This window comes from Bactrocera dorsalis, chromosome 4 (assembly GCF_023373825.1).
Source record: "Bactrocera dorsalis isolate Fly_Bdor chromosome 4, ASM2337382v1, whole genome shotgun sequence".
NCBI lineage: Eukaryota > Metazoa > Arthropoda > Insecta > Diptera > Tephritidae > Bactrocera > Bactrocera dorsalis.
Window position 1 is genome coordinate 4,757,335 of NC_064306.1, and position 50,792 is coordinate 4,808,126.

Here is a 50,792-nt window from a genome sequence, read left to right on the forward strand (position 1 = left end):
TAAAAACAAAAACATAAAAAAATAAAAAAAATTAAAAAAAAAAACATAAATAAATTTAAAAAAAACATAAATAAATTAAAATAAATAACATAAAGTAAACAAATAATATTTAAAAAAAAAATTTTTTAAAATTAATTTTTAACTTTTTAAATAAAAAAATTATTTAAAATTGTTTAATTCAAGAAATACATAAAAATAAAAAAATAAATAAAAAAGGTAAATTAAATGATTCAGAAAATACTTTAAAAATTTTTAAATAAAAATATATTCAAAATTTTTGATTCATAGTTCTCTGGACTTTCTTGTATAACAATTTTATACATTAAATTTTAAACCTGTTTCATCAAAAATATTTTATAAACAAAATAATATATAATATTAAAAAAAATAAATTATATGTACAAAAAATTAACCAAATAAACTATTCATATTTATTTCAACAAAGAAAAATATTTATAAAACTATATTTCATAAAATTTTTATTAAAAAAAATAAATTTATTCAAAAAAAATTAAAAAAAAAAATTATTAAAAAACAAATTTAAAATAAAAAATTAATTAACAAATGTATTTAAAAAAAATAATTTATTTGATTAACAAATCGTGCTTATATTTTCTTCCATTTATACAATAACATAAGATTAAATTAAAATTACAACTTAAAACTACAAACATTTAGGCAGCATGACCATTTCTTAAATTACTATTGCTTGCTGCCTCAGACGCCTGCTGTAGAGCGCCGAGTGAAACCGAAGTAGTGGACAACAACGCCGCATTCGTGGGCGGCGCAGCATCAGCGCCGTCGGGTTTGGCCGACGCATAACGACAAGCGGCGGTTAGACACTTGCACGAGAGATGGCGATTTTTGAAAAGCCAAAAGGTGTCGCCATAATCGAAACTGTTGCGAGAAAATGTTTGAAAAAAATTTAAAAAATAAATAATAATGATAAATTAATATTTAATAAAATAAATCAATAAAAATTTTAAGAGTTCTCAAACTCACCACAACTCTTCACCCGCTTGTATGTCACGACAAGCGAAAAATGCAATTTTCGGAAAACGATAATCCTGATGTTCGAAAAACACGCGCACCGACACAATATTCGGCTCGCACGAATGATTATAGAAACGACTAACATTGCCAAAGTAATTTGCATCGATGCAATGACCATTTTCCAAGTCGAAACAATAACTGTCGTCTGTGCGGCGATCGGCTTCCGTATTGCTGAGTATTTCGCCGATATACTCGGAGACGAAAGAGCCTTTCGCCACCTGCACGAGGGTGCGTACACCCCAACCTTTGGTGGTGTCATTGCATTCGAACACTTGCAGTGGTATGCGTATGCCATTTTGAACAATACGATTTCGACAAGAGAGCTGAAAGAGAATAAAATTATATGATTAAATATTTTTTACAAATAAAAAAATTAATTATAGAGAAGAAATAAAACATTAAATAATAAAAAAAAAGAAAAAGTAATAATAAATTAAAAGTTTAAAACAATAAGAAAATATAAACAAATAAAAAATATTAAAATAAAATATAAACTTTTAAAATTTTAAAATTAAAAAAAAAATTAAATAATTATTTTAAAAATTATAAACAAAAATATGGATCAAAAAATTACAAACAAAAAATATATAAATAATAATACTTACAATAATTAATTTAAACAATTTTAAAAATAATAAATCAATCGTTCCAAAATAATCGAATAAATTCGCATTTTATTGCATAACCTAAAAATTTTAATTATAATATTTGCTCCGATTCCCTCCCACACTCACCTTATTACAACCGCAGACGTCATTGCATTCGAATATGGGCACTGGATCTTCGAAATTGAAATCGGCGCTCAAACGGCCTTCCGCCGTGTACCAATTTTGACCCGACGCCTCGCTGCATTGGCACTGTGATGAAATGCAGCTGCAAATATCGAAAAGATATATGTATATATATTTCATATAAAAAAGTTTATTTTATTTTTCCACCACTCACCCATCCATACACGAGCAGATGCGCATTTGCGCCACACGATAATCGATTGGCGTGCAATTTTGCAGAATTATCGACTTTTTTATATACTTCAGATCGGGTAGCATAATCTCATCGGACTCGTCATGTGCTGCAGCGGCCGCAGAAGCGCCAAGCAGCTCATTGCCACCATTCTGCTCAGCGCCATTCAGACTGCCACACAATTTCTGCTCATTACGCACGACTTGTATCGGACGCGCTTCACGTCCGTTCGATATGTCATCGCAAATAATGCGACTGCGCAGACCCAGCGGACGGAATGAACGCATTTGCATGTTGAAACCAACAGTGCGTGCACATTCCGAATCCTCGTGCGGTATACAATCGTAGGGTAATTCGTCGGCTTTATTCTTGACCATCAAATCGGCGCCGTTGGCGATGAGCGCAATACAGAGGCGGGTAATGGAGTGACGGCAGGCGATGTGACTGCACAAAAGAGTGTGGAGTGAAAGAGAAAAGAGAGAAAGAGACGGAGGAGAGAGTTAGTTTTTGTTAGCTGAAATCCTAGCGGCATACTTACAGCGGTGTATCACCCTCCACATTTTGTACATTGCAATCGGTGCCGGCTTGCAGCAACATTGTGATTGTCTCCAAGCCATTACTATGTAATGTGGCCCAATGTAGCACAGTGTTATTGTCATTGTCGCAAATATTCGGATCGGCACCGTGATTGAGTAGTAAACTGTGAAGAGAGAGATGAGAATAATAAGAGCATTGATTTAGTTCCGTTTTCTTGTAGGGTAGTCTTTTTGATTTTGCTTGCATAAGTTCCTTCACGATTCCGTTAGGTTGTTGTCGTAACGGTAGAAAACATACATGATTTTTTGATAATTCTTGATTGGTTAAAAACCGCGCTCCTTCCCGTTAGGTAGACCCGAAAGTCGCAAGAAGCCTTTTCTAAATCACTCACCTCACAATTTCCGTATGACCCAACTCTGCTGCCCACACCATAGCGGTCCAGCCACCATCATCTTGTGTATTTATAAAGTCCATAAAGTTCAATATACTGCGGCATGAGCGATAACTATCGATAATTAATTGCGCCGCTTCCAGATTACCAAGCTTAGCGGCAATGTGCAGACAGGTTTTGCCATCCAGGCCCTAAGTGTCAAAAATTAAAGAAAATAGAGAGATAGAAAAAAAATAATTTTTGCATTTTAACATGTAATTTTTTTTTTTTTTTTTTTTCAAATACCTTTATTGCCAAATCAGCGCCGCATTGTATGAACAAATTCAGTATATCACACTTGTCACCCAATACCGCACACATCGCCGCGGTGCGCAGTTCGCGGTCCAACATATTTATGAACTCCTTGGCATAACCCTTGCAAAGTAACAGAAAGGCCATCGGCAAGGTGCCAGAAAGCGCCACCAAATGCAAGCAGGTGCCATTAAGGAATTCGCGCATGCGCGTCTTCATATCGAAATCAGAGGCTGCAATATGTCAAAAGAAACGTATTTATAAATTTTTATTTTCATTTTTATTATTTTTTCGCAAAAACACGCACCGAGTATTTCAGCCACGCGCTCGAGATCGTCATTCTTCACCGCGTAGTACATGTCGCGCGTGGAGAACTCCGACATAGAGCTGCGTGTGCTGCTGGCGCCGCGGCGCGCATCGCGATTGCTTGGCGCACGACCGCGCAGCACCACATTCATAACGGATTCGGGTATCAGCTGCTCGAAATTGATTTGATGTGTACGCAGCGTACGTAGCGGTACAGTGTTACTGGCGGCGCTGCCAGCAGCAGCAAACGACGTTGATGCGCCGACGCCAGCGTTTACGCCTGCAGTGCTGTTAACAGTCACAGCATTGGAATGGCCATTTGGTTGCGCGACGCCGCTCAAAACAGGTAGCGGCATTTTCGCAGCTTTGCTGTAATGAAAAAAATAACGGTTATTTGGCATATGTTTTTCGAGTGCGGTCTCAATTTGTATTCACATCTTTGGCGCTCTTTGACTAGGCAAGAATACAGGCAATGTTTGGCATTTCATCGTGACGATGGAGGTACGTTCTGGCGTGTCGATGCCGCAGTGCGGACACTTCAGCACCAATGTGGGACTAGTGTAGTTGCTGGCCGTTTGCTGCGCATCTATGGGGCTGCTGAGTATGAACTTCTCGGCACATTCGGCGTGGAAAAAGTGTTGACGCTTGCAAAGCACAAATTTTCCCTGCAAGTGGAAGCACAAAAGTTTAGTTAGTGTTTACAAAAGATATTTTCCTAACCGATACGCACCTGCGTGCAAAATATGCCACAACCGGCGCAACAATTGTGTGTACTCAGCCGCTTCTTGTGGTCCTCGCACAACACCATATAGCTGACGCGCTGACTGGGCCGCAGCAGATTGAACACTTCACCGCTCAGTTGATTACTACAACCAACCTTCTGCTCCTCGATGTGGTCAATGGCCCAACAGTAGGCCGTATCAGGGGTGTTGCGCGTGTAGAATTGTGTTTTCTTCTCGCAGTAGCAAATTAAATTGCGTTGCTGCGCAGTTCTAGCAGGTGGCGGCGGTGAAGGTATGGTAACCACAGTGCCGATTGCGTTTAACGCGCTGACTGTGGCAGCTGCCAGGCCCACTGAACGGCCGCTGGGCGATTGTAGCTCTTGTGATGATTCATTTATCTCGATGACTTCAAGCGAGGGCGCTTTCAGTAATTTCTGTTTGCACACGCCAACATTTGTGGTTGACTTTGTGGTCGCTGCTGCTGCTACCGACTTCTCAACGGCATTACGTTGGCGCGCTTGCGGCTTTCGTGCCGCCTTTGCGCTTGTCGGCGAAGCGGTTGCAGCGCGCACAGGAATTGACTGCGCCGGCGCAGCGGTTGGTGTTGGTGTTCGCTCTTTAATGGCGGAGCGTTGCCGCAGCGTATGGCTGCGTCGCTCCACTTGTACGCGCGTAGTCGGCACGAACTCCTCATTGTCGCTTAGGCTTTCTATATCGCTGGCCTCTTCGCTAGTGTTGCGGCGCAGCCCAAGTTTGCGCAAATTATTTTCTTTCTGTTTGGCTAGCTTGCGCTGCTGCTTCTTCGTTAGTTTGCGCTCCTCTGACAAACGATTTGTATGCCATTTCGCCGCTTTGATTTCACCCAAGAACTTATCTACGTCTACGCGTGGACGCGCGAGCTGCGCTTGCTCTTCAGCTAGCAATGCGGCGCGCGATGCTTCAATGTCGCGCAATAGTTTACCACACAATTTTTTCTTGACAGAGTTTGAACCGTGGCTAGTAGCTTTTTCATCGGCGGGGTCCGCGCGTTCAGCCTTCTCCGTCTTTACTTGCTTGTTGCCCGTATGCGCTTTATCCGTTTCTAGCGCAGCGTTGGACTCGACGTTTTGGCCACCGCTGCCGCCACTATCCTCCCAGTTCTGCGCCTGCGTCAAACGCACCATATTAGTCGTTTCGAATTCATAGCGTAGCTGACTATTTTCAAGTATTTTCGTCGTTGGCTTAATGCGTCGCTGTGATCGTTTCGGTATGATAACGTCCGCATGGTGACTGCTGCGTTTTGTTGCTGAGCCGGGCGGCGTATGGTCGCTGCTCTCGCTATTCGCGCCACTTGCACCAGATTGTGATTTTTCTAACTGTTGCTGTTGCTGCAGCTGTTGTTGTTGCAGGTGATGTAGTTTTGACTTGCGCCCGCGTTTCTTTGGTGGCGTCCGCTCTTCTGCCGCTGGTATGGACAACTTACCGGCACTGCCTGGGGCTTCCGTCAAGCTTAGCGGGTCGACTAGTGTTAGTTGTGGATTTACCACACAAGTCGTGGGTTCAATTTTGATTTCTTCAAGCGGTGGACCATCCTACAAGTAACGGTACGCATGTTAAGCTATTAAGTGCAATGCGAACTATATTCAAACTTACCAACTGTTTGCTGTTGCCGCTAGGTGTCGCGCTGCTATCGTTGCGGTTACCCAGCCGCACGCTGCGCCGCATGCGCTTACCGCCATCGCCGTTGCCAGGACTTAACGATATGTCCTTACCACTTACAGTAGTATCTTCCTGCTCTATTTTGATGGCTGGCAACGTCACTACATTTGTACCTTCCACGTCATCCGGTTGTTTGCGTTTGCGTCCAACTGTTTTGCGCTCTTGCGACGCGGCGCTTGTCGTTGCTAATATCGCAGCGTCCGCCAATGCCGCCAACTGCTGTTTATCTTCCTCTCTAGCCGACAAGTCAACACTTTGCTCAAAGCCCTCCATCGTCACAGTGATTTTTCTGCCACGTCCACGCCCGCGCTTCACCGGCTGCAGCTGTTGGATTTGTGCAGCAGCTGCCGCCGCCGCTGCCGCTGTTTCAAGCGCACCTGCTGCTATAGTAGTTGTAGCTGTTGGCGGACCAGCAGCATCAGTTGTTGTAGTAGGAAGATTAATGTTTTGAACCGGCTCTAGCTTCGTTGTTGGCTGTGCTTCGTCAACGGTTACTGCAATTTCCGCATTTTCTACTTTCGTCACCGCCTCTCTCGTCTCAGCTGGCAGAGAATCGGGTGGATTAGTAACTTCGGAGAATCGACGCGTACGTCGTAAGCGACGAAGCGGACTAACACTGGCCGCACGCGCATTTGTAGCCTGTGATTGAGAAAATGCCAGAGTTTAAAGAATTATCTGCTTGGAAAATTAGTAAGGGGACCGAAGAAGAAATAAACACATAATTCGGTATCGTTGGAAAACGCCGTGGTGCGAAAACTATCAAACGGTTAACCCGGTTATTAAATTAAAAAAAAAGCTTTAGGAAATTCTCGGCGGGGTTTCGACCCCAGGAACTACACTACGGATTTAAAATTAATCCCAAAAGGAATAGGCATGTAACCCTTTAGGCTCTGAGGACACTAAAGAATTCTAGAATAGGCTTTTTGAAATCCTTGCTAGGGGTCCAAACCCAAAATTTCAGTCGGAATATCATATTATAGGGATCAAATCCGTAGAATCCCTTTCTAAGATGAGATTCCGATTAAAATTACGGTTCCTGAAGTGGCTGTCTAACGACGCACCTAAGCCTTTATGGGGACCAATGTGATGACACTGGAACAAAAGTCACCTCATCTGTTAGCTCTCTCTCTCTGAACCACCGGTGCTTCTGATTGAGTTTATCAGTACGAACAGTTTTATCTGGACACCTTCCAACCTCGACAGATGGTTGCTATCTTTTTCTTATATAGAGTCTTACAATCACATGAATATGTTTAATTGTCTCCTCCTCTTTTACCTCCTGACAGTTTCTACAATAGTCGTTATATGACGCTCCCATTCTACTGGCATGTCTTCTTATTGGACAGCGACCTGTTACTTCTCCAATTTGAGTTCTTACATTCTCCTTTTTAAATGTTAATAGTCGGCATGTGCGGTCCATATTCCATTCATGTTACCTTTGCCTGCTTATCGACGAAGTCAGAGATTGGTTCTACCAAGACGCGGTTATGTTTATAATAAGTTGTCGATTGATTGCAAGTAGCCAGAGGCATATAAATACCCTCTTTTCCGGTGTCTAATTGTAGAGTAATGTCTTTACGGCTAGTTCATCTGCTTCGCTGTTTCCAACGATATCGCTATGCCTTGGAACCCTTTACCAGAACAAGAAGGCTTTCTTTAATTGCTGTGACCTCTGCATGGAAGACACTGGAGTGGTCTGATAGGCGAAAGGCGATTTTGGTATCTAGATTTGCAGAGGATCTCTACTTCTGTTATGTACATAGATTGGAGCCATCATGCTTACCCTTGCGCCCTTGTACACCTCGCCCCTTTTCCACTCTTATCTGGAAGGAACGAAAAATCCTAATCTGATCCGAGATTCACAAATCCTTTTTTGATCTCTCATTATTTATATAAGAAAGGCAAAAATTCTTTACTACCACAGTCCACGAGGCCTTTAATTTGTAATAAGTCCCTTAATTACTAATAAGGCCGAATAGAAAAGAATCATGAAAAAATCTTGCTACGGAGATATCAATGGTGGTAGGCTCTAATAAATCTTTTTTTTTTTTTGAAATCATTCGTTTTCTTTATGAAGGTATTAAGTATGTTAATCGATATACGAACGACGTAACCTTTGCAGAGGTCTAACTGCGAGAACTTTCATAAAGTTCAAAAAGTGTACACAGAACTCTCCACTTCCATCTCTTTCATTATTGACTCAAAAATACCGCAAAGAGAGAGATGAAAGCCGCAAGCACTACAAAAATATATAATCCGTTGCAAAAGCTTAGTCTAACGAGGTGCACTAAACCGATTTAAGCATCTCGCCAGAGCTTCTAGATCCATTAACACGTCTACTACAAAATCTGAAGCAACCATTTCCTCAATCTCACCAACCTACGCGAGCAAAACCTTTTCAAACTAGAAATTACCATACTCCGACCTGACTCAAACTCCAACACGAATTTCGGACACACCAAATAGGTATATACCACAAAAAAGAAATGAAAAAACAATAAGAGAATAAAATAAAATTCCATCCACTCAAATAAACACAAAAATGATATCATTAGTGGCGTTATGCACGTGTTTTGGAACTGAAAGCTCGCGCTGCTTTGAATCGATATGTGCATAGACACTTGTGTACGAATAGTGCTGCCAATCCCGAAAGAGGTGGCATACTGAATGTCGGGAGAGCTCGCGTTAGAATCGAATGAAGTGCAGATGGCCGAGTGAGCTTAATGAAAACTTTCCCAAAACGGGTATACGGAACTTTACTTATCGACCTAAAATAAAGAAAACAAATATCCAATGAGCTGTTCGGCGCGGTTTTGAACAGAATGATCCTTTAATTTGATAGACAAGCCGAACGACATTTTGCAGTTTCGCAGGGGTCAATTAGAGGTTACAAATTTTGTACTTACTAGTTGTATGGTATGGAATTTTGTTTATAACTAGAAGAAACTTAACAAAATTCATAAAAATTTTAGCACCACGTTGGCGCTAGCTTTCGAAGAGCTTTTGACTTCGGCCAAAAGCTTAAAGGTACACCACTGTGAGCTTTTAACGGCAGAGTTGGATCCAAAATACTTGAAAATTGTAAACTCTTCTATAAATCTAATTTCGTTTTAGGTACAGGGTGCACCGAATATGTATTTTCTTAAAGATATGAAATTCGTTGTTATTCTATAAATTTTCATTACTTTATTTACCTACACTCAACAGAAAACTAAAAACCAATATCGTGAAATCTATTTCGGGATTGTAACTAAATTTCGGGAATCGATTTTATTATTTTATTACTTTATATACACGCTCTCTAGCCAGAAAATTAAACCCCGATCCCGTGAAATAAATTTCGGGATTGTAAACATTTCGGTACTCGATTATTTTATTTTAGTATACTACATCCTCTCCCTCTCTTGTCAGAAAAATTTTAATACGATCCCGAAAAATAAATTTCGGGACTAAATCCATTTTCGGGATTGTGATTTTTAGTTTACATTAACAAATCTAAGAGATAAGCATACACAAATAAATATATTTTTATGTAAATGTATACGTAGTATGAACGAATCGATTGCTAGTGGACGGCGAAAACTAAACATTTGCTAGCTTTCATTTGAGTAGCATGCAGCGGTGGCACTAAGTGAGGGAATTCCCTGAACTTCAAACAAGTGCCACATATCTAGATAACTAAATTTTTCTATATGCAAAGGATGGATTTATACTGTTATTTCTAGTAAATTTTAATTTTCTTAATAATGGGTGGCAAAATGATTTGCAACTAAGAGGAAAAGCTTCAGAAAGCTTAAGCACGAATATGGGAAAGGGCAAAGTGCAGATAAAACTAGGTAAAATAACGCTTTATTAACTAATAGGTGATAATTATTTGTTTATTTAAAGATATTTAATAAAACAACCAACCAGAAATAGTAAAAGCTAAGAGAGCTTTCGAGAGCGCCAAAATTGGAGTGGGTCTACGTACATTTGTATATTTTTTATTTGCAATTTTATGCTTCTTTAATTCTCTTGAATTTCAAACATTTTTTTCTAGCGAAATAAAATTTAAAAAATTTGCGGAAAGAATCACGTAGAACAAAAGCAACAAAGAAGTTGGTAACAGCAAGTGCAGGCAAAAGCAAATACTTTTTTGCAAAAGCACGAAATACATAATAGAAAAAGCTGCCGAACTAAACATAAAGTGAATATGATCGTAGTTGGGTAGATGAGTGTTGCTTTAACCGAACTACACACGTATCCATACATACATACGTATATAAGTGAATTTTTAGAGGGCAAACTGGAGCACGAATGGAATTGTTTGCCACCGAAGGCGAGGGAGAGTATGTAACACATTTTATGCTTATTCAATCGAATGAGTTATCTAGGAATCCTATTTTTACGAACCGTTTCGTTCCGGTTACATAGGACCTTCAGTAGTAGGTAAGACTCCAATGGCGTCATCCTTAGCTATTAATGGACCTTAAGTTCTACATTATAAAGCGATTGAGAAATCAAGAAACTAGCAATTATCCAATCCCCATTTTGGTGGCAAAACTTACGTTAGCTGTTATCGAAATCATTTAACGGCAAGCCCATGAGTCATGCGGGGATTCATTGTACGCTGGTCACATATTTCGTATATACATATGTCGTAGTCTATTCTAGATAGGTTGAACTTTGAAAAATTCAAAACAAAGTTACGCACGGCCACTCTAGATTCGCGAGGCATCTTGAGGTCTTTGTCATTTCCATTTAGTTACTTTTTGTAGTGTTATCAGCTGTGATTTTGTAATAGATTTCCTTACTGACAAACAGAGTCGCACAAGGAGATTTCAAATCTCCTCAGTGACAAGATTAACAAATGTCATTTTTGTGTGACGAAACTTGACAAATCTAGTAGATTAGTGAGACACTCTATTCAACAGTACAAATCCCGTGATTAAGTATGGGTCGGAACATAGTATTACACATAGTTCCAGCAGGGCAGGGCCGTAGAGAGAAAACCTGAAGCCTGATTTTACTAAATTCTTCGAGACAAAGTTCTGCAAATCATTATTGCTGAGCACAGTCCTACCTAGGCCCAGGGAGGAATAGTCCCCGATGTCGCACCCTCGCTCCTTCACTGAAGTTTTGGTATTACGTTGTAATAAAATCATTTTTTTTTTGAGAGAACATTTTTTTTGTCGCAAAACGGATTAATGTTTAGCCAACTTTTTTTTATTTATTTCATAACTTCCTACCTACATTTCTCCACCTTAGCGATTTTATAACTTTTGCTTAAATACTTACAATTTTATCAGTAGCATCGCTGTTGGCCACATCGTTATCGGTTGTTTTCACACACTCATTCTCTCCGGCTACTCCCTGCTCTAAGCTAAGTAGTGTGCTGCTATTTATGTTGCTGGTGGTAGTGCTGGTGAGTTCCGCTTTCGGCTGTTGTGCTGCCGTCGTTAGCAGCATATTTGATGTTGGTGTAATTGCTGTTGTTGTTATAGTATCAACATTCGAGATGTCACATGAGTCACCTCTAGATGATGTTGCAAGCAAATCCTCATCAATATCGTCAATATCTTGCTTGATTGAAACCAATTCGACCATAACTAAGTCTGCAGCATCCGCGCTAATGGTAGCTGCCACCAAAGAATTTTCCAAATTTTCATTTGCTGACTCGGCTGTCATACCACTTTCCTGCTGTGCATCCGCTGTGTATGGCACAACTTGTTGGCATGTACGCTTTGTGTCAGTAATGCCGTCATGAAAGCTATCATCGGATTGACCTTGTGCGACTGTGCCAATGCTGGCATTACTGCTACTATTGTAGTTACTGCAGTTGCTATTGCTAGTGCTGGTGTTGCTGCGTCTTTTTCTGTGCGCTGCATCTGGGCCGACGCCTGCCGCAATTGAAGTTTCACTTTCATGTAAAGATAATTTATCTTCCATACCGATTGCTTCCTCTTTACTTACAGCCGACACACATTGCATGTGTTCCGCCAGCGCAGCGCCACTTGTTGTGGTCTCAGTCGGCTGTTGCAAGTCCTCATCATCCGCCAACAAAGCTTTCATTTGTTCTTCCATAAAATCGGTTGTAGATGCACGATCTTCTTGATCCTGTGCAGTCAATTTTATTTTATTTTCTGTTTTGTTCAGCTCCTCCAACTTGTTGTCACCACTGCCCTTGGCGAGTTGCTCTAGTTTTATAGGTTGTGTGTTGTTATTGTTGTTGCTACTGTTGGTACTGCCGTTTTGGCTTTGTTTGCACTCCTGTTGAGTGCTGTTGGCCGACGTCGTTGACGCCTGCTGCTGCTTATGTGTTTGTGCTTTTCTGTCCTTATCTTTGCATGCGAATCGATTATTCACCATAGTGCGCCATTTCAGCGTTTTGTCTTCGGCCAAATCGTGATTGAGCAGCGAACCACCTTCAGCGGTGCTCGTAGCGCATTCAGCATCAAAAGTACTGGACATAGAGCTGAGCAGTGACTCCATACAATCGGCGGTAGTCATGTTATTAATTGGTATTAGTGCGGAAAACAAATGCCTACACTACAATCTTAAATTGTAGTTAAATTTTTATCTAAATATGAAATATTTACATTTATATGTATTCTAATTATTTTTTCCAATCGGCATAAGCATGTATACGTATACATAAATACTTTTTATATTTTGTGTGGATTTGTGTAACCAATCCCACGTTAGCAATGTAATTCAACGTAAAGTATTTTTTTCTTAATTAGTCAGCACGGATTTGTTCCAAAACACAGATATTGTGAAGTCAACTTCAATAATCGAATTTCGTTTATCACCATTACTATAGATAAAATGCACAAATTGTCCAACGTTTGTACATAAAAAATTGTGTTCACAGCTGTTTACGCCCAACGCCCCCTCGTACACGTCGCCACTTCTGCTTACCCACAAGTGCTCGCTGTCTTACTTCACCGCAGCGCGTTTGTGTTAACACAATTTTAACTACTTTACACCAAATATTTAATATAGTATTTCAAAATATTTAATATTTCCTAATATTTGTATGCAATTTCATGTGTGTTATATATTACTTTTTTTATGTTCAATCAATTTACATAGTATATTCACAGCTCCACAAATCTCTATACTCGGCAATACACTTTTTGCTGCTCTTGAACGTAATAATGCTTTGCTTCTTAGCACTGCTGTTTTTTCTTGCATTACTTATCTACACTTTTGCTTATTCTGCTTCTTCTTTAGCTATTAGTTAAATATGTATTGCCTTTTCTGTATGTACTCACATGTTTTCTGTTTTTTTGTATAATTAAACAAATTATTTGCACTTTTCATTTCAGTTTTCGAACATTTTCAATATTTTAGTAATACAACATTTTTGCTCAACTTCATTTATGTATATGAATTACATATTCACGCTCGGTATATGTTCGATTTACTTGCGCCAACGCTGCTTTCTTACTTCAGCTTCACCTCACCGCCCCGCTTACTCCTAAGACAATTCATCATCCATAGCACGTTCGCACGTCTCAATTTCATTGTAAAAATTATATTTTCTTTAACACTAAAATTCATTTCATCGCAACGCGTTTAAAATCATAGTTTTAGCATTTGATTTTCTTTAAGTCGTTTAATTTTTAAATTACAAACATTGTTTTTTCTTTACACAAATCTTACTGAAATTCTTCAGCTGCTTTGCTCCCGTCTTGTTGGAACGAACTCTTCTGTTGGCATACTCAATGCCGTCGTATAGCCAATAGCCTCACATCAGCAACGTAGCCGACACTGACGTCGCTGCCGCAACGCTCGCTTGTCGCTTGCTTTCCATTCAATGAAGAATCGCTGCTCGCGATAGCGTTGCCGTCAGGCTATGCTCTGCCACCATGTGACGCCCCTGTTTAATTTGTTGTTGATATTATTAAACATACGCTCTTTAATCATTCAATTTAGTTGACCAAAGTTCTCTCGCATTCGCACGTAGCTGCTCCAAAAGTATGATTTTTGTTTACCCCCTCTCCAATAAGTTCCCAACAACAAAAACAACTCTATGTAATTAGCCCCTTGATGATTGCTTTGCTATTGTTTTTGTACCGTGTGTCGTTTGTAGGGAGTCTTCTGTCGTGTTGTTATTGCTATTAAAAGCTGCTTGTGTTGCTGCAATTAGCGGTTTCATTTGCACTCTCACATGTACCCACGCTCTTTTTGCACTTCCCTAAACTCGTTTACGCTCGCTCTTTGTTTGCGGCTGCCGTACACAGACGTTTTTCTTTTGTTACTACTTCTCAGCTGCTGCTGTTGCTGCACCCCCTTTTTAATGAACTTTGTTTGCTATTAAATTTTCACGTGTTTTTTACGAAATTTTTGTTTGCGGAATTCAGCGCGGTTTTCCAATTTGATATACTCGCACTTTCAACTATTTAATTTCACTTTTCACGAGCTATTTTCATGTTTTCCTACAGCAACTGTTTTCAGTTCTCTCGATAGTGACTTTTCCTTGCGTTTGTGCTTTCAGAACACACCCGTTTCGGGAAATCTGAAATACAGAGTTGCCCAAGCTCAATTGCTTTGACATCTGTGCGATAATTTAAATTAAATTATTTATTCGTTATAACTTTCGCGAAGCCTGATTTATTCATTTATTTAATATAATGAGATGAGAATATTTTCATAATTAGCAGTTCAAATATATTTCTATTAATCCTGGTAACGAAAAGCGAATAGAAATCGCCACTATATATAATGAAAAAAATTATAAACACAAACACGGAAACGGAAATGTAACCTTGGATTATTCCTTTTTTTAATAATTACTACTTTTTTATATGGCCTATCTTTAACTCCTATTTCTTTGAAATGTTAATCATTATTACCAATTTCCTGAACTTTTGGTAAAAAAATATTGGTTAAACCGTATGTTGTTATGTTGGAAAAATTATAATACCCAAGACTATTGTAAATTCAATTCAAACGTTATTATATTTTACTAATTATTGCAAGAAATTTCCATGTAAAAAATTTTGATAAATATAATTATAAATATTCCATCGCAATAATAAAAAATAAATGTAATATCTTTGACTAATTTTTTGTCATCTGAAACACCCAGTACGCCACTGCACAACACACTGTTTGCGGTGAATTATGACATCCATGGTGAGTAAATTGCATGGTGTCATTTGATGTTTTCAATATTTTGTTTTTGTTGTTCTGCAGAGCTGAAAAGAAAAGGTTATAGTGATTTTGCGCTGCGTCGCGGTTCAGTGAAATTGTGAATTTTCTAAAGGAAAAATCCTAATAAGTGTGTGAAAAGCACTTAAAACGTGCTAAAAAGCATTGCCATAATTCGTAAAAGTGCGCGGAATTCTTTTAAAGGTTCAAAATAAAAAAAATTATACATACCACCCCCAGTGAAAAGTTGTGAAAACACAGCCATACAAACAGGCTTTACCAAGTGAAAAAGCGGAAAGCTTTTTGCAGTGAAAAAAGGCAATACAATCAAATTTAGTGCAAATAAATAAAACTAAAGCAAGCAAATATTTGTGCAGATAAACACCGAACAAAACTGCTAGGCCTTCCCTTTTTGTCTCATAACATTATTTATTAAGCACCTTCAGTAAAAGCGTCAAGACGCCGCCAACAGCGCCAGCCTCACCTCCCGCGGAGCATACGTGCGTGATGCGTGACCTCGGCACCAAAATGGCCGAGCTGAAATTCGAGGCTCCATTAGCTAAATTCGAGGAGACTGATGAATGGGGCGGTTGTGACTTCATTACCAATCAAAATACGATTAATGATACATTGAATTTGAATCTGAAAGATTCGTCGATGAAGCAGGAAAACAAGATGCGCCTACTTGAAGAGGCTGTGCGTGATGCACATGTGAGCAGGAATGGCGTGCTCATGACGAACGGCACTAATGCTGATAAGGTTGACGGCGGTGCAATAAGTCCCAATTGTAATTCCTTATTGGCCGCTGAGTTGGGATTGGATGTTGGTTTGGCGCCCGGTGATGATGGTTGCGATAAACGTTCCACCGTTGGAGATACAGTTGATAATTTTGCTGAAACATTCGGCGGTAGTCTTGAGGATTTAGTTAATACATTTGATGAAAAAATAACCAAATGTTTCGGAAATTTCGAAGAGAATGTTGAGGATTTGGCACCGGTGCAAGTTCGCAGCCAGGAGGAAATCATGAATGAATGCCAGTGAGTAAAAATTAATTTTATATTTATAATGAAAGTGACAATGGTTGACTAATTTTTTTTAAGTCAATTTTAATTATCCAATCGATAGCCGGTGCCTATCAAGTCGATTATGCTACTTGTCAAATTTGTTTTTGCGCTTTTCTATTGTTGTTTTATTATTCCGTTTTATATATTAAAAACTTTACTTTTTTTGTAAATTCATGCGGCATATTTTCCATGTATGCACTACTCTTGACACCTTTGCCAGCGCCTGCGCACTAAATATGCACTACCCGCAAGCCTAAAGCTATATTGTTTGTAAAATACGCTTGAATTTTCGTGCAAACAAAAAAACAGCACACACCCACTAATTCTCTGCAGTTCTAACGAGCCGCTAAGAATATAGTACATATACATATATGCATATAACACATATAAGTCTATATACAAATATATTTATGTATAAAGACGATTTGTCACCGCTTTCATCGCCTGAAACTCCAATAAGTTTCTTCCACACAGCCTTTGTCAATTCTTGATGCTCGTATGTCCTGTCAAGCGTATGGTGACCGGGGAGCATGTATGACAACAGCTAAACACTAGCATGCAAGTTATTTAGTAGTACATGGAGGTGGTGGATTTTTGTTTTACTCAGCGCTATAGTGGATCGATAGCCATAAAGTGGGTGTAGGGTTGGTGGTGACACGAAATGATTTTATTATGTCGCTGGTGAAAGCGCTACAGTTGGTAATATGAAATATATACATATGTACATATCTAACATTTGGGGTGGCTGACAGTTAATATCCATGTAAACTTATATGTATGTACATATTGGTTTGTTTTTACAAATCTACAAACATTTTGCTTTGCAAATTTCAAGATAAATATGCAGGCCTTGCCAAACCTGAAACAGGTGTTATTGCTAATGGAATGTTGAAATATGATCTTTAGTAAACTTGTAAATGTTTTAACAAGCAAATATTGTTGATTATTTAACAATTCTTATTCGATAGCTTTTCAAACAATCGATAACTCACAGTTGCTATGGACAACATTTTATGTTGGAGAAAACAAATTTTATGCCCTCTTAGTTTGGAAACCCAAAAGAATGCGCTCTACTTTTGTTTAAAGTTTCCTAGCACTATTAAAATACGAGACAACAAATACATAAGCATATTAAAATTACTTATACTATAAATTAGTATAATACGAGATGACATTTCCGTCTTATAATCTTAATTAAACATAGCTGCTGGCGAGAATAGCGCTTGTGAAGCTGCACACATTATTGCATGCCCTATGTTGACGTAAATTTTATTTATTGCTCACATCCCTTTAAAAACAATTCCATCTATGTATAATAGTATTTACGTGTGCATAACAAATGCATTCACAATCTTCGCCATGCAAACACAAGCAAAAAAAAATGAGTTCAATTCAATTACGACTCATATACAATGCCTGTGCATGCATGCTGATAAGGAAGGCAATAATGACAGTTCAAGCAAATGTTTTTATATGTACGGCTACTCTAAATTGGTTTTTCGCTTTTGTTGTTGTTGTTTTAATATTCAATAATTATTTATAAAACTGTAGAGATATGTTCGGCACTAAAGTGAAAAATAGTGATTGATTGCTTCATATGTTATCGATTATTGCCGATTGTTCTGTTAACGAGGTTTTGCTACTGCAAACAACTCGCAATCTTATCTCAGTGTATTGACGAAAATATTTATTTATATAAAATTATAATATATCATAAATGTACATATATATGTACATATATAAATTAAATATATTTGAAATATTTAAACGTAATCAGCCTTTAGCTTATTATATTTATAATATTTTTATAAAAATAATATTTTCATTTAATTATAAATTATTTTTATAACCACAAATTTTTATTTAGTTACTTCCATTTGTACTGTTTGCAGCTATTTATTCTCTGTAATTCTCTGAAATACTCTGTGTCACTATATGTCAGAGCTGCACAAGTATTCTTATCAATTAAAGCATAATTGCGCGTATGCTTCAATGATTTATACAATTTGCCTATGTAACAACAACAACTTAACGTCACAAACAACACTTGACTTCAGACGGATGTGGAGTAGTTGCGTTATTATTTTTATTTGGTAATTTGACCAGAGCTTTATCCCAGTTACGTTGTGCTGGTTTAACAAGGCAATTGTTTTATTTATGCTGGTTAGTCGCGATGTAATTGAGGAAAAAACAATTTGGCTAATGTCACTGCCCTATAATCGCAGTTGGAGTGGGAAAATTTGCTTGGACCATCAAGCAAATAAATATAAAGTTCTATATTTACCGTGTTTGGCATCAATATGAACCCTGGAAACCTGTTTTAGCTCCAGATTTTTAAATTGTTTAAAATTTTTAACGTCAAATTTCTCGATCTACAAAGCATTTATCGATATTTATTTCTATTTGTGTCTTTAAAACCAAGTTCTGATGTGTTAAATTTCAGCATAATTCTCACTTTCCGTTCTTATTTGATAGCTTTTTCATAGCATTTGAGGTGATTTGTGATAATATTCTACCGCACGTCGCTAAAGGCGCGCCAAACTCAGAAAAAAGGTTAAATTGCTTCAAGATTTACCTTACTCAAACTCAAGTGGCGAAATGTATGAGATGTTGAAGTGAGAATCAGCACTTTTTCGTTAACAAACACAACTATTTTCGAACCTAAATACGGGTTTACACTACCTGTTATTTTTTCTTCATTGATTTGTGTTTTTTTTTCAGCCAGCCAGCATAAACTAATGTAACTTTTGTGTTTTTGTTTCGAATTGTTTATTTTTCTAAATAACCTTAACAGACGCGGCGGCATATTTATCTGTTTATCTTTTACTAATGAGATAGGCACGCACATGCCTGTATGTTTGGATTTCTTATTGTTTTTATTGATCAGTTTCCTTTTTGCTTTTATCATCTTCTGCTGTATTGGTATGTACAAATGTATGTATACAAAAAAAAAGTTGAAAGACTCTATTCTCACCTCTTCAGCATGTTTGCTCATAGCAAACCTTTTTGTCGCACTTGGGAATGATTTAACAACAACTCTAGTTCCTACCTGTGTATCTTTTTATACTTTGAATAGAGTATATTAGTTGGTCACGAAGTTTGTTGTTTATCTGTATATAAGTATGTACATGACTCGAGCCCTTGAGTTTTTCAGATACCTTTCTGAAATTTGTCCGAATCATAAAGATCATTATTCAAGGGAACGCCACATTCACCGCACAAATTGGTCAATTCGGACAACTATAGCATATAAACTAATCGATCAAAATCAAGTCCTTGTATGAACAATTTTTTTATTTGACGATGTATTTTCACGAAATTTTACAAACATGGGTTATTGTCCAAAGAAGCGCTACTATAACCGAACAAATTGTTCAGATCGGTTTGCTAGAACATAAGTGTAGCTGCAATACAAACTGATGGATCAATATTATGATAAAGATCTTTTTCTACTCTTTCTTGTTAAAAGAAATGCGCCTCGGAAGTTAACGTTTTTTTTTATTGTTTTTCTCATCTCATTCAATTCAGCTATTTATGCCCTTTAAATTGGGTGTTTTTTATTTATTTACCATATAAGCATGAAATTCTTCAGGTCTATGTTCATGTAATTTTGTATATTTGTGCTTGTTTTCTTTATTTGTGGCAATTTCTTGTCCAGAATTGCTACTTGTGAGCATACAAACTATGAAATCCTTTAAGTTTAACAAACTTTTGGACCTTTTACGTCATTCCGGTAACACTTACTTAATGCCAAGCCTAAAAACCAACAGCCTCTAATTAAAAAGGCTGAAAATGCGAAAATTGTATACCTTTACAAGCCACTTAAACATTTTTGTAATGTGTATGTGTGTAAAAGAAAAAAGTTACGCTTGAACTTTCTTCACGTTTTGCGCAGTTAAGAACAAGTTTATTTTTATTACATCTTATTTTTTGCGCTTTACTTTGCTTACTTGTTCGTCCCTTGTACATTTTTTTCTTTTTTGTGGTCAGCCCTCTCCTGTGACCTGTGCGATGCTGCGGCAGTTAAATGGAGTACGTGCAAAGTTTACAATGCAGCAAACTGCTGGTCGATAAAGCGGTTTCGCGGTAGGAACACATGATATTGTCGCCATTTTTTAGTGCTTTTGAAGCAGAAAGTTGCATTTTAGCTCCAGTTGACCGGTCTTCTTTACATGCATTGTTGAAAAAGTTGTGTTCTCTTAATATATGTATGTATTTTTCTTTTACAATGTTACCTACCAACACCTTTCCAGTCAAAAATTGCTACCGCTGTCAGCGCATTAATCTAATTACATCATTTACAGCTATTAATCTAAGTAATGCACGTTGATTGCCTACTAATTTGTTTAGCAATCGTTGCTCAATCTCAAATGCAACACATTTCTACATACATTCATACAATCAATCTTTAATGCTCAACATGCAAGCACCTCCATTCCGAATGCATGACAGCAGCGTAGCTGTCAAGCGCGTTGACACTTCTCATGCACACATCGCTAATAAAAATAAAATGTATTTCTTTGTAATGAAAGTATTAAAGGCACACAGTATATTCAAATAAAATATACAAAAGAAAATAATAGAAAATAAATAAACGCCAATAGTTGAAACGCAATGAGAACGTTAAGTATGCGAAGTAGTAGTTTGGCACGTTGAGAAATACTTACAGACAATTATGTCACCTGAAAATGTACGTACATATGATAAACAAACACACATACATATATGTATGTTCGTATTATATCCATGTTCACATTGGTATAAAATCACGCCAGCTGTGGGCGCTTTACAGACCTGACACTTGGTAATCGACTACTGGTATTTACTTTGCATTCTGCATACCAATAAGGCAAGGTAGACAGCGGTATAGCGGCTCACAGCCAGAAACATATAATTGCTGTTTCAAAGCGGAATAAAAGAAATGAAAAGAAAAAATAGATGTCAATAATGAATTAAGCCAATATTCTGTTCTAATCGGAACCGTATTTCAGTAGGATTGCCTCGTGTCCGTTCGCAAATTCCGGGTGTTTTTTTTGACTATAGCTCTCTTCATTTTGATAAGTTGTTGTCATTAGCATTTTCCTGTAAGAATTTCGATTTTAGAAGCCTATAATAGCACACTGCACACGCTTCTGTTCCCACCATATGCAGAGCATTACTTTGTCGTCATTGATAGTCATCTCTGCCGTTGATTTGACTGGCTGGTGAGGTTTTACATATGATCTTTTGAGTTTAGGGTTGTCGGCATACATTCATTTTACAACACCAGCAACCCAATACAACAACGACTTCCTTTTGTACCGTTCAAGCAGCATTTCTTAACATCCAAAATCATCTTTTCACATATCTTGGCTTGAATTCATATGATATCCAATACCTAGCTGCTTTAAAAGGTTTTGACGCGGCTGCTGGAGTGAAAACAAAGATTCCTCGGCCACATCTCCTCGACTCACGACGAACTAAGCACAACTTTTTCATTCCCCAGTAGCGAAAATTGGACTAATAGCGCTGTGATCGAGAGCTACTCGTACAATGGGAAAATCTAAAATCAAAGCGTGAAACAGAAGCAGGCTTATTTTATGGTAATAAAGGACTACAATTCAGTCTTTTAGGCCGAAATTGTGGTTATAACCGAAGCTGCCATGTGGGCTTCCGCTCTAACCAGCAAGTCCATAAATATTCAAGTGACTAGCCGTCTTCGAAGGCGAAAATAGCAGACACCTCGTCTTGCAGACATATTTCTGCTCTTTCTATCAAAGTCAACAGTATTACCATGTATTAAACAGCTGAAAACTTGCTCTGCATATTTTTTTTTTTTTTGCAAATCCATTAAACATCAATAAAACGCCTGCGCAGCAACAGCTCATTTTACATGCAAGCTTGGTGCGAAAAATTCAACTGCGCCTTAAATCATTGCATTCTACCTTCTTTATACCTACCGCACAAAACATTGTGGCTGATCGTGCCACACATAACACCTACGCTGTGTATTCATTAACAACCGCAGCAGAAACGAGCTTCGTACGCCTGCGTAAAAGTGAAAAGTGTCAAACAGTATGTCAATGTCAACGACGAAAATGAGCACATACGCGTCGAGTACCCCACATACATATGTATGTATGTACGTCACATAAGCCACACACTCAATTCTTTACCACCTATTCACTTTCAAACACGCTTGTGGCACAAACCAACTCTGACAGCCTCTGTTTTGCATGCATTACGGCAATGGCATCATAGACGATGCCAAAAGATAACTTAAACCGCTACATTCCTTCACACGTGTGCCATGTTTTATTGACATTTTACTGTGTGAATTGACGTTTCAAACGACAACGTCATTAGCAAGTTGTCAAGTCGTACGACGGCGTGTGCTTCGGTTTGTGCCTGCCGCTGTGCCCTGGAGCCACTATAGTCAAGGTGACTTCATCGTCGCCAACGGTATTGTCTGCTGTGGCACGTTTTGCATTTTTATCTTTTTGTTGTTATTACACTTTATTGGTGTGATTTTGCCAACTGTTTATTGGTTTTTCTTGCCTGCTACACCTTTTTTACATATTCATATGCGCGAAATGAAAAATGAAAGCCAAATGTAAGATAAACAAAATTAAGTAAACAAAGGTGTACACAATTACATATTTACGCAAAGTAAGCAATATTCATTCGCGTTGTTTGCCTTAGTCGCCACGGGTGTGATGGGTTATTATACCCTGTACGAAGTATATTAAAGGTTGGCACCTTAGTTTTTGAGATATCGATCTGTAGCACACGTTCTTATTTCCTCTTTTGCCAGCACTGTCGCTAACGGACCACTGTAGCACAAAGCTGCCATTCAAAATCAAGTCCTTATATAGAAAACTTTCTTATTTCACAAGATATCTTCCAGACCTTCGGCATAGTCTATTGTTCATGCTAAGGTTAGAACATGCGAAAAAATTGCATCCTTTCAAAATCCAGTTCTTGTAAGGAAAACTTTTTTAATTGACTAGATACCTATCATCACGAAATTCGGCATAGCTTATTCTCCAAGGCAACGGGGCAATCTACGAAGAAATTGTTCAGATGGAACTAACCATGTCATACAAACCGACCGATCCAAATCAATATAAATATTTTGTATACTCATTTTTGCAATAACAAATGTACCCGTAAACGGTATTATAGTTGCGGTATAGCCGCAGTTAACGTTTTTTCTTGTTTTTGCTCTCACTAAACCAGTGCGCTACTTGCCTCCTTTCGCAAGAAAATGTATAATATGTGTTTAAAAATGTATTTGTCTAAATATTATGTTGGCATATTATGTAATAAAAACGTGAATGAAGCGTATAGATCTCCGACAGTTGATATGTTTGGCGTTTCAGTGCGAAAAATATATAAATCATACAATTTTTGCAAAGTTTCTTTGTTCATTTTGGTAAATTATTACGTTTTACATTTTTTTGCGTTCCTATTTGCTTCGAAATATTCTAAAACGCACATTTCATTTGCTTATTTTGAAAAATCTAACCTAAAAGCATATAATTGTTTTGCAAAAGCGGAGATACATATAACTTAGGGGTCCAAAAATTAATAATTTATCATTAATAAATGGCACTTGAACAGCTGATATTGTCAAGTTGATTGAGTGTCGTTTATCGATAACTAAAGGGCCAGAATATCAAGCGAAAAACGAATATAATTAAAATTAATTTATTAATATAATTAGAAAATAAATTAATATAATTAAAATTAATTTTAATCCTGAAAAATACTTTTAGGGAGATGTTTATAAATCAGTTATCGAATTACAAAAAAAAACGATTAAAAAATAATAAAAATATTTCATACAAAAAAATTAAATTCCTAGACTATAATAATTGTAAAAAAGTATTTCAAACAAAAACTAGACTTTTTTTTTCAACATTCTAGACTTGAAAATCGCTTTGAAGTTCAACTCACTCTACTGTTTGCTGTTTTTGAACAAAATTTCATATAAAATTTTATTCACTACTGTCTATTATATTGTTATTGAACTTTATTACGTTTTTTCTAATCATTTCACTCTCTCTTTGCTTTCAGGTAAGTGCTTTATTATTAGACAATTAAAAGTTGAATTGCACACTTTGTTGGTAAGTTTAATGACATCATAGTTGCTACGTAGTTTCCGGCTTTACACTTTTAATATCGCCGGTCATTATACTATAAATTATAGTCTATGCACACAAATGCATTATAGCCTATTCACACCTACTTACAATGACAGATGCGGGCGTGTTACCAAATGATGTGTAAAAATAAATTTCAGTAGTGTGCAGCACCCAAAGGGTTCTACATGCCAACTAAGCACTTTGGGAAAATATATATGTATATATAACACCCAAAGGCAGGCTGTAACCTAAATTTCACTTCCTTGGTTCATTGTCCTTCACATTTGCTGCCTTTCGGTTTCCTTCTATGCTTGGGCGGCATGAATAGGACGCTGCTCATGACACTTAGACAGCAAGCGTAGATTTTTATTTATATCTATATGTATTATATATTTTTTCATTGCTCTCCTGTGCAGCCCACTCACTTGTTGTTGACGCTCCTCTTAGTATTCCTTAGCAACGCATTTCACCTTCGACTTCTTCCACAGTCAATGAATGTCTGGATATGCTGTGCAAATATTTGTCAAAGCTGACATTAGACTTCCTGCTTTCTATAGCAGCATACTTTACTTGCCACTCTTGTCTTAGAAAAAGAAGAGCAGCAAAAAATGCGTAAAAAGGAAGCGCATTTTCCGTGATTGCTTTTGAGAATGCTTCCGCTCATTTTGAATGCTATTCAAAGTGACAGCGCTCCCCGTTGTCTTTGAAGTTGTCGCATGCAATGTGGCAAGCCATTTCCTTTTAAGTTAAAATTAAATCTACTTTAGTTGCGCAACAACTATTTTTCCTTACTTGAAAACTGCAATTTTTCTTCTGCTTTTATTGTACTTTGCCCGCTGTCAATTTTGTCTAAACCAAAACTGTCCTTGACCGTTTCGTTGCAAATATTTATTGCTGTATAAAAATTTCTTCGCACTCTCTGTCGTTTATCGCGCTATGATGATGTAATTTCTTTTGATTCATCATTTCGGTTCAACGGTTTTTCGGTCACCATTTAATTATTTGTTGCTTGGCCTGCGCTTTAAATACACTCGAGAGCCTTCAATTTAATTTGTTGCTTACTTAATAGACAATTTTTTTCATATAATTATAAAAGCTATATATTTTGACTCATGCGCCAACTTTTTTATCTTACTTATCTCTCTAAGTTTTCCGCCGCCGCCGCCACATTTACAGTTGAGGCAAGTCAAAGTTTAGCTTATGAATTGGCTCGCATTCAATTTAGATAGTGCTTCAAATGTATTGCCTCCAAATTCATTTAAACTTTACTTACACTGACTCATTCGTAACAATTTATCAGTAATAAAGTCTGACAGTTATTGGCAATGTGTTGGTGGTCGTGTAATTTTCGAAGAAGTCAAGTACATTTAACTGTAAATAGAGTACATCATTACATGGGCGCTTTTTTTTGGAACTTAGAAATTGTTGACAGGCCTATTAGCAATAAATTTCACTTGACCGAAAAAATTCTTTTGTGTTGAAAGTTCGCAGCGCGCTTTCAGAAGCGTTGAAATACGTTATTTTTTTGCACTGGCTTTTGAAGTCGCCCTAAAAATCGGTAATAAAAAGAGTATTATTACTAGCAACACTGTTTTATAATTTATTGCTAGGCGTTTAAATCACTGTATTTCCAATATAGGTTTTCCATTTGAAAGTGTTCAAAATTATTAGAGCGTTCAAAATTGTATATAAAACACTTAAAAACTAAAACGTTGCCTACATTTAGGCATATTTTAGCCGAGACACATGCCTAGAGCGAAAACTCGAGTGTTTTGACATTTATACAACTTTATTTCCTATGTCTTTCTCTTTCTATGTTCCTGTTTCATTAAAAATCATTCTAAATTTATATATCGGTTAATATCAAAGTAAAACATGTCATAAATAAAACGTTGCCTACATTCGGGCGTATTTTAGCCGAAACAGATAGCTGCAATGACTACTCCAATTTCTTGAATGAATGAAAAATTTATATTTCGCAAGGAGTATAGACTTTTGCGCGTTCACTTTCATTAAAAACATTTTCGTGGAGACTCAAGCTCAGCTCATTTGAGATGTAGGTGAAGCAGCTAATTGCCACACTCGAAGTTATGAAACAAACCCTACTACCATCTTTTAGTTAACTGCATAACAAGAACAAGGTTTTCCTTTGTTTCATTTTTAATTTTTTGTACTCAAACACACACCTTTATTTACATGAATACATACATATATGTATATGACTATATTTAAGAACGTCTCCAAAATAAACACCATATAATTAGCAGGTTATGTAAATATGCAATTTGTCTTAATTCTCAGTACAGGCTTTGTAAAACTTTTTTTTTTGATATTTTCGTTTTCTTATATTCGTAATAAACAGACCTGGCGGCATATTAGCGTTTTTTTTACTGTTATAACCGTGCATGTATATTTTAGCGCTTAAATAAAGTCTCATTTACTCGTTTTTTGTTTCAGTCATTGTCCCTTGGGCTAATTTGCTATTCTGTATAATGAATGGCAGTTTAATGTTGGGGAAAAAATGCTACCCTTGCTTGACGCACACATTTTGAATTGTGAGTGCTTAACTTATGTGTAGCTTAGTATGCTACTACCATATACATATGTATGTATGTAAATAGAAATATTAGCATTTTATTATGTCCATGCGTTGTTGAAGTAAAATTTTGTAATTCTTTTCTCATTTTATTTTGATTGAATAGTAGAATCTATCGAAATTCGATATACACCATCATAGCGCTTACACTGCGTATACGTTATATTGTATGTTTACAAAGAGTTTGTACTATGCAATTTTTTAATGAACTACTCGTATTTGAAATATCGATTTAGCGTAAAATTTTAATATGTTATTTTTAAATGTATAACCTGTCGAAATATGAGAAAAAAAATTATTTTTATTGTTTTAACTTTTTTTAATTTTTTTATTTTTAATTTTTTATTTCACACCAGGTGTGTATTCACAATATTTTAAATATTTTTTTTTAATTTCACGCCAGAATCGTGTAATAATCCCCACATCAACCGTTCATAGGTGGCCTCCAATGGTAGCATTATACATTTAAATACTTAAAATCGGCAAATATCTATATCAAGCCGCTTTTTTTTTATTACTAGAATTATTATTTTTCGTACTGTCTCCAAGGATAAGCGTATCATAGAACCATGTTATACAGTATTTACAATAAGTAGTTAGTTTTACTTGTATTTTGTAAGCAATACTACTTTGAGGAAGTGGGATGAGCTTGCATGCTATCATTGCGAAGTTTAATGTCCTCTTCCTGTTTGCGTTGTACCCGCATGACAACAAAATTATATACTACGTTCACAATGTTAACAAAGCGGTTAAATATAAATACATACACATACATACGTACACATGCTGCTTCTTAACCATTGTGCACTGACAGTATACATTATGTCATCTCAAACTCAACCCTGCGTCTAATAAATGCATATTATGTGCGTGGGGTGTGTGGGATGGCATAAATTATAGACTGAAGTATAAAAGTACAATAAGATATTTCGAATTACATTATTTTCTGCGATATTCTTTGTTTTTTTTTTCTTCTTTTTTGTTTTTTTTTTTCTTTCCTTCTATTATGCTGTTTGTACTGCGCATGTGTCGTCTAAATGTAACGCAAGGACTCGTTATTGCGTGCTAAAATTACTACAAATGTGTGTGTTAATAATTGGGTTTAAGTTGAAAGTCGTTGCGGTTTAATCATTTTGTCATTGATATTATTCAAATTTATATCCTTGCGATCCAGAAACATACATACATATGTGTCTTATAGACAAACTGAGTAATGTCAAAGCTTACTGTAAGTTGCTTGCTTTTGTAAAACTATGTTTGCAAAATATTTTTTACTGCCAAATACATATATTAAATTATTATTTAATCATACATGTCTGAGACCCTCTTCTACCCTACCATATATAGACCAGGCCAGTTAGTATGAACGTGGAAAAAGCCGACCGTCTGACTGTTCTAAAAAGTCTGATATTTGACGTGATAATTTTCGATTGATAATTAGTGTCCTTAATTTCTTAAAAAAATTGCTTATTTGCAATTTTCACATACATTTTGAGGTTATGTGAAAAAGTTGTCAAGACAAAAGTGGCTGAAGATCCTCATTATCTACAACTTTGCATTTTAACTTTTTTCTATAGAACTCTTAGTTTTGCCGAAAATCGAGATAAAACGGTTTTTACGCTCGAAAATTCAACCATGCCCCCCCCCCCCCCCCGCTTCCTTTTTCCGACTTCAGTTCGCACGTAAATTATTTTTTCCTCAATTTTTGTCATTTTGTCTTCCTCTTCCAATGAAATTCAAAACTATGATTTTTTTTAATTTTTTACAATATTCAAAGGTTTCGTCACTGTTCTAATATCTAAATATCGCACATAGACATTCCAATCACGTAAGCATATAAATTTAATCAATGTTTATTACACGCATGGCTCATCACAAATTTGCTGCCAGAAATTTCGGTCATCCTAAAAATAAAAGTTTCGATTACCAACAACCTACTAAACAAGCGTAAGGCCATAAACAAAACAAACTTTTAAAGCAAACACTCTACTACACATACATATACGATAAGCGCCTAATAAATTATTTAGCGCAGACTCATAAAGTCAAAGCGTAGCGAATAAAGGAAAAACGAAAAACAAATAAAAAAGTTTGCAGTGCGATTGAAGGATATGAAATTTGCCAGCCATAACTATTACGTTGCGCTGCTTCCGTACACTGGCTGCATAACAGACTGACTGATATTCGGGCTGTCTACTGTCATATACTCTCCAACTGTACACATGAGCTAAGCGTGGCTATTGGTATGACTCATTGTTAGCGCGCAAGTTTGCCCTCCATAACATCTCATGCTACTTCTTACTTGCCTTGTGCGCATTGTCCTTGTTTGGCCTTTCTGCCACTACAAATACTATGTCGCAGCGAAGTCATACTGACATTTGGTGCACAAAACACCAAAACACAGGAAACCTTATTAAATGTTGTTGCCTCCACGCAAATAAAAATAATAACACATCGAGCGTAAATGCAAGTTGGTAACATGAAAATCGTCTCCAGCGTGTCGCTCGTGTGACCCAAAACAATTTATGTGGAAGCACAGTGCTGGTTTGGCAGTTGGGACGCGTTATTATTATAATTTGTTTTGCGATTGAATAATCGATTGCTTTTATCGCACTAAAATTTGTTGTTTGTTTTTAGTGGAGTATTGTTAGAATGTGTCAAGAATTTAAATTTCTCCTTTGAAGTTGCAAAATATAAATTTGAAATAGCTTCGAGATCTAGAAAAAATAAATTCAATATTTTTACCTTACATTTAGTATTGTTAGAATGATTCGATTTAGGTCAAATATGTACCGTTTCGTACGTTAACTTGCCACTCTCAAAAAAACGGAACAGTAGATTGACACAAGCTTCTTTTAGAACGAGTTTTTCAACACCAAAATGATCCGCCATACACAGAAAAAGGTAGTAATCGCTTGGTGCCTGCTCCCAACTATAATTTGGATGCATAAAAACCTTCCTAATGAGCTCCCAAAGTTTCTGGTGATTTATTATAGATGTGGCGTGGTCCGAATTTAACACGCGATTGCTTCCTTAAGACGGTCCAGTTCTCAACAGTACAGGCCCTAATAAAGCGTTTTGCCGCTTATAGTAGATGATCCCTTGTCAATAACACCAAACTCATAGCATTTCCGGACCCTCATTTCTGGCTTAGCTATCGTTCATCGAGATTCGATCACGACCGTTTTTGCTTGTTCTTGTCGTAACTGACTCACTTGTTATAAGCAGTAACCATCCCCTTCAGAAGAGGATCGATTTTGTTGCTATTCAGCGTGTATCGCCGACGGAAATTCAGTCAATGAGGTTTTTTGGGCTGTGGATCAACACTTATTTTGTATCCAGCGTTATATTCAGCGTCCCAAACGTTTTTGAGGAATTCTTAACTCTTGGGCATCCGAAATGTGCTTCGGAACTCCCATTATTTTATCGACATTTTCGACAATTTTTAAAATATGTTGTATTTTTTTTGCCGTTGTCCATCTTAGACGCTTGCTCAAACTATAGTGAGTCCATCCATCACAAAACTGTCTGACAAGTACTATTAGTACGAAATCTTCCAATCTTAATGCGATTGCTCTTATTAGATACAAATTCTTTATTAGCGTAGACACCGTTTACGTGGTTATAGCCGAAGATACAAATTATTGAAGCCATATATTAGAAAAATTATGGATTTCTTTCCCAGACATTTTATGTATAATGTCGAGTGCGACGATTCTTTAGTCCCAAAGCTACTTTAGAATAGGTTAATATGATATTTGTTTGTTCTCTCCTAAGCTAATGATTGATGATCATTCAACGGCGTAACCCCACAGTTTCAAATTGAGCACACTAAACAGCGAAATTCGTGCGCTTTTAGTAGAATAAAACTGTATAAGCTAAGCTTTATGGCAACTCAACAAGTTTCCATAATTGGTAATGACAACTGAGCAAGGGGGTCGCAAAAATTATATCGTCAAAATAGCCCACTTATTTAACTAAAAATTGCGCTTGCCAATTGCAGTTAGCGCTTATTTTTGAGATTTTTTTGCATCATTTATTGCTTATAGTTTTGCCTTCGCACTGCCAGCGTTACTTTTGCCTTAAGAGCGTTGCTTTGGCAGTCAGCGCATTAATGTTGTCGTTCGCTTGTCCATAATTAAGCGCGTGGTTGCCACTCTGCACATTTAAAATGCATTTTCCGCTTTTTTATCTTTATGACGACCATTTGCGGTTGTCGTATGAATATTTAAATGACAAGTGTGCTGCATATTAAGTAATTTATTAATTAGGTAAGTGAGTTAGTTCGAAAAAAGTTGCAAAGCAAGAAAAAAGGGAAGTTGAAAATATTAGCAGTCAAATAAAGAACCGACTATAATTGTTTTTAGTTATCCATATACTTAAAGTTTTTCAAATCATATATTTTTCTTTACAATCTTTCTGTTTGCATTTCAAAAAATAAATACTCGACGCAAACTGTCAAAAAGCTTCCACCTTATTGGTTTCTCGTTTGCCTATAATTAGCCGACTAGCGTGCGAACTGTGCGCACATGTTTAATGGCGCTATGATTGATGGCTTTGTGAGCTTCTTTTTAATAAATTGTTATTTTGCTGTTAGTGGAACAGGTTTTGGGGTATATAGCACATGGTGGTATTAAATTTTGTGGAACGGTTTTTTTATGAGCGTTAATACGCACTTGACATAGTTTAAGTATTATAAAAACTTGTAAATTTTTTTTAAGCTAAAAAACAGATATTTCTGAAATATAACTGAATATATTTTGAAGAAAATATTAATAAGTTTTAATCGATAATTTATTGATAACAAATTTTATTTTTCTGTAAATATTATCAAAAGTTTTTCGATAACAAAAATAAAAAAAATTTTGTACACCGATAATTTATCGACAAAAAATTTTCTATAAATATCGATCAGGAAATTGTATTTTTAAATATTGATAATTAATCGATAACAAAACTAAACACTTTAAATTGTTGATAATTTATCGATAAAAATAAACTTATTATCTATAGTTTATCGATAACAAAAAAAAACAAAAAAATAATATGATAACAAAATTTAAATTTTCTGTAAATATCGATAGCAAAAATATATTTTAAAATGTCGATAATTTTTCGATAACAAATGTAAACTCTTTAATTGTTTATAATTTATCGGCAACCAAAAAATTAATATCGATAATTTATCGATAACAAAAATAAAAATCGATAATTTATCGGCAGCACAAATATAAAATTCTGCAAATTTCTATACCCAAACTATAAGTTTTTAAATACCAATAATTTTCCAATAACAAAATTAAATTCATTTGGGTATTGTTAAGTTATCTTTACATTGTTAAATATCGTTAACGAAATAATTTTTTCTGGAAATGTCGGAATTTTTTAAATCTATCGATATGTTTTACACAGCAATAAATCTATATTTCTTTTCGTACCCGTCGAAATTTATTATATTTTTATTAAAGTTTTTCAATTAAACCGTTGCATTAATTATTCCCTCCCCAAAATGCCAAATTTTATGCTAAACACGCTAAACAAGCCAACGTGGGCGCTAGTAAATACTGCACTATACTACAAAAATATATACATACAAACACACAGTATTCTATATATACTCATCACATTATCCAATATTGTCAACCAGCGCCACTCTTCTTTATTGCCAACCCTCTATTTCTGAATGCAATATATTTGGGGGGGCCCGTATGTGTTGCGCTAAAACTACATAAGTGTATGCCAATGCCAGCAACGTCATCAACACAGCATCCACACACAAGCACAGGCAATTTCAATCAAGTTATCAAAAGTAAAGATGTGAATGAATAATTTTGTGGGGGGACTAAATATAAACTATGTACATAAGTATGTGAAGGGAAGTAGAATAAATTGTGAAGAAAATTCTTATTTGGCGGATAAAGTGGTTGTTTTTGTATTTGCGTGCATGTAGTACGTGTATATACAGTTCTTTTTAAACCACCGGAATTTGTGTTGGATGACGCACTAAAGAAATGACATGCCATTATTTGTAGTAAAAAATTTGTCAAATATTGCCTCATCGCAGAATATAAAAAAGTTCATCGAAAATGGTTTTAATTTCAAACTGTGATGTTTGCGTTAGATGCTTGATTGTGTTAAATCTTATAATTCCGTCTTATATAGACTTATATAGAAGAATTTAAACACTCGGTATCTCATAAATTGAACATTCTGTCCCTAACTCTAACCCTACCCTCGATCGAAAATGTACAATTGAAATATATTAAGGTCATGAAAAATACTCTGATTGAAAAAATAGTATCCTAATCTGGTCCATCATATTGCTTTGAGAGTTGTAATAATCATTTGTCATTCTTCGCGCTTCGCTTCTATGAGGCGGTGTCGATTCGTCAAGAGAGCTTCAGCGGATTTGCTAGCTTTTATCCCGCACTTCCTCTCCTGCCGCTTCCTCCGGTAGCTTAGAGCCCTGCTAGAAACCCCAAATCCGATGGAACGGATTTTAATTTCTAAGCAGCTATGTAATATTATCTGAGAAAAAAACTGACACCACTTAATGATACACCCTTTATCCTTTTCAAAGAAGCTTTTCCACCCACAATAAAGAGAAAACCGAAGAATGTTTGGTATTTTAATAAGTTCAATACTTTTGTGGATGTTGGTATGTATTTATAAGCATTTAGGCACTGTACAACGACCTGAGAATGCTTAATGTAGTAAATTGAATGTAAATTAAACGGTCATTGTGCTACTTTTACATAAAAAAATATTTTCGATTGCTTTTCATGCCACCTCATTTTACTTGCATACGTACATGTGTGTGTGCGCGCGCATTGTTAGCTCACTACTGTAGCCGATTAAGCGTGTGGGCGCTTTCCATGACCAAATTATGAAAATAATTGATTTCTCGTCAACCGAGTATTGTGCGTGTGGACAATGAGTAATATTTTTTAAAGCACAATAAAAAATTTAAAAACAAATTGCAGTAAGTGTGTATGTCTGTATGTAATATACAAAATGAAAGCATGTCACATAATATTATGCTCACTTAACTTTGACTGCCGCAGAAGACGGCGACCACACCAAAAGCACGACGCGACGTCATAAATCACACAATTTTACTGTATCAAAAGCACATGCATTAAAGAAAGTACGAAAACAAGTAAAGAAAAACAAAGCGAGTAATAAATGTAATGAATAAATGTGGAGATGCCGGCTGCTTGCTCGCCTACTTGATGAGTGAGCTAAGCCAAGCAAATTGCTGAAGACTGCCGGTTGGCTGGCTACGTGCCAAAGACATTTCTGAAATTCTCAGAAATTCTCGGAAATATTTTTCAACCATTTCATTGTGTCATAAAAAAATTCACACCAACCCACACGGCAGGCGCGTCAACTACAAATGTATGTACACATATACTTGTATATATGCATATAAATAATCTAGATGCAAGCATATTTATTATATATTTGCAAATCCATGGCGAATGCAAATACTTGCTGCTGTATAAAATTCATAAAATTTACGCGGCTGTAAGTCATCATCAAAAGCCATGTACACATTCATTTTCCATACAACAACAAATATGTGTACATCCTTTTTGCTATAAACATTTTAAAAAGAAGAAAATCCAAACTTAATCGAAAAAATTTACGGCCCAGATTGTATGTGTCAAGTGCATGTGCGCGCGAACAGAAACCCACGCGCTGTTTGCGCTGCAAAAATCGCAGAAAAATGGAAAGTAAATATTAAAATATTCATGCAAAATGTAAAAAATATAAAATGTTGCATGGAATTCGCTACAATGCATTTAATTGGAATTGTTTCCACAGCTTTTGTGTTTCTTCTCCATCAATTTATTTGTACAAACAAAACAATGTATGTACGTCAAAGTGACGCACAAGCAATTTAACGGCATCGGGTATTTGGAAGGAAGTTAATGCAACAACAAAGTATTTAATTAAAGCATTACAAATTTATGATTTTATCTATATCGGGTGATTGATGAAAGTCTTCTCTTGAACCCCATGTATTAGTACCATGACTTCAGATTCTATTATATAATATTTAATCGGTATTAATTATAAACTGAATGTATTCACCCGACTGCAATTTTGAACGAGAAATAAACAATTTTTTTGATAACTTTTATATTGGGTAGTCGAAAAGTCTTTTCGTATTACAAATCAAATTTAATTTGCGTAAAAATTCGTTAAATTTCTATATTTTTCGAATTTCTAACGATTTATAATTTTTCTTTTGCAATTTATCGATTTTTCGTAATTTATCGATTTTTGAATTTTCTATAAATTTTTATATTTTTCATAGATTTTTAAATTTTTGTATTTATTAAAATAACTTTTCGTACTGCTAAATTGAATTTTTCGTATTTTTTGCCAATTTTTAGAATTATTATAAATCAAATTTAATTTGCGTAAAAATTCGTTAAATTTCTATATTTTTTCGAAGTTCTAACGATTTATAATTTTTTTTTTTTTTTTTGCAATTGATCGATTTTTCGTAATTTATCGATTTTTGAATTTTCTATAAATTTTTATATTTTTAATAGATTTTTAAATTTTTGTATTTATTAAAATGACTTTTCGTACTGCTTTAAATTTTTCGTATTTTTTGCCAATTTTTAGAATTATTTCGATTTTATTTACATAAATGATTTTTAAAATTATTTTGTTATCGATATTTTTAATCTTATCATTTCCCAATTTTCATTCCTTTCGTATATTTATATATTTTTATCGATTTTTAATCCATAGATTTTTCGTTAGATTATCGATGTCTCATGCATTAACAGCAGTCGAAATTATTTAAGCTAATCGAATAGTTTGTATTTAATCGATATTGCTAAGCTTTCCCATTTTAATTTATGAACTACTTAACTTTCCATAAATTTGATCATATTTTCCGAATGATTTTCGCATTTATCGATTATCTTGTTTATTGTTTATACCCTTGTGGCTCCATTCGTTAGCACATTAATTTTTATTGTCGTGATTATTGCTTTTTCCAGACTAAGCAATTTTACACAAATTTATCAATTGTGTATATTTATCGATTTTTCTCATTTTCATCGTTTTACTTTATCGATATTTTTGTTTTTATCGATATTTCTTTCCCAATAAATTTTGTAATTATCAAATTTTCTCCAATCTTTGTATTTAATCGTTTAAATTTTTGTACTGTTATCGATTTTTTGTATATTAATTGAAGCATTTATCGATATTTCATTCACCATCAGATTATAAATTCTTAAAATATTATAATTTTATTTAATTCGTCGATATGATCTATTATCACTTTCTCGATGAAATTCAGGAAATCTGTCCTTTTGTTGTATCTTACTATTTTCTTATTTATTATTATTATCTTATTGTTTTATTTTCCCTCTTTCATCTAAATGCTAATTTGTTTTAAAATAATATACGCGCTTCGCCTCATAACCACAAAGGAAGTTGATGATTTCATTAATTAATGTGACCGCACAACAACACTTTGCTCTGTTCTGCCGAAGGGGATTACTCATACGACGCGTGGGCTCACAGCGAAATGTTTGTAGATTTTCCCTGTCCATATTTGTTTGTTGTTTTAGCGCACTTTGCAAGGCAAAAGCTCTAGAAATGACATGTACAACAAATAGGGGGATAAAAAATTGCTGGCAATAGCACTTGTGAATACGCTACGGCCACATCTGTTTGCTGGAATGCCACAGACTGACATTTGCCTACAGCAACTAGTACGTACTTATGTATGTATGTATGTAAATGTGCATATCTAATTATTGTTGTATTTGCAGTACATTTGCTGCGGTCTGTCTCTAGTATCGTCTGCTGCCATTTTTTATTGCTGTAGTCTTGTTGTTATTTTTGCTGGTCGGCGGCCGTCATTAGCAACAATTATGGAATTTAACTATGTATGAAATTGCTGCTGTTGTTTGTTGTTTTGTGTTGATGGCAATGATAATGAATTGTAATCGAATATCAAATGTAGCGCGAAAAATTAATTTATATGTATGTATATATGTACATATGTATGTAAATTTGCATAATTATGAGTGTTTTCTCATATGTGGTATTTAGTGTGTGGAAAAAAGTGAACTAATTTGAATGGCGGCTTAAAGCATATGCATGGTTCGCTGTAAACAATTTTTTCGCAGCTTTAGTGGTGTCATGCACTATACTTAATTTCGTGAAGTTATCTTCTGAATGGAAATAGTTGACTTATAGTAAATTCTTTTCTAAAGATGGTTGACGCAAAAATCTTGCAACAGCTTTAAAGAGTGTTCTCTTCACATAAACTTGTTTTTGTTGTTACTGCACTAACCGAGCTTTCTCTTAATTGAAAGTAAAAGGCCTGCTAGAACTGCAAACATACATACATATGTATAATACATACATATATTTATTTATCTTTCGTAAGCGACAGATTATGCTTATGACTTGCTTGCTTCATACTGATAGTGCATCGCAATACAAAAAAAAGTTGACTCAACAGCCGATTCATTTGAATATACCGTTATACAATGCTTGCAAATATTATTTTTCGTCGGAAAATGCATGATTAATAATTTCGTTGCACTTATTTTGGTTATGACATTTGAATATTGCTAAAGGTGATGAGTGTGCATAAAATTTATCGATAAATTTCAAAAGAGAAAACATACAACTAATGTTGGTTTTTACAAGGGAAAAGCATATCGCATTTGTGTTTAAAGCAACATTAAATAATAATAAAAAAATTAATTAAAGTGCCATTCAATCAAATTATAGGAATTGTATTATATTGCTTGATTTGTAATATGAGTTGCATAACATTTCTAACAACACTAAAGGTGTTTTTCGTAATCAATCAGTGGCAGCATTACTATGATGAAACTGTCTTGTGCTGTCAGCACCACAATGATTCCAACTCACGCCACTTTCGTAAATATAAGAAACTTTTTCATCGACGTTACCACTATGCAATGAGTTTACATTTATTTTCTACGAACTGCTTAATCACTTGCAGCATTCATTTACTTTTTTTTGATCACACACACGTCTTTCTTTGCACTACAAATTAAGCGTGGCAATTGCTCAATCAAATTGAAATGTGTTGACGCAATGTTTGATGAATGCATGCAGTATTGAGTGAAAGAAGTTTGGACACGCAACAAAAACAATAAAAAACAGGTACAACGAAGTAAAAGTAGCATAAAAATTGATCTATGCAACGAACAAACCAACGGCTCCAACTCGTTGGCTGACTTGTGTCACTAATTGTTTTGTTTTCGTTGTTTTTGTTATCTGAAATGATGTAAAAAACAGGAAAAAACGTTAACTGCAGTTGCACCGAAGCTATTATACACTACAAAGGAGCATTTGTTATAGCAAATATAAAAAATTAAAAATTTTCCATACAGAAACTTGTATGAAAACTTTAAGCTATAGTAGTCAGTTCTGAACAATTTGCTCGGGGATTATAGCGCTATATTCGGCAATAATCTATGCCAAATTTCGTAAAAATATCTTGTCAAATAAAAAAGTGTTTTATACAAGAACTTGATATGCATCAGCTTGTATGGCATCTGTATGCTGTAATGGTCTGATATCGGTGTAGAATCTCTCCATGTGGTGCCTTACCGGCTGCCACGCACCGCCTATAAAACAGCAGACAGATCCATATTTAAGTATCAAAACTATGCACAAATTCATACATACATACGTATGTGAAATAGTAGCCCGCTGACTTCATTTGTCCGCCAATTCGGTCATGGTCATTATTTAATATTGAGGTTAGAATGAAGCGTTGCCAGCAATTCGCACAATTAAAAGAAGTTTAACGCAACTTTTATGAATGCTGAATAGTCTTGAAACGACATCGTTTTCACTGCTATCTACAGACAAGGCACTCACTTCCGTTCGCCTCCTCACACACAGTCGCACATCAACATTTTTAGATAGATAGTAACTACATACATACATATGTATATGCCGACTTTGGACCAAGTAGAAAACGCATGTGCATTGAATAGATGATACCACAAAATTTGTATGTACAACGGATGCGTGGGTTCGCGTTTACGAGACGATATGAAGTGCTTTTTGCATAAGTGCATGCATAACTGTATTGTGAACTAACGGTATCAAGTACACGCACATCTCTACAAATGCTTACTCATCAGAATAATATGGCATTGTTGTAAGCCGCATACAACGAGGGAAGAGTTGAAACAATAAAAAAAGAAACAAAAAAAATCGCCCCAAACAATGTGCGCCAACAAAACTCAATTCATTCAGCAATTCAAACAGCTAGCAAAACAATCTACTCAACACCATCTGTAGGTTCGCGGCAAGGTTGCATAGCCAACGCGCACAACTGCGTCGATAGCTTTTAGCAGTTCCACATGCTCAGGTCTTCAATTAATGTGTGTATATACATATGTACATATCTATATATGTATACTAACTTATGTTTGTATGTTGCTTAAGAGCAAAAGAAAAGCAATTAAAATATTTAAAAGTGGCGAAAAGGGCGTGATAAATAAAATACCAGCCAAAATGCATAATTGAGTGTCTTCAATATTTCTACATTTCAGTTAAACGTATGGCAAACAAAAAAATTGTCTGGAAATTGAGTTCAATTTGCGCACATTCCGATAATTACGCGAGGTGTTGATGCGTGTAAATGGAAATAAAATAAAAAAAAATCGATTATTTTATAGATTTCCAAATATGTTCTACAGATGTGCATTACTACAAAGTAATCATAAATGTAGTTGTTGATGTATTTATTGAAATGATAAACTAGGCGTGCACAAGGTCAATGCAAATTAATTTGTTGTTGCTTTGAAAAATTGAAATGTAATGAAGGCAAAGAGTATTTCTCAGTATATTTTTGAAGAAAAAATTGGAAAATTGGCTTTTACATTTTTACACAAATAATTGAATTTATTAAATTTTGGGAGAGAAAAGGGCTCAGCTTATTACGCTGATCATTTATATGCATATATACCCTCTGGCTGTTACAAAATGGTTATAAATTTAATATACTCTGTTCAAGGTATAAACATGTGAGGATAACTGATATAATGCTTGTGCAATTTTCATTATGACGAGAAATTGTTATTAAGTTTTCTCATATTTAAAAATTGTAGTATAATATTTTTTGTTAACTATTTATTTGATTTGTTTTGAGATTCCACACAATCGCGCGCAAAACAATAAAATATGCAAATTCCATACCGTCTGGGAGTAATTACCTTTATAGCTTTGCGCATGCGTAGCTAAATTGCTTGCAATGAAAGCGCGCCACGGCTTGTTTGTCGCCGTTTTTCCTTATTGTCTAGCAAACTTGGCGGTTCACATCAATTTATTTATTTTTTTTTTATATTTTTTATTTGAAGCCACTCAACAAGTGTGCCCACCGCCACTCAACGATAAGGTTAACAACGCTATCCATAACTATGTGCCTTCCACATACTTTCTAATATTTTTTGCGATCTTCGTGCGTGTCGACTTTGTGGTTGAGCGCATTGTTTTCACCAATGTCTTTTTCGCATCGCATTGCATTGCATTGTTTTATTTACGTTTCTTCTTTCAATGCTTTATTAGCGCCAAGTGTCTTTTTATGTTGTCGCTTCAAACTTTCAAATGTTTTAAAAATTGCATTGTTTTGCAAGCGCCCACATTTTTTTCACCGCCTGCTTGTTAGCTCTTTCACTATTAGGTTTCAAGTTGATTCGCCACACTCGTAATGACTAAATACATATCTATTTTCCAGGCGTAATGAATGCAACTGATTGGCGCAACGGAATTTTAATTTTGTAATTTATACCAATACCTGTTCGTGTTGGCGTGTTTGAACAGCATATATATATGTATATTTTATATTTATTTTTAAATATTTTTTTTTGTCTTTCCGTTTCTTGCAAATCTAAAAAAAATTTTAAATGTATCAAAAATTTTTTAATGACTTTCTTTAATATACATTCGAAATCAAATTTGAGCCGGACACGTCCACACAAAAATTGGTACCAGCTTTTGTTATTCTCGTGTGCAGGGTTAACTATCCTTTCTAAGTTCTGACATTTTTGTTTACCTTTAGCGAGTATAACAACCCTTTCTTGAGGCCAATAACCCTTTTCTTTTCATTTAGCGTGGTCAACAACCATTCCTGAGATGAAATCAATTATCCTCTTAATTACGTTTAATGAAGTCAACAAACCTTCGGCAGTGAATGACCTTATTGTTTACATTTAGTCACCTATCTTTGCGAGGTCTCTGACTTCTTTGTTTACATTTAGCAAATTCAACAACCGTTAGCTATGACAATGATCGTCAAAGAGGTTGACATCGCTAAAGGACATTGATTTCACTGAGAATCATTGATGATTGCGGTAAAGTGTCTGACCTTTTCGGCTAACGTTGTCGCAGAGAGTCAAAACTGAGGTTAGTTTCAGAAAAGACTTCTTCATATAATCCAATTAACTCAACAGAACTACATTGTTTAATTTCGGTTAAATGAAATTTAAAAAATTCCAAAAGTTTATATTATCAAATATTGTAAAAAATGTGCATTTTGGTAGCGCTAACTCCTACAAAAAGTTTCGCATCATTTTATTTATGATTGCTAGTAGTTTTGTTTCGAAATTACATTTTATGTATAATTGCATAAAGTTGAACTAATTTCTCCCATGTTTTGTGCAAGTCATTGAAAAATATATATGTACATACATACATATGTATGGAAAAGACCACTAAAAGTCATGCTCATTGCAATGTGCAATGATTTTAAGTACGAGAGTGCAGTTTGGGCACTAATTGTAATAACTTTTATTGCATTCATTACTTTTTAACTGTTCGCACACTAAATTCCATATTTCACATACTTATTTTTGGCGTAATTTTCTAACCAAATGGTCATAATAATAATTATATACATTATTTTTTAACGTTACTTTGCATTTTACTGGGTACTACCGAAAGTGTACTTAATGCGTAACGCACGAATTAAGAAAGTTTTTATGTTTAATATTTTTTCTTCATTTACTCAACATACCAAATACTAAACATTTTACAAAAGCGAAAATGAAAACGAAATCATTAATCCAATTAACCTACGGCAACCTCGTTTTCATTTAATCAATTCCAGTTGAGCAATAAAAAGTCTAACTTGACTAACTGCTTACATACATATCCTCTTTAACACTTTTTAATTACACACCACACACCCTGCCAGCAAAAGCCCACCCACCATATGCGCCACTATTCCATTTAAGTATGTGTGCAAGTACCGTTAGGCGCTCTTGCGCCCATTTGTGACCCACATTTAAAAACAAGTGCATAATATTTTTTTGCATTTTGTTTTAATTTTGTATAGCCATTACTGCTATGCCGCTATCTGTGTTGCCTTGCTAGAATTTTAATCATTTTTGTTCGTACACTATGAAAAGAAATGGAAGGAAATTAAAAATTATGTCAGCTATTACGAGTTGAGAATGTGAATAGTGTTGTAAGAACTATTACACATGTACATATGTACATATACTATAGTTTGTAAGCGAAATCCGAATGTCCAAATAATGTTAGTTTGAAATATAATTTTCTGATTCTTTGCATAACCACATTAAATTAAAAAAACAAAAGAAATTGATTGCGTGGTAATTTTTTTTGAATTTAAGTTCTTTTTATTTAATTTTTTTTTAATTTTTTTTTTTAATTTAAGTTCTTTTTATTTAATTTTTTTTTTTAAATTTTTCCGCGTTAAATTAGACATAATCCCTTATGGTGGATGACTACCATCAATGTCATTGGCAATAATTTGTATAACCAATCGACTAATCGATTACATTCAATTATTCTTCATTTGTTTGTTATTCAGTGATAGAAATAAATAGGCTTTTGCATCTCAGTATTTCGAAAAATAAACTATATATATTTCAAATTCTGCTTGTATAACGGTAAAATTTAATGCTCTAAAGTCATAGCATACTTTCTGGTATATGTAGTCATCTACACATTGCTGCAGGTTTATGTTGCTGCACTTGACAAGTTACTTACACTTTTTTATTGCCTTAGCCCAAATCTTGACAAGCCTTAAGAGCAAACAAAAAGACAAATTGCACGTTATGTGCGTTAGTTTTAATATATATACATATAAGTATGATTTGCAGGCATGTAGAAAAGCATATATGGCTTGCTAAATTTATATAGTAAATTCTATATGTGGAACAGCGTGAATGTACGGTGATTGTCTGTGATTTTGTAACCTACATTTTATGTGCTTTTGCTGGATACTTAACTGTCTTGAAAACATTTTTTTGTTCGTTTTTGTTTGTTTTTGTCAAAACCACTTTTGTTCATTGTTGCTTGGGATTTATGTATATATTTTTTTGCAATTTATAGTTTGTAAGTTGGCAAGCCGCAAATGAGTTGCTACAAGTTTTGTTTAACATGACTGTTAGTGGCAGTTGAAGTGCTCTTAGAAAATGTGCGCTAAAAAGGCCCATTGAGATGTTTTAGAATTGCATGCGCATTTGTTTCGATTTGTTAAATATGGGTGTTGCATGCACAAACTTGCTCATTAAAAAATATGCTATTAAAATGTCGTGAAGCACTGATAGCAACACTGAAAATATATTTAATTCAGGCATTGTACTTTTTACGTAATAAGTTTAAATATACATATAATATATATGTACATTTTTTTAGAAAAAATATGTTCATAATCCAATTACTTTTTATTTTATTTTTTTTATCCTCTACAGAATGTGGTGGACCATCACTGGCAACTTTGGCAATATACTGCCTATCGATTGGTCGAAATCATTCACACGCCAAATGCACATGCCTACATTGAATTTGGGCCAAAATCAGCTTGGTGCCGGTAATGGCAGTGCTGGCAATTTGCTTGATGCCACCACACCCGGTGATGAATTGACCAGCGAGGATGAGGCTGTAGCTAATGATCTCGATATGCATGCATTGATATTGAACGGGCTGAATGCGGAGCATGAGGAACCCATTAAGACGGTTGAGGAGGTAATCAAAGAGATTGATGATATTATGGACGAAGCTGAAAGTCCATTGGATGAAGCAGAAACCTGTGAATCGGAGGTGATAGAGAAAGCTAGAGAGGTGTTGGGTGCGCCATTGTATGCGGAGAGTAAGTGCACACTTCATTCTTTCATATTGCTTTTCACTAAACAATAATTTTCTTATAGAATTACAATATTTATCGATATCACAATTGAATGAGCTCTACATGGAAATGGAAATGCTTATACAGGAACTCAGCGAGACACTAATCAATGAATTGGCGTTGCGCGACGAGCTCGAATATGAGAAAGAGCTGAAGAATTCGTTCATTTCATTGTTGCTGGCGGTACAGAATAAACGTCGACAGTATCATGTGGAGAAGAAGCGTGGAAAATTGCAAGGTAAGTCAGTAGGTATTTGAATGCGCTGTAGATTGGAGCAGTTAGGTTGAAGGCGCATCAAACAAAACCAAATTTAACAAATTTTTGAGATATGGAAAACTAAGCTTTTGATTAAATAAGTAGCTTGAAAGAGCTTGAAATACGTAACTAAAATTTGAATTGAATTTGAAAATACTAAGTTCTTCTTTTTTAGCTTTTTTATAAACATTTTTGTTTTTAATATTTTTTATATAAACTTTTTGAATAGGGCTCCTAAAAACACGTTTGCAAAATTAGAAAATTGTTTAATAAAACCTAACCTAAACGTTTTTTTTTTTAGTAAACACCCCGAAGAGCATTTTTAAAACTAACGGAAGTTAGACAAATTGTTTAAACATACGTAACCTAAAATTATTTCGAACTTTCTGAATTCTTTCGAAAATTAAAACACATTTTAAAAGTAAGATAAAGGTATAATACGTATTAGAAAACCGGAGCCTTCTCATAAAAATATGGTTTTTGGGTCAAGATTTAAAATCCTATAAAAAACAGAATAACCTAGATTTTTTCGAACTTTTTCCATTATTTCGAAAAAGTCAGCTGTTAAAATATATTTTCTAGAGCTTTTACGTCAAAAAATTACAGTTTTCTCTCATGCAAACCGTTTGATAGAGAACCATAACCGTTTTTATACAGCTGATAATCCATAAATTATAATTTGCTTATGTAGACTTGGCGGTTTTCGGGCCAGGACAGCCAGAAATGATTTAAGCGTCCGTATATAAATAATTTATTCGAAGAATTTCACCAGTTAAGACGTATTGGCTTTGGTTTTATAAATAGAGAAGATTTTGAATTTAAAGAAATTTGAAGATAGACGTTTGCACCTATTAAGATGCGCTTCATCTTCGAATTTTTGGCATCGGTTTTATTGGAAATTTGCTAAAAATTTTAGCTAAGGTGGAAGAAGTTTCGAACGTTTACGTTTTCCTTTAAGATGCGCTTAATCTTCTATTAGTTTGTTTTCCAGTTTATAAGAAATTGGCTATAAATCGTTGCTAAGTATCAGGCGGAAAGGATTTCGAACTTTTTTTTCGAACATGAACTTGTTTGATTAGCTCGCACACAAACTTTTTTTTAGTAGATATGAGTTTTTTAAGGTTTTTCGTGCAAGAAATTGGGAATTTGGAAATTGGTTTTCAACTGCCCAAGTTACCCGTTATTAAATACGATTTTTGGTGATTGGTAATAGTTTTATATTAAACAAAGCACTTAAACCTCAAAGCGGACGGTTATTATTATTTTTCCATTGTAATCACCAGGACCGGAACCAAAGTATCTGACCACTGTCATACCTTACCACATGGAGAATGGCACACCAAACAACCAGTCCTTGCAAGTGCTAATCAAAAGTGAGTACCAACAAATCTGAACAAAGAATCAATTTAATTACATTTTTCTGTGCTGCTTTGCAATTTACAGTACTAAAAGCAATCAATGAGGACAGTCCAACCGTGCCCGCGCTGCTAACGGACTACATACTGAAAGTACTCTGCCCCACATAAATATGCACTGCGTGTGAGCAGTCAGCTGAGTTGTTAGGTGTTTTAGTACGTAATTGCAGTCGATACATTTAGAACAAAAAAGAATACAAAATACAACAAAAAAAAAAAAATATAGAAAACTCATATACATTGAGTAAAGAAGAGAAGCTAATTTAAATGAACAATTCTAAGTTATATAGAAATATATTTCTAATTAATGTTTTTCTATTTTTAGTTACTAATTAAAAGCAAAAAGTAAAACAAGCGAGTAATAATATTGCATAAACATAGAAGATTTTAATTAAAAACGTAACGAGTACCATATATATGTATGAGTGTATAGTTTATAGACCGTTATTTTTGCTGGCATTAACGAGCGCTGACAATATCGAAGTGTGCGGGTTATTTAGTGCTCTTGGAAAGCGAGAGTTTTCAATATGCAAAAAAAAATTTTGTACACCGCAAAGGATAATGCATGAATTTCGACGAAGACATGTACATGGCTAGGCGTGAAATCAATTAAAAATTGTAAAATTTCGAAAAATTATTTAAATTTAAGATAACCGCTATGCAAATTGTATGCGCGTTGCATATGCTGCGCGCCGAAGAGCTAGTGAATTTCATTTAACCTAAACTGCCTAAAATCAATAATAATTTATTTAGATCTTTTGGTAGAAATAATAATTGTTGGAGCGTAAAAGTTAATTTATGTCCGAAAAAAGATATTAAGCCATATTAAATAATTTTTTGTATGAGATATTAAAACCATATTCGATACTTTTTTGTTAGAAATATTAAACTTGCACGTTGTTTGGCTGTTCATTTTTGTCCACAATACTCTTAAATTGTTTCAAAATATTCGTAAACACAACAAAGTGTTAAAGTAAAATCAGTAAAATACTAAAAAAATATTTATTTTTACTACAAAAACATTGAAATTCCTTTGCAATGAGCACAAAACTAAAAATACCGCTTCGACATTATTTGCTCACATATGTATGTATACATATGTATATCGCATGCCAAATATGTATATTTTGCGTAAAGCATGCATATAAGGTATGCATGTATGTACATATTAATGCCGCAAAAATTATTTAGAAAAAACAACTTACATGTATAATTTTGTAAAGCTTAATGTAATTAATTGTAATTTATTATTTTATAAAACCAATTAGCTGTGTTGCTTTGCGTGTAAGTCAAAATACATTAAAATAACAGTTATACGAAAAATGCATAATTGTAAACCCACTTAGATATATACAAACGTATGCATATACAGTGTGTATTGTGTGCATTTGCGCAAAAAAAGCGAAGACAAAATACAAAACTTGCATTTTTTGCACACTTTTCTTTAATATTACAAGCGTTTATTAGCCGAATTTATTCCTTGTGTACTCATACTGCCTTGAAAGAAAAATGTGTAATTTTGAAAGCATTTGCAAATTTTTTTCTTCTAAGTTGTTACCATATACACACATTACTTTGAGAAATATTTTCAATTAACGTTTATTAAAAATAATGCATTGCCTTTAATATACATATATGGAAATAATTGAATAATTATATTTCATATGAGCGATTTTTTCAATACTTTTATGTTTTTAATATTTTAATTTTAAAAATGTTTGCTTGAAATATTTTGTGTATTAATTTATTATTTCAGCAATGTTTGTTTAAAATATTTTTATATAATTTTTGAAACTAGAAAATTTGTATAATTCTTTAAATTTTACATTTTTTCGCACTTTTTATATTTTTTATTTTTTTTTTTTAACCGAAAATTTCATTTTTGTGTATAAATTTGTTCATATATTTTATGTATATTGAGGTTGATTTCTGCTATTTATGCAGTATATGATTTTTTTGGTAACTAAATCTTTAATTCACACTTTCGTACATTATAAAATTTATGTGCCGAAAGTTTCAAGCAATTTCGAAATTAATTTAGTTGTTTAAATTCTCATAATAATCATAATAATTTAAATGAAATAAGCTAAATAAAAAAGTAGTTATTAATTAATTTACAGTGGCCATATTAATGCTTTCAATATTGTAAAAAATTAATGCAAATAATATAACAAAATCTCTATTAAAATATTTTAAGCCTAAAATACAAAAATTAAAATAAATTCATACGAAAAATAATGTTCGCTTAAAGTTCTAAAAAATATGCATACAAAATACAATTTTTGTTGTAAATTTTAATGCTATGAAAATGATATACATATTTAAATTTTTAATTTTATGGAAATTATACACATACGTACATATATTTATACGCATTTATCAGCTAAATTCGTGTACACACTAAATTCTCGATAAAAAATCGCTTGATTTGTTTGAAATATTGGCTAGTGTCTATTTTCACTAAGTTACTGCATAATCTGCTCTTAATAATTTTTTATTTTAATCAAATAATATTTTTTACGAATTGGCAGTTCACCAAGTCTTCAACTCAAAAGCTTTTAACGACGTACTCTTATTTTGTATTAAGATTGTAATAAGAAAACTAATTCTTCCTACGCACTGTGTTATTTTTATTTTAATAATTATAACTATTGTTATTCTTATAACGTTTTGTTCAAAACTGCAGCAATATTTTGTATTTTTTTTTAGAATAACAATTGTATATTTTAAAAAATGAGATTTTAATTTTTACAAGTTAAAGAAATAATATTTTTTTTTAAATTGTAAAATATGTATAATTTTAATAAAGCCTAATATTTTTAATTGTATGTATGCAAAATTTGTTTAATTTTATTTTTTATAAGCATTTTTTTAAAAGAAATTTCGAAAATTGTATGCTTAGACATTTTTTATTCGCAAAATTGTTTTATTTTTTGTATTTTTATATATTTATTATTTATATTATTATATATTTATTATTTATATTATTATATATTTATTAATTATATTATTTTTTAATTTATTTTTTATTTATTATTATATTATTTATTTTTTAATATATATGCCACCTGATCACATTCAAAAAAAGGAGTGTATTAAAATATAAATTTGTAATTTTTTTGAGTGGTGTCTAATTTGATCAGTTGATATATACATATACATACATTGTTTTTCTCTTATTTATTTATTTTACGTATTTTTAATATTATTATTATTGTGCTTTTTAGTCATTTCTTTTCTCTAAAGTCATAAATTGAAGATCCATTACTTTGAAATTCGAAATTCACCATTGCCTATACTCACCATGATAGTAATACACATCTGGATTTTCTAGAACGATGTTAAATTTAACGTAATTCAGCATAATTCTTAACCTCTAACTTTGCTTTTCTCTCTCTTCTGAACTCATTTATATATTTTTTTAAGCCTCTGAATGTAGTTACACCCTTTTTGTTTACAGTTTACAGTTTAATATTATACCTGTCATCCAAAAGTTGAAATTTTCTAATTGCATACAATGTTTTGAATAATTACTGTTAACACAATACCAATTGTTGTTGCCTATTTGTTTTGACAAGACGTCTCTAATCTCTTATCATTAAGTGTGATGGTCAGCTGACCAATCATACGAAATATCATATGATTAGTATTTATAAACTTTTGTGATTTCCTCATTATACTATTCTACGATTCTATACTCAAGCGCGTTGTGGGGTGAATCAAAATAATGCTCCAAAACTCGTACAGTTGTATAACTAACCTCAAATTTCTGCTAACACTTTTTAAGAAAACAATAATAACTGCTTATACAAATAGTATATTAACTCGAAATTCACTTATTCACCGTTCTATGTCTACTTTTTCCACTAACAACCGAAAGTACTTGCCCATTTGTTTATAATTAATGAAAAATAGCTAAATAAAAACTCAACCATATATAAATCGAGTCGAAAGCACCCATGCATGTTTATCATCTTGAACAATTTCCACACAGCTTTAACACACGCAGCTTTTAGAAAAATATTTCCAATTAAACCATAAACATACATAAATACATAAATAGTCGCTAGGACGTTAGCTAAAAATAGTACAGCTTCATATAAGAAATAATTAAAACACCCATACGCAATTAATAAACAAACCAATAAAAATGTAACCCCAACAGTTGGAATTATGTAGTTCAGTGTCATATTAAATGAAACAAAAAAGAAAGAAAAAAGAAATTACAACACAAACAAGCACCCTAGGTACCTTAAAAAATTCTATTTACATGCAATTATATAATGCAAACCTATTGAAAAATCTAGCTTCATAAAAAAATTAAGATAAAATTGTTTTATTTACCTTTTCTTATTAAAAAAAAATATACTAAAATTAAAAAAAATTATTATCCACTTATTTTTTAACCACCCTTTAAAAAAATGGTTAAAAGTACAGTAAAAATATTATTTTTTCTTAAAAAAAATTGTAATTAAATTTAAAAAATTATTTTCCACTCATTTTTTAACTACCCTTTTCTAAAAAAAATAGTTAAAAGTGCATTTTTTATAAAACAGGTTTTTTTAAGAACACATTTTTTTAATGAAAATATATATTCTTTTCATGGCAATTTATTTGACATTTTTTAAAGAAATTAATTTTCTTTTTAATAAAAAGAAGCTTTCTTACTTAACATTTTTTTTGCTTTTCATTATACTTGTATACAGTAAATAAATATCAAACAAATTTTAAGTTAAAAAATTAAGCGTTTCAAATGAAACGTTATTTTTTTAATTTAGTCCCTTTTATATACAGTTTTTAATATGTAAATCAAAAATTCATTCTTAAAATTAAAAAAAAAAAAATAAAATTAGGCGACTTCAAATAATATTATTTTTTTTATTTTTTTATTTTTTTGTTATTTTTTTTTATTTTTTATTTATTTATTTTTTTTTTTATCTCATTTCAAGCACAAGCTTAACTAAGTAATTGCCTAAATATATTAAACAGAAAAACAAATAAAAACAATATTTTAAGACAAAATATAATACATAAATAAACTAAAA

General features: G+C 34.1%; 2 protein-coding genes across 2 annotated transcripts; one reads left to right on the plus strand and one right to left on the minus strand.

The window, feature by feature from the left end:
* Positions 1-572: 572 nt before the first annotated feature.
* LOC105232064 (uncharacterized) lies at positions 573-14,448 on the minus strand. The gene is made up of 12 exons (XM_029552754.2): positions 11,239-14,448; positions 5,896-6,600; positions 4,272-5,834; positions 3,977-4,206; positions 3,543-3,910; positions 3,230-3,468; positions 2,945-3,135; positions 2,555-2,716; positions 1,999-2,460; positions 1,788-1,926; positions 1,003-1,376; positions 573-897 (listed from the first exon to the last, which is right to left on the minus strand). Exons 1-12 carry the CDS (start codon positions 12,448-12,450, stop codon positions 675-677), a joined length of 5,868 nt encoding a protein of 1,955 aa, XP_029408614.2. The 5' UTR covers positions 12,451-14,448; the 3' UTR covers positions 573-674.
* Positions 14,449-15,137: 689 nt separating this feature from the next.
* On the plus strand, positions 15,138-48,575 carry LOC105232065 (fasciculation and elongation protein zeta-2). Its single transcript, XM_011213648.4, has 5 exons — positions 15,138-16,136; positions 43,643-44,040; positions 44,099-44,314; positions 45,616-45,705; positions 45,776-48,575. The coding sequence occupies exons 1-5, from the start codon at positions 15,607-15,609 to the stop codon at positions 45,856-45,858; spliced, it is 1,317 nt and encodes a 438-aa protein (XP_011211950.2). The 5' UTR covers positions 15,138-15,606; the 3' UTR covers positions 45,859-48,575.
* Positions 48,576-50,792: the final 2,217 nt, after the last annotated feature.

Coding starts and splice junctions, on each gene's coding strand:
- LOC105232065 (XM_011213648.4), top strand. CDS start 15,607: ATGCGTGACCTCGGCACCAAAATGGCCGAGCTGAAATTCGAGGCTCCA. Junction 16,137..43,642: donor GAAATCATGAATGAATGCCA/GTGAGTAAAAAT, acceptor TATCCTCTACAG/AATGTGGTGGACCATCACTG. Junction 44,041..44,098: donor TGCGCCATTGTATGCGGAGA/GTAAGTGCACAC, acceptor ATTTTCTTATAG/AATTACAATATTTATCGATA.
- LOC105232064 (XM_029552754.2), bottom strand. CDS start 12,450: ATGACTACCGCCGATTGTATGGAGTCACTGCTCAGCTCTATGTCCAGT. Junction 5,835..5,895: donor GCGGCAACAGCAAACAGTTG/GTAAGTTTGAAT, acceptor CGTTACTTGTAG/GATGGTCCACCGCTTGAAGA. Junction 3,469..3,542: donor GCGCGTGGCTGAAATACTCG/GTGCGTGTTTTT, acceptor GACATATTGCAG/CCTCTGATTTCGATATGAAG.